The sequence below is a fragment of the Bos indicus genome, chromosome 18 (assembly GCF_029378745.1).
Source record: "Bos indicus isolate NIAB-ARS_2022 breed Sahiwal x Tharparkar chromosome 18, NIAB-ARS_B.indTharparkar_mat_pri_1.0, whole genome shotgun sequence".
Lineage (NCBI taxonomy): Eukaryota > Metazoa > Chordata > Mammalia > Artiodactyla > Bovidae > Bos > Bos indicus.
The window spans coordinates 57,521,754-57,588,319 of NC_091777.1; the positions used below are offsets into that span (position 1 = coordinate 57,521,754).

The 66,566-nt window shown below is 51.0% G+C and overlaps 7 protein-coding genes and 1 long non-coding RNA gene across 12 annotated transcripts in view; 1 reads left to right on the plus strand and 7 right to left on the minus strand.

The window, feature by feature from the left end:
* Positions 1 to 4,385: 4,385 nt before the first annotated feature.
* On the minus strand, positions 4,386 to 10,114 carry KLK7 (kallikrein related peptidase 7). 2 transcript variants are annotated; one of them, XM_070772228.1, is made up of 6 exons: positions 10,030 to 10,114; positions 9,140 to 9,261; positions 8,503 to 8,662; positions 7,946 to 8,187; positions 7,595 to 7,731; positions 4,386 to 5,182 (listed from the first exon to the last, which is right to left on the minus strand). In XM_070772228.1, exons 1-6 carry the CDS (start codon positions 10,083 to 10,085, stop codon positions 5,027 to 5,029), a joined length of 873 nt encoding a protein of 290 aa, XP_070628329.1. In that variant the 5' UTR covers positions 10,086 to 10,114; the 3' UTR covers positions 4,386 to 5,026. The 2 variants fall into 2 exon arrangements, with proteins under 2 accessions (XP_070628329.1, XP_019834008.2); XM_019978449.2 differs by lacking the exon at positions 10,030 to 10,114 and adding an exon at positions 9,583 to 9,807.
* Positions 10,115 to 15,950: 5,836 nt separating this feature from the next.
* On the minus strand, positions 15,951 to 21,766 carry KLK8 (kallikrein related peptidase 8). Its single transcript, XM_019978462.2, has 6 exons — positions 21,630 to 21,766; positions 21,135 to 21,212; positions 20,522 to 20,681; positions 20,075 to 20,334; positions 18,066 to 18,199; positions 15,951 to 16,162 (listed from the first exon to the last, which is right to left on the minus strand). Exons 2-6 carry the CDS (start codon positions 21,202 to 21,204, stop codon positions 16,007 to 16,009), a joined length of 780 nt encoding a protein of 259 aa, XP_019834021.2. The 5' UTR covers positions 21,205 to 21,212; positions 21,630 to 21,766; the 3' UTR covers positions 15,951 to 16,006.
* Positions 21,767 to 23,194: 1,428 nt separating this feature from the next.
* Positions 23,195 to 30,628, minus strand: KLK9 (kallikrein related peptidase 9). Its single transcript, XM_019978450.2, has 5 exons — positions 29,930 to 30,628; positions 29,638 to 29,794; positions 26,865 to 27,130; positions 24,670 to 24,806; positions 23,195 to 24,037 (listed from the first exon to the last, which is right to left on the minus strand). Exons 1-5 carry the CDS (start codon positions 29,970 to 29,972, stop codon positions 23,885 to 23,887), a joined length of 756 nt encoding a protein of 251 aa, XP_019834009.1. The 5' UTR covers positions 29,973 to 30,628; the 3' UTR covers positions 23,195 to 23,884.
* A 3,021-nt stretch (positions 30,629 to 33,649) lies between these two features.
* On the minus strand, positions 33,650 to 38,768 carry KLK10 (kallikrein related peptidase 10). Of its 2 annotated transcripts, none has more exons than XM_070772229.1 (6): positions 38,609 to 38,768; positions 38,095 to 38,205; positions 36,694 to 36,877; positions 35,507 to 35,781; positions 35,185 to 35,318; positions 33,650 to 34,303 (listed from the first exon to the last, which is right to left on the minus strand). In XM_070772229.1, the coding sequence occupies exons 2-6, from the start codon at positions 38,189 to 38,191 to the stop codon at positions 34,151 to 34,153; spliced, it is 843 nt and encodes a 280-aa protein (XP_070628330.1). In that variant the 5' UTR covers positions 38,192 to 38,205; positions 38,609 to 38,768; the 3' UTR covers positions 33,650 to 34,150. The 2 variants fall into 2 exon arrangements, with proteins under 2 accessions (XP_070628330.1, XP_019834003.1); XM_019978444.2 differs by having other exon boundaries at positions 38,588 to 38,768.
* LOC139177306 (uncharacterized) lies at positions 36,766 to 37,699 on the plus strand. Its single transcript, XR_011561798.1, has 3 exons — positions 36,766 to 36,894; positions 37,288 to 37,338; positions 37,559 to 37,699. It is a non-coding gene; the product is annotated as an uncharacterized lncRNA (long non-coding RNA).
* A 1,464-nt stretch (positions 38,769 to 40,232) lies between the features above and the next one.
* On the minus strand, positions 40,233 to 45,055 carry KLK11 (kallikrein related peptidase 11). Of its 2 annotated transcripts, XM_070772231.1 has the most exons (6): positions 44,922 to 45,055; positions 43,072 to 43,146; positions 42,552 to 42,708; positions 41,921 to 42,186; positions 41,232 to 41,368; positions 40,233 to 40,702 (listed from the first exon to the last, which is right to left on the minus strand). In XM_070772231.1, the coding sequence occupies exons 2-6, from the start codon at positions 43,109 to 43,111 to the stop codon at positions 40,550 to 40,552; spliced, it is 753 nt and encodes a 250-aa protein (XP_070628332.1). In that variant the 5' UTR covers positions 43,112 to 43,146; positions 44,922 to 45,055; the 3' UTR covers positions 40,233 to 40,549. The 2 variants fall into 2 exon arrangements, with proteins under 2 accessions (XP_070628332.1, XP_070628331.1); XM_070772230.1 differs by lacking the exons at positions 43,072 to 43,146; positions 44,922 to 45,055 and having other exon boundaries at positions 42,552 to 43,055.
* Positions 45,056 to 45,956: 901 nt separating this feature from the next.
* On the minus strand, positions 45,957 to 50,447 carry KLK12 (kallikrein related peptidase 12). Of its 2 annotated transcripts, none has more exons than XM_070772246.1 (6): positions 50,284 to 50,447; positions 50,053 to 50,108; positions 49,311 to 49,470; positions 48,219 to 48,475; positions 47,190 to 47,323; positions 45,957 to 46,296 (listed from the first exon to the last, which is right to left on the minus strand). In XM_070772246.1, the coding sequence occupies exons 2-6, from the start codon at positions 50,087 to 50,089 to the stop codon at positions 46,141 to 46,143; spliced, it is 744 nt and encodes a 247-aa protein (XP_070628347.1). In that variant the 5' UTR covers positions 50,090 to 50,108; positions 50,284 to 50,447; the 3' UTR covers positions 45,957 to 46,140. The 2 variants fall into 2 exon arrangements, with proteins under 2 accessions (XP_070628347.1, XP_070628346.1); XM_070772245.1 differs by having other exon boundaries at positions 48,219 to 48,478.
* A 9,633-nt stretch (positions 50,448 to 60,080) lies between these two features.
* The window catches only part of KLK13 (kallikrein related peptidase 13), a 10,094-nt gene continuing 3,608 nt past the window's right edge, over positions 60,081 to 66,566 (minus strand). The window contains exons 3-6 of the mRNA XM_070772232.1: positions 65,828 to 66,017; positions 65,247 to 65,515; positions 63,474 to 63,610; positions 60,081 to 61,935 (exon numbers count right to left, since the gene is read on the minus strand). Coding sequence (XP_070628333.1) covers positions 61,747 to 61,935; positions 63,474 to 63,610; positions 65,247 to 65,515; positions 65,828 to 66,017 — 785 coding nt within the window. The 3' untranslated portion in view covers positions 60,081 to 61,746. The remainder of the gene's footprint in view (positions 61,936 to 63,473; positions 63,611 to 65,246; positions 65,516 to 65,827; positions 66,018 to 66,566) is intronic.

A 66,566-nucleotide genomic window follows, 5' to 3' on the forward strand; every position in this document is an offset into this window, starting at 1 on the left:
TTGCTTCATCATTACCTCTTTCAGGAAGGCATCCCTGAACACCACCCAACTTCCAGCCCCTTGCAGGTGGGTTAGTCACTCTCATCAAAGTTCCTACAGCAGGTGGCTCTTTCATGTCACCATCTGGGTCCATTTCCCACACTTGGACCATGAGCTCCTTGAGGGCAGACCCTAGGGCTGATTCATCCCTGTGTCCCAAGTAGCAGCACAGGACTTGGCCCAGAGGAAGCCTTAGGAAATGTTGACCAAGTGATTAAATGATTTCATTACACCCACTCCTGTTTTACAGAAAAGAAAACTGAGGCTCAGAGAAGGGAATTTAGTTGCTCAACCTCGAACACCCAGAAAATGATGGAGCCTGAACTGGAACTCAACTTCCAACATGGCGGTGGACATGACCCATCTCTTGGGCGCCACCTCTGGATCCACCTTACTACCTTATGGGATGGGTGGATTTTTGAGGAGCTGCAGAGAGCCCCTTAGGAAAGGAGGGAGGTGGTCGGCAGTGGGGAGTACAAGAAGCTCTAACAGAGAGAGTGAAGTGCCCAGGACACTAGGCATTTGCCAGTGGCCTTCATGGTTTTGCCATCCCCACACGTCATGCATGCTTATCCTCTGCAAAAGTCTTCAATGAAGAAAATGTTTGGGACTTCCCTGGTGGCCCAGCAGTTAAGATGTCACCTTCCAGTGCAGGGGGTTAGGGCTCAGTTCCTGGTCAGGAAGCTGAGATCCCTCATGCCTTGGGGCCAAAAAAACCCAAACATAAAGCAGAAGCAATATTGTGACAAATTCAAGAAAAGACTTTAAAAATAGTCCGCGTTACAAAAAAACTTAAAAAAAAAATGTTTTATTAGAAAACTTTACGAAAGTAGAAGCACGAAGAAGAGCCAGAAGTCACAAACCATAAAAACCAACCCTCACTGCAGGCTTACTCTATGTCAGACACCGTTCATGCACTTTCTGAATATTAAATTTATTCTTTGTAACAGCCATGGGAAACAGATGCTCTTTGCCTCATTTCCGGGGTGAATGGGGGACTTCCTGGTGGTCCAGTGGTTAAGACTTTGCCCCACCAATGCGGGTTCAACTCCTGGTCAGAGAGCTAAGGTCCCACACACTGGAGGGTGTGGCCAAAAATTTAAAGAAAAATTAAAAAAAAAAAAAGGATGAAGGAATTTGAGAAGGAGGGGACATATGTATACTTATGGCTGATTCATGTTTATGCATGGCAGAAACCAACACAATACTGTAAAGCAATCATCATTCAATTAAAAAGTTAATTAAAAAAAAAACACAATACCAGAAAAAAACAAAAACAGAAACAACAACTACTTCTGTAAACCCTCCATGGAAACACCAAATAAATTCTTCTGAACGTCCCTTTACTGAGATACCATGATTCCCATCGTGTGCAGTTTCCTCCGTTCCAACAAGCAATAAACTTGGTTTATTCTACTTCAAAAAAACAAAAAGGACGAAAGAATAAAGGTGGGGAAGTGAAGCACTCAAAGGCAAATAGCTCACAGCTGCCAGAATGGGATTGACATTGAAAAGCCGTTTCTAGAGTCAGTGTCTTTAACGAATACAGTGTACTGTCTGCCCAGAGAAAAAAAAGAAGTTGTTTAAAAAAAAAAAAAAATTCAACAAGAGAGAACTCTCAAATCATTGCAAAAAACCCACCTTCAGATTTGCATAAAGATCTGCCTAGAGGCATAGTCATGGAGAAGGCAATGGCACCCCACTCCAGTACTCTTGCCTGGAAAATCCCATGGATGGAGGAGCCTGGTGGGCTGCTGTCTATGGGGTTGCACAGAGTCGGACATGACTGAAGCGACTTAGCAGAGGCATAGTCAACTATCCCGAGGCTGACCTAGTGAAACTGCGATGTTTTGTTCTTTTAAAAATGATGGATTTAGAGAGAGGGGATGTTGATGGAGCGTCACAAAGGTAGTGGCCAAATACTCTGTTTGATTTTGGCCACATTGTATGGCATAGGAGATCTTAGTTCCCTGATCAGGGATTGAACCTTTGCCTCCTGCAGTCGAAGTGCAGATTCTTAACCACTGGACTGCCAAGGAAAGTCCCCCAAAGCCTTTTGACATTCCTTAAACTTGACAAATACGCCAGTAAATTTGGAATGTGAGCAAATTTGGAAAACTCAGCAGTGGCCACAGGACTGGAAAAGGTCAGTTTTCATTTCAGTCCGAAAGAAAGGCAATGCCAATGAATGCTCAAACTACTGCACAATTGCACTCATCTCACACGCTAGTAAAGTAATGCTCAAAATTGTCCAAGCCAGGCTTCAGCAATACGTGAACTGTGAAATTCCAGATGTTCAAGCTGGTTTTAGAAAAGGCAGAGGAACCAGAGCTCAAATTGCAAACATCTGCTGGATCATCGAAAAAGCAAGAGAGTTCCAGAAGAGCATCTATTTCTGCTTTCTTGACTATGCCAAAGCCTGACTGTGTGGATCACAATAAACTGTGGAAAATTCTGAAAGAGATGGGAATGCCAGACCACCTGACCTGCCTCTTGAGAAATCTGTATGCAGGTCAAGAAGCAACAGTTAGAACTGGACATGGAACAATAGACTGGTTCCAAATAGGAAAAGGAGTACCTCAAGGCTGTATATTGTCACCCTGCTTGTTTAATTTATATGCAGAGTACATCATGAGAAACGCTGGGCTGGATGAAGCATAAGCTGGAATCAAGATTGCCGGAAGAAATATCAATAACCTCAGATAATGCAGATGATACCACCCTTATGGCAGAAATTGAAGAACTAAAGAGCCTCTTGATGAAACAGGAGAGTGAAAAAGTTGGCTTAAAGCTCAACATTCGGAAAACTAAGATCATGGCATCTGGTCTCATCACTTCATGGCAAATAGATGGGAAACAATGGAAACAGCGGCTAACTTTATTTGGGGGGCTCCAAAATCACCACAGATGGTGACTGTAGCCATGAAATTAAAAGATGCTTACTCCTTGGAAGGAAAGCTATGACCAACCTAGACAGAGATATTACATTGCCAGCAAAGGTCTGTCTAGTTAAAGCTATGGCTTTTCCAATAGTCATGTATGGATGTGAGAGTTGGGCCATAAATAAAGCTGAGTGCTGCAGAATTGATGCTTTTGAACTGTGGTTCAACTGTTGAAGAGTCTTGAGAGTCCCTTAGACTACAAGGAGATCCAACCAGTCCATCCTAAAAGAAATCAGTGCTAAATATTCATTGGAAGGACTGATACTGAAGCTGAAGCTCCAATATGTTGGCCACCCGATTTGAAGAGCTGACTCATTTGAAAAGACCCTGATGCTGGGAAATTTGAAGGCAGGAGGAGAAGGAGATGACACAGGATGAGATGGTTGGATGGCATCACCGACTCAATGGACATGAGTTTGAGTAAACTCTGGGAGTTGGTGATGGACAGGGATGCCTGGTGTGCTGTAGTCCACAGGATTGCACAGAGTCGGACATGACTGAGCGACTGAACCAAACTGAACTGAAACCTGACACAGATTCAGAGGCCGGAAGAGATTGGGTGTCTGGACTCTGGTCTGAGGGAGGAGGGGGCTTTGCGCTGGAACGCGAGAGGAAGTTAAGACATTCTGCAGGGACAGTGGAATTCCTGCAATACGCGGAGGGGTGGGAGAGTGGGAGGCGAGGAGAGAAGGAAAGTTGGTGGAGCTGCCACAAGAGGAGAATGTTGACTGGGAGGGAGTTCTGGAGGAGCAACTGGAAAGACCGGCAGGAGAGGATCCCTTTGTCAGCAGCTTCTGATGTGTGACTCCCCGGGGAGCCTCTGATGGCAGCAGCAGGGGTGTGGCCAGGCTGAGTCACTGGGGCTTCTCCCTCCTTCCTTTGTGAGGCCCCTTCTTGAGGATAGGAGCCCACCTACCCGGGTTCCCAGCCCCCCATCTCCCCTGACACCCTGAAGGCTGGGTGTTCACTTTCAGTCACACAGCCCCTTGGGTGACCCAGGGGCCCTGTCTTCCTGCCAACCTTCTGCTTCCACCTCGTTCTCCTAATACATCACCTGTGGAATGCCTAGAAACACTTTCACATCCCTCTACACCCTGATGAAGTGGCATATTCTCTAACACCACCCATTTACTCTCTCTGCCTTATTGTTCTTTCTCTCTTCCATTTTACAGATGAGGAAAACTGAGACCTGGAAAATGGAGAAAAATATGCCACTGGGCAGGGAGGCAGGACAAGGGACCAAACATCAGATACATTTTTCTTTCCCATCTCCCTCTCTTCAGGGTGTCTTCTCCTCCACTTTGGAGCTCCAGAGCTTCTCCACCTTTGTTTTTCAGGCTATTAAAGTGCACACCCATAGAAAAGTAAATGGAAGGAAGCAGGCGCCCCGTGACTACCACCGTGTGCAGGTTGGTACACGTCCTTCAGGTTTAATTTTGTGAATATTTTCATTTTACATAGTGAGAACCACATACACATATATTTCTGTATATTCCTTCCTTCATTTAACATCACATAGCATAAACATCCTCACATGATACTAAGAATTCTGCATAATTATTCTTAACAGCTTCAGAATATCCTTGCCTCAAACCAGCCTACCGTTTTAACAATCCACTGTTTCTAGACACCTGTGTTTCCACTATTTTGTTATGAAAAAATAACATTGTGATAAATTCCAACTTTGCTCCACATTTTGGACTTTTTTTTTTTTAGTAGACAACTAGAATCACTAGGTCAAAGGTGGAGGATAAAACAAATGTCCCCACTCACACTGCCAAATCACCTTCCATAAAAACTGTATGAATTTACAGTTTCAGTGGCAGAGAGGGCTGGTCTCACTACATCCTTACCAACATCAAGGTTTTTGTATTTGTTTGGTTTTTAGGTCCTTACTGATTTGATTGGCTTACACACATATTGTTGAGGTTTTGACATGCCTCCGAGGAAAGATAAAGTCAAGTAAGACTGTAGGTCACTGAGGTCCTTCTTTCTGTAAATTTCCTGCTCCAGGGCGTAGGGATGGAGAGATGGGAGTGGAGAGATTAGCGATATCTTCTCATGGTCTCTTTTATCCAGTTGACATACTTGCAGACTTGGGTATAGACACCTGGGTCGTTGGGTTGGCCGCAAGGGAAACTTCCCCAGGACACCACGCCTTGCAAGGTACCTTTGCACATCAGTGGTCCCCCTGAGTCACCCTGGAAGGGATAAAGCAAATTAGCTTCAGCTTCACAGGGAAGCTCCTGCCTCCGCCTCAGTTGTCAGTCTTTGTCAGGCGGACCCTGGATTTCCACCACGGCCAATGGGGAGAGAGTCATTGTTTCTGGGGACCAATGGAAGAGCAGAAATTAAGGCCATCGCGGAGAAGATAAACCACATTCTCTAAAGACATTGGCTTGAGCCCCAGCCCATGGGACCAATCACAGGGAAGGGGCGGGGCTTCTGGCGGTCAAAGCCTCGTTTCTTCCAGGTCTTTCGGGATTCTGGCACCAAGCCAAGGGAGGGAGGTGTACTGTCTCCAGGGGATGGATAGATGTGCGAAAGGAGGACGGGGTGGCCCTGGAACCCAGGGGCCAAACTGATAACATAATTCAGAAGGCCCAGTGCAAAACGGAAATACAAAGAATTCCCTGGCGGTCCATTGGTTAGGACTTGGCACTTTCACTGCCGTGGCCTGGGTTTGAGCTCTAGTGAGAGAACTAAGATCTCCCAAGTGACTTGGCATTGCCAAAAAAAAAAAAAGAAAGAAAGAAAGAAAGAAAATGTGGGCTCCATAGCTCAAAAAGTATTAAGAATTTCAAAACAGCAACAGGAATGTATTAAACCAAGCGTGGGACTCTCCCGAGTGTGGGACCCTGTGTCACGGTACGACTCGCACATTCAAGAAGCTGGCTGTCACTAGGGGAGGAAGAGGATGCCTTACTCTTTGGGACACACATTCCTGTCCCATGACCCCATCCCTCACACATATGGTCCCCCCATTCCTGACAGCTGAGGGTGCAGATGAGAGGCAAAGGAGTGGGGGTGGGGAGGTATGGGGAGAGACAAGGAAAGGCAAAGAGTCACAGAGAAAAGGAACGGAGGGGACTTCTGTGGTGGTCGAGTGGCTAAGAATCCACCTTCCAATGTAGGGGGACATGGGAGCTCAGAGAACTAAGATCCCACATGCTGTGGGACAATGAAGAGAAAAAAAAGGAAGAGAGGTATAGCAAAGGATGAAGAAGAGGCTGCCAGTGGGGGTGGTGGGAGCAACACAGATGGAAAGAATGAAATGAAATTCAGTGAAAAGAGAGATGTGGAAAGATGGTGTTCAGAGACAGAGTGAAAGTGAAAGTCGCTCAGTAGTGTCTGACTCTTTGCGACCCCATGGATATAGTCCATGGAATTCTCCAAGTCAGAATACTGGAGCGGGAAGCCTTTCCTTCTCCAGGAATCTTCCCAACCCAGGGATCGAACCTAGGTCTCCCGCTCTGCAGGCGGATTCTTTACCAGCTGGGACACCAGGGAAGCCCAAGAACACTGGAGTGGGTAGCCTATAGCTTCTCCAGCGGATCTTCCCAACCCAGGGATCGAACTGGGGTCTCCTGCATTGTAGGTGGATTCTTTACCAATTGAGCTATCACAGAGAGGGGGTTACAAAGGAGAGGGCAGAGAGAATTCTTGGCTTAAGACTGGGTCCCAAGGGAGGGGAGTAAGACCTTAACTTCAAGCACACAATCTCAGTAATGCAATAAATACCATTTAATGCAATACCTTAAAAATTGAATTTAATATGAAAAAGTTCATGATGAACACTGTATCCCAATTTTAGATAAAGGGTCAGGTCAGGTACCAGGCTGTGCTGAGACTCATTGAAGCCTGAAGTAGATGAGAAATTCAGTAAGACTGAGGCCTCTGTATTGAAAATTATGATATTTTGTTCATCGTGGACTTTTGCATGAATTGACAAAAAAATATTACATTAGAATGTGATTTATCTTGATTATTGAGTTTTTTGGGCACCTCTTCCCCTGTAAAGTTTGTGTTTGGGGGCTTCACTGGTGACTCAGTTGGTAAAGAATCCGCATGCAATGCAGGACACCTAGGTTTGATCCCTGGGTCAGGAAGATCCCTATGACAAGAAAATGGCAACCCACTCCAGTGTTCTTGCCTGGAGAATCCCATGGACAGAGGAGCCTGGTGGGTTATAGTCCATTGAGCTGCAAAGAGTCAGACACGACTGAATGACTAAACCACCAGCACTGTGTTCATGGGTTGCAATACTCAACAAAGATGTCAATTAAAAAATAAATACAGTTTGTGTTTGAAGCCAAGCCCACACATGCCTACCCTTTGGCCCCCAGGTTCCCCATCCTCAGACCCTCCTGTTCATTTTTCTGCCTCATCCTCAGGGTCACATCAGCCCGCACTGGGCTCCCACTACTGACGTGAGCAGAGAATGGGGTAGCAAGAGCTAGGAAAGCCGAGCCTGGGGCGGGGGCTGCGGGGGTGATGGGGAAGGCTCCGCACCAAGGTCAGGTGCAGAGATTCTGGGTGAAGGGGGACAACGGGGGCTCTGTGCTCAGATGAAGCAGCCGGGGACCCGGGGCGGGAGAGGAGGGGGGTCTCACGTTGCAGGCGTTGGTTCTGGAGTTGGGGATGCCAGCACAGAGCATGGAGTCTCCCAGCAAGTCCTTGTAAACCTTCCTGCAGTCTTGTGGGGAGATGAGCTTGACGTCTGTGCACATGAGCTGTCCTGGAAAGGTCACTGCGGGATGGGGAGGGGTGTCAGTCAGAGGGCTGGGGTCCGGATGGGGAGAGGATGGGGGTTCAGGATTCTAGACCCTGAAGGACGAGGGGAGGAGGGGTGGGGGGAGGGACTCCACATTCGGATTATGAAAAAGGGGCTGACTCCTGATCTCCTGGGTCTGGGGGAGGAAGGGTCAGGGTCCAGGGCCCCTGGGTCTCCCAGGCAGCCTCACCATCAGGACTGGTGGTGGTGCCCCAGCCGGAAACGGTGCACATGGTCCCGGGGGGATCGCAGTGGGAAGGCAGGTTGACTTTCTTCACATTGGACGACAGCTTGGCCCGGCCATTCAGTTTCACCAGCATGAGGTCATTGGCGTGGGTCTGTGTGGAGTATCCTGGGTGGCGGAAGGACCGCGTGGCCTTGATCTTCTGGCCGCCCACCAGCCGAACACTGCCCATGTGCACGTTGTACTCACTGCAGGAGGCAGCAGTGTTCAGAGAGATGCTATGAGTGAAACGGGGCGGGGGGGCAGGGACCCAGAGAGAGGGGGACAGGGACCAGAGAGAGGGGGACAGGGACCCAGAGAGAGAGGGGGACGGGGACCAGAGAGAGGGGGACAGGGACCCAGAGAGAGAGGGGGATGAGAACCCAGAGAGAGAGGGGGACAGGGACCCAGAGGAAGGGCTGGAAGTGCTTGCACGTACTTCATCTTGCAGTGGGCAGCAGTGAGAACCCAGAGAGAGAGGGGAACAGGGACCCAGAGGAAGGGCTGGAAGTGCTTGCACATACTTCATCTTGCAGTGGGCAGCAGTGAGCACCCACTGCTCGTTGAGCAGCACGCCTCCGCAGTGGAGCTGACTGCCCTTGAGCAGGGCCACCTGCCAGGGCTGGGAGCCTCTGGGACACGGGACTCCATCAATAATCTTCTCCCCACTCTTGTTGCCCTGGTCTGGACAGAGACATGGAGGAACAAGTGGGTAGCAAGCCTCAGAGGAAGACTGAGTCAGCTGCTGAGGGATTTGGAGACATGGAGACAGACAGACAGACAGACAAGGAGACAGGCAGAAAAGGAGAAAAGTGCAGAAAGAGCAGGAGATGGAGACAGAGAGAGACAGAGGCAGCCTGCTCAGAAAGCCAGGAGGAGCATCTTGTCTGGGGGGTCACCGCCAAAGCTGATGGGAGAGACGCTGCGTGCGGAGACAGGGTCTGGGGGGCATAGAGACCCCGGGAGGCAGAAGGAAGCAGGAAGGAAGGAGGCAGAAGGCAGAGGTGTCTTGTCTTCCAAAGGAGGAAGCTGCTGGAGCCAGGGGAGGCCCTGAGCAGGCACACCCCGGAGAGAGGAGCCCCTGAGGAGGGTCAACAGGGCTGAAGATGGGAGGTCGGGGGTGAGGGCAGCCCCCACCCCCACTCCAGGGCTGGTCCCCACCTTCCTGTGCAACAGATCCCAGGGCGAAGGTCAGCAGCAGGATCACCAAGGGTGTCGTCATGGTGACCCCTCTGAGCCTCTCAGGGGCTGCCAGGCAGGGAGGTGTCTCTTTTCTGGTGCGGCTATGAAGGACAGAGTTGGGGAAGCAGGAGTCCTGGCCCCCAGCCCCTCCTCCCTCAGACCCAGGAGTCTGGACCCCCAGCCCCTCCTCCTTCTGCCCCAGACGCCCTTCCTCTGGGGCCCCAGGAATCTGGGCTCCCATCCCTCCCCATCCATCAATCTGTATTCCTAGTTTCTTTTCCCCTGAGACCTCAAATTCTAGACCTCCAGCCCCTCGACCGTCAGAACCAGGCGTCCAGGCTTCCCTCTGCCCCCTCCCCTCAGGAACAGGAGTCAGGGGTCCAGCCAGCCTCATCCGCCCCCTCTCCCCCGTCTCCCCCTACCGTAGATGAAGCCCCTTCTCAGCTTGGGGAGGTCAGGTCCGACCCGGGCGCCAGACTCGCTTGGGAGCCAGGAGTCTCCAGCCCGGCGCACGGCGGCTGTCTTATACCGAGTCCGCCCCCGCCCCCGCCCTCGCCCTCGGCGCCCTGGGGTGCAGGTGGGGCCGGCTCTGGGACGCCCCCTACCGCGTTCGCGGTTATCTCGAACCCCTGTGGCAGCCCAGGCGCTTGCTCTCCGCTCTCTCCACCCTCTCACCCCCGCGCCTTCGGGCCGGCATCCGGGGTGCAGCTGCCAAGGGAGGACCCAGACGCTCCAGCCAAGGGCCGGGGGCGGAGTTCAGGGGGCAGCGGGGCTCAGGAAATGGGCTCTGGCTGGGCCTTCCTCTGGGGCCATTTTCTGGCCCCCATCCCCTCTCAGGGATGCCCTAGACCCTATACCCTAATTCTCACCAGTTTGGGAGAATTCCTTCAGGCTGGAACCCAGTCGTCTTTGAACCTGAACCCATTCCCAACCCTCATATAGTGTTAGTTGCTCAGTCGTGTCTGACTCTTTGCCAGTAGCCACGCCCCCCCCCCCCCCCCCCCCCCCCCCGCCACCCCCGACAGGCTCCTCTGTCCATGGGATTTTCCAGGCAAGGATACTGCGGTGAGTTGCCATTCCTTTCTCCAGGGATCTTCCCGACCCAGGCATCGAACCCAGGTCTCCTGAATTACAGGCAGATTCTTTTTAATTTAACCCTCATATAGGATATGAATTAAAAAGAAGAAGCTCTTTCCTAACTTGATAAATGCTTACTGTTATCAGTATCATCTGTGTTTTCATATTATACCCAGATTTCTATACATACTCTGTATTTATAACAAAAGCATCTGTACTAAACATTATCTACTTAATATCACCTCTTTCTTTATTAATTACCTTGAAGATTTTTTCCTCTTAGTATATTTAGATGGGTTCCCCTACCTTCTTAAGGGTTGCAAAATAATATTCCATGTTATAGTTGTATCATGATTTATGCAATCTGTTTCAAATAAGAGTATGTTTGGATAGTTTTAATTGTAATAATGCTGGGTTGCGCTTCCTTGTACATTCATCTTTGCTAATTATGTTCATTCAAGAAATATTTACTGAGCATCTGTTTTGTGCCAGAAATTATTCTGGCTCCTGGGGACATTGTGGTCAGCATTCTTTCATACAGGCTCTTGTTCTAGTGGGTGGAGACTGGGAATACAAAAATAAGCATATAAAATGCAGGCTTTGTTTGTTAGATGTTGGTTAAGTACTGAAGAGAAAAATAAAAGCAGGGAAGAGGGACAGGGAGATACTGGTTTCCCCCACTCTCAGGGACCCCTGGGGTTGTATAATTAGGAAGATTCCACATGAAGATAACATTTGAATAAAATGTTAAAGGAGTTGTTGGATGGGTCCATGTAGCTCCTTGGAGGGAGTGAGTTCTAGGCGGAGCAAATGGGCTGGTAAGTTAGGCAAGAGGCATGGGTAGACTGTTCTAGCAGGGGAGCCCTTTTGGAAATTTCCATTTATTTCTTTTTGTCTGTGCTGGGTCTCCGTGGCTGTGCAAGGGCCTTCTCTAGCTGCGGTGGATGGGGGCTGCTCTCTGTTGCAGGGCTCCAGCTTCTCATTGCAGTGGGTTCTCTTGCTGCACAGCACAGGCTTTAGGCATGCGGGCTTCACTAGTGGTGGCTCGTGGGCTCTACAGAGCGAGCTCAGAAGTTGTGGGCTCCTAGGCACGTGGAACCTTCCCTGACCAGGGATCGAACCCATGTCCTCTGCATTGACAGGTGGACTCTTATCCACTGCGCCACAAGAGAAGTCCAAGGGAGCCCTTTGACTGGAGCTGAATGAGCAGGAGCACAAGGGCAGGTGACAAGGTGATGAGGTAACAGGACTCGGATGACATAGGATCTTGAAAATCAGTGTAGGACTTTGGCACTTACCTTGAGTAAGATGGGAACCATTATACCTGAAGGCCAGTTCCTAAAAAGTGGAATTGACCCCAGCTTCTAAATCAGACCCCCAAAATGTGATCTGGTCCTCAACCCTGGGCCTAAATCTTACCTCAATTCTGACCCTTAACCAGACTCTAGGTTTGTCCCACAATAGACATTACTGTTGCCGACTTAAGCATTCATTCCTTCTGCCTTTCTATCAGAACTCCAATTTTGTTTGGATAATCTTTTATCCTCATCATGACTATGAAGTTTACTGCACCAAGCAGGAAGACCATATCCTACCTGCCCGGATTGGTTTAGAAATGAACATGTGATGCAGGTCTGGCCAATGAGGAGTGAAGAGGAGACCCCTGGGGCTTTCTTATTTTCAAAAAGAGACACTGGCAGAATTCTCTTTTCTTTTTTCTAGATAGCACCCCCTCTGGATGTAAGTTTTGCAAGCATGGCAGCCTTCCTGGGACTGGGGAGAGAAGTGGCTGGTGGACCAAGCCAAAACACCGCAGATGGTCAACAGAGGGATGGAGTGATGTAACAGGATTTGTACTTTCCAAATCACTCTGGCTGCTATATGGAAGATGGATTTTAAGGGGGTGTGGAGACATGAGAAAACTATCGTTATTGTTCCGATGAGCGATGATGACGACTTGGATATAAGCCATTTGGGAGGTGGGGATGGTAATAAGTGGAGGGATTCAAGGTGCATGTAGAGGAATCAACAGGTCTTGGCAATGGATTAAATGGAAGCTGGGGAGAGGGAGACAGATGTTAAAACTTCAAAGTCTCTCGCTTGATGGATGGAGCTGCCGTTCACCGAGAAGACACGGTTGGATACGATCAGGTGCTCAAGAGAGAGTGGAAAAGACCTCACTCTTTTTCACAGCATGCTGAGGAGGCTGAAGAGAAATCCAGGGACTTCGTGCACAATCCTTACTTTGACCCAATTCTTAACACCAGTCTTTTTTGTTTCTTAATAATCCAATTACTTTATTATAAGCCTGAATCTCACGTAACTCATATTCTAAAATGTTGCATGGGAAACAGAACAAGGAAGCATATTAAAAGATGGTAGTCCACCTTCTCATTCACCTCTAGCACTAATGAAGGATATGGTCAAATTATAGACATTTTAAAAGGCAACACATAGATTTCACTTTGAATTCTGACCAAGCTTGGAGCGTGGTATCTGAGGGTAGAAGATACTGATACTAAAGGTTTGTTGTTGCAGAGCACAGGTTCTAGGCGCCTGGGCTTTAGTAGCTGTGGCTCATAGATGCTAGAGAGTGGGCTCAGAGGTTGTGGAAGCTGCCCACGGCTCGTGGAGACTTCCCGGGCCAGGGACTGACCCCTGAGTTCCTGTGTGCTGCCTTACCCCGTCCTCCCGGGAAAGAAGCAACGTCTATTTCTTGTGTACCTACTGTGTGATGTGTCAGGTGCCTTGGGACCCTCATCTCTGTTCCTCTCCTGGGTCCAAGCGAGGACTGTCTTCCCCACGTTATAGATGAGAAAAGGGAGGTTTAGAAGAAGTTAGAGGGCTTCCCTGGCGGCTCAGTGGTGAAGAATCTGCCTGCCAATGTGGGAGACACGGGTTCAATCCCTAAAGAGCTCACATACCGTGTGGCAACTAAGCCCATGTGCACGACTACCAAGCCTGTCCTCTACAGCCCAAGAGCCACGCCAACTGAAGCCCTCGAGCCTAGAGCCTGTGCTCCCAACAAGAGAAGCCACTGCAGTGAGAGGCCTGCGCACCGCACCTGGAGAGGAGCCCTGCTCGCCGCAACTGGAGAAAAGTCTATGCAGAACGAAGACCCAGCACAGCCAAACAAATAAATAATATATTAAAAAAAAATGAAATTAGGACTGAGGCTTCCCTGGTGGTGCACTGGTTAAGACTCTGCCCTTCCACTGCAGGGGGTGTGGGTTCGATCCCCAGTTGGGGAAGTTCCACATGCCATGAGGTGCTACCAAAGGAAAAAAAAAAAAAAAAGAAAGTTAGAATCCTTGTGGAAAAGCAATAGCTATGGAGTCAGAAGGGTCAGAATTGGAATGCTGAGGATTGATTGCCCAAGGTATCCCAGGTGGCACTAGTGGTAAAGAACCCGCCTGCTGACGCAGGAGACAGAAGAGACAGGCTTGATCCCTGGGTCAGGAAGGTCCTCTGGAGGAGGGCATGGCAACCCACTCCAGTATTCTTGCCTGGAGAATCCCGTGGACAGAGGAGCCTGGCGGGCTACAGTCCAGGGGGTCAAAAAGAGTCGGACACAACTGAGTGACTTAGCATACATGACCCATCACCATCACACAGACCCAGTCTGAGAAGGAAATTTCTCTGGGACACCGTCATCTATGCTCAGAACCTCTCTTGGCTCAAAATGAACTGGGAACCCCGTGGACTTCTTCACGATGCTCGTCCCCACGTTGGCCAGAGCCCCAAATCCCAGCCCTCTTGTGCGTGCCCTTTGTGCTTAATCCTGCTCTTCAGTCCCACCCAGACACCCAGTTCCATACTTCCTTTGCCCTGAGACTCATGTCCTGGTCTTCTGCCTGAAGACTCATCATCCGGCTCACCATCACACGTGAGCACTGGAACCTCGTTGTCCTGAAGCTGTGCCTTGCCCTCAGGCATCCCGGACATCGTCATCCTGGAACTTTCTGATTCAGCTTCTTAGATTCTGAAAGCCCATTGTTTCTGAATTCTGGGATTCCCTTCCCCGCTTTTTTCAACATCAGCCCCCACTTCTTTTGGAAAGCTGCCCCCACATACATATAGTTCTGGTGAAACTGTCAACCATAGTTTTCCAAAACCCTCCCACCCATTGATATAGACACATGGTCCAGTTAAGTCAAGATCATGGTTTCCTCCCTAGAAATAATGATCGATCCATTGGGTAGGCTCAGTTCAAGCTGGACCAGAGTTCTTCCCTGGGATTCATATTAAGAGGTTGGAAGAACAGAGATCTTTGTTTCTGCTGGTTTTGCTGAACTGGGGCTGTCTGAGGCTACTATGTTCCCTGAATGTGAAGACATTTGTCTATAGAGGCTGAAATGAGATCCACAGGAGAAGAAAAGAGATGAGCCGAGATGAGAAACAGTCCACACATATGAGAGAGAGAAACAGAGACAGAGACAGCAGGGAGAGAGACAGAGAAATGACAGAGAGATGATTGACTTAACTCACCAATTCAGGTGGGCTTCCCAGGTGGCACTGGTGGTAAAGAATCCACCTGCCAATGCAGGAGATGCAAAAGACGTGGGTTCAAACCCTAGGTTGGAAAGATATCCTGGAGTAGGAAATGATAGCCCACGACAGATAGTCCATGGACAGAGGAGGCTGGTGGTGTTACAGTCCATGGGGTCACAAAGAGGCAGATGTGACCGAGCACATAGACACACACGTCAACTCAGGTACTTGAGACTCTGATATCCATGTCACATCCTCTAATATTATGAATCATCTCCAAGGCCCTCCTAAGCACCTAAACCAGCCAATCCCCCTTTATGCACACAGCCAGTTTGAACTGTGGCTCAGCCACTTGTATGCAAAAGCTTGACACAAATAGGTCCTTCCAGCTTTTGTGCTGCCTCAGTCTCATGGATGCTCATGGGTGCATTTGTTAGCTATTCATGTATTTCCTGGACCCTACTCTGCATATCTCACAGTTTATAAGGAGAAATCTCCCCATAGTCAGAGCTGTGGTTTTTCCAGTAGTCATGTACAGATGTGAGAGTTGGACCCTAAAGAAGGCTGAGCACCAAAGAATTGATGCTTTCAAGCTGTGGTGTTGGAGAAGATTCTTGACAGTCCCTTGGACTGCAAGGAGATCAAACCAGTCAATCCTAAAGGAAATCAGTCCTGAATATTCATTGGAAGGACTGAAGCTCCAGTACTTTGGCCTCCTGATGGGAAGAGCTGACTCACTGGAAAAGACCCCGATGCTGGGAAAGATTGGGGACAGGAGAAGGGGATGACAGAGGATGAGATGGTTGGATGACATCACCAACTCAGTGGACATGAATTTGAGCAAATTCCAGGAGATAGCAAAGGACAGGGGAACATGGCTTACTGCACTCCACGGGGTCGCAAAGAGTCAGGTAAGACTGAACGACTGAACAACAACAGCATCTCCCCCCAGAGCTTAGTAAGTTTAGCTGCTCAGAAAAACCGAACAGAAACTCTTTTAATGGTCTTTTGCAGGCCAGTCCATTGGACATCTGAAAATCCTCTGAAACTAACCTCCCATTTCTCCAAGTCCTCCCAGAAAAAAAAAAACGCGGGCTGGGGGGAACAATTTTGAACAGTGGTGATGGGCAGAATGACCATGGGGATTCTGATCTCTCCATCTCCGGGGTGCAGACCCTCTGCCCCTCCACCCCTCCCAGGAGGGCCAAAGCACAGACAGGCAGGGAGCCAGGCTGATGCTGTGAGTTTATTGAGGGAGGTTTAGAGCTTGTCTTGGGATCAGCCCCTGCGGCCTATGGTCTTCTTAATCCAGTCCAGGGAGCGGCAGACTTTGCTGTAGACACCAGGTTTCTCAGGCCGCCCACAGGGGTCTGAGCCCCATGATGTGATGCCGTGGAGAACGCCATTGCACACCAGCGGGCCCCCAGAATCTCCCTAGAAGGGGGGGAATAGAAGATTTTCACCTAAGTTGCTCAGCTGTTACCAGCATTTCGTGGGCTTCCCTGGTGACTCAGATGGTAAAGAATCTGCCCACAATGCAGGAGACCTGGGTTCAATTCCTGGGTCTGGAAGATCCCCTGGAGAAGGGGATGGCTACCCACTCCAGCATGCTTGCCTGGTGAATCCCCTGGACAGAAGAGCCTGGCGGACAGCCCATGGGATCACAAAGAGTCGGACTGACTGAGCAACCAACGGAAACACACACGCCAGCATTTGTACCATCTCTGTCACGTGATTGGTTCCCCAGGCATAAGATCATTGTATCCTGGGACCAATGTGAGAGAGAGGGGTGGGGCTTCCATGTGTGGGATTACAGACAGGATGTCTAAGGGCAATGGAGGAAATCCTGATCAACGCGGGAAGAGAATGCTCTCTGGGGGGTCCAATCCAGAGAGCAGAGAGTAGCAATTGCATCGGGGAGACTGAGCTCCTCCATATTTTGGCCACCTGATGCGAAGAGCTGACTCATTGGAAAAGACCCTGATGCTGGGAAAGACTGACGTCAAGAGAAGGGGACGATAGAGGATGAGATGGTTGGATGGCATCACCGACTCAATACACACGAGTTTGAGCAAACTGTGGGAGATAGTGAAGGACAGGGAGCCTGGCATGCTGCAGTCCATGGGGTCGCAAAGAGTGGGACATGGCTGAGCGACTGAACAGTAACAACAACAATTCCCGGCCAATCTGGAAGAGATCATCTGGTTACAAAACACAGGAGAAAGGAGCCAGGTTCTTGTGGATATACACACACCCAAGGGGAAAAGGTGGGGAGTATGTGGGAAGACATTATTGTCTCTAAGGAATCATCCAGAAAAGACTAGCTTCCATAGCAGGATCTACTCATGGAAATGATTCTGTTCTTGGCCAATGAGAAAGGGAATGACTCTATTCCTGGCCAATAGGAAAGGGAGCATGAAGCATTGTCTTCAGGGACCAATCCCTAGCAAAGGGGGTGGGGACAAATCCAAGTGGAGCCCTGAGGACTGAACTTGAAGCCAGTAGGCTAGAGAGTGCTGTATCAATGGCAAAGCCCAAGATGTGTCATCTTGAGGATGGGGAGCCCATTGAGGGAGCCCTGAAATCAACGGTGCCATCCTCTGGCCAGTTGGGAAAACAGCATTGCTCCCCAAGGAACCAGTCATAGGAGAAGGCAGCCATGCTAGGGAACCCAGTCAGGACCCGGAGAAAAGTAGGAAAGTCAGCACAAATTCCAGGTGCTAACAGTAGGAAAGAGGGCAGGGAGCTTATCCCTCAAGGACTTAGCTTCTCACTCCCTTTAATCCCCTGCCCCTCCCTGCACCTTCCCCCGCTGGCAAGCCTTCCCAAAGAAACAGCAAGGACGATTCAATTATTCTGATTCCTGCACTGTGCGGCCTGCAGGGAGAGTGTGCCTCCTCTGAACTCGCTTCCCACTCTGTAGAGACAGGGGTGCTGACTCTTTGGGATCACCCCACTGCCAAGCCTCACATCTCTGCAAGGCGAGCAAGGGAAGAAGGACGTTTCAGGACTTCCCCGGTGCCCCAGTGGATAAGAATCTGCCTGCAAATGCAGGGGACTCGGGTTTGATCCCTGGCCCGGGAAGATCCCACATGCTGCAGAGGAACTAAGCCCGGACACCACACTACTGAGCTCACGCGCCTAGAGCCTGCACTCGGCAACAAGAGAGCAATGAGAGGCTCGCGCACCTCAGTGAAGAGGAACAACCCCCCCCCCCGCCCCCCCCCCCCACACCCCACCCAGTTCGCTGCAACTGGAGAAAGCCCAAGCAAAGCCACGGAGACCCAGCACAGCCAAAAATCAGTAAATAAAAGAGGGAGTTTCCGAAGGCACTCACCTGGCACGTGTCAGCCCCACTGCTGTCGCTGGCACAGACCATGCTGTCCGTGACTTGCCCTGGGTAGGCTTTCTCACACTGATCCTGAGGAATGATTTTTACTTCTGCGCAGTTGAGAGTGTCAGGAAACTTCTCTGAGGGAGCAGAGGTTGTAAGTCATCAGAGATAGCAATCCTTTCCCTCCATCCCTGTCGGGATCTAACCTCCCATCCGTGCACCCACAGCAGCACAGGGCTTTTTGAGACGTCTCACGGGAGGGCGTGTTCTCCTCTCATCGCAGGAAACAAAGCCACGGCCCCTGCTGTTTCTTTTTCTCCACCCAGAAAAGGACCTTTGGACCCTACTGTTTGTTTCTTGCCCTGAGGTCATTTTCAAATGAAGGATCCGGTGACTGGGGGACCTGGAAGCGCCCCTCTGTGACACCTCTGAATCTTTCCAATCTTCCCATTCCCAGACCACCAGGTCCTCCATCTCAGCTCTGTCCTACCTCTTCCAAATATCACCTCTTCCTAGAAGCCTTCCCTGATTATTCTAACTACAACACCACATCTCCATCACTCCCTTTCCTCTCACCGCCCTCCCCCCGCCGTAATATTCCATTATAGCACTTGGCTACACCTAATATTTCATTTTATATGTATTTGTTTATTGTCTATCCCCCCACCTAGCGTGCAGCTCCACAGGCTTTGTATGGTACAACACCTGAGGAATATCGGATGCTCACAAAGTAAGCGCTGAATAGATGATGGGTAGTGGAACTAGTTTTTCTTATTAACTTTTGAGAAACAGACTTCAGAGGTAAAAGTTTACCTGGTACCCCTAGGTACCAGAAGCTATATGCCCAGAATCTCATTTAATCCTCACATGAGCTCTTGGAAGGAGGGAGTCATTCATTCCTTCATCCATGCATTCCTTCAACAAATCCTGGTCACCACCCTGAACACTAGGAACATACAATGCAGAAAACAGATATAATCTGAGCCCTCGTGGAGCTTAGAAACCTACTGGATAATTATCCCCATTTTGTAGCTGAGCAAACTGAGGTCAAGAGATGGGGAGGGACTTGTCCGGAGAAAAGGGGCAGAATCATGGTTTGAACTGACCTGCCTGATTCATGAGCAGGTAGGTTTCCACAGCAGCCCATTGTTTTCTTAGGAGTCACACAGGCAGGGACCTGAATCCTGATTTTTGCTTTCCTAGCAAATCATATCACCTCTGAGCTGAGCCCCAATCTCTTCATTGTGAAGCAGGGCAAAGGGCTCCCTGAACTCTGAAGCCCCAGAGGGAGGACCTCAGTGGAGTCCAGACTTGAGTCAAGAAAGAGGAGGGAGCTGGGGATCTAGACTGAGTGTCCTGGGGGAGAAAAGGCCCGGACTCCTGGGTGTGGCAGGATCTGGGCCCAGAATCTTGGGTTCAAGATGGAGAAGAGGCAGCCTGTTTTCCTGGGCCACTGAGTCCCTGTATCCCAAGTCTGTTGTGAAGGTTACATAAAACTCTAAACAACAAAATAGGGCTTCCCTGGTGGTTCAGACAGTAGAGAATCTCCCTGCCAATGCAGGAGTCCCAGGTTCAATCTCTGGGTCAGAAAGATCCCCTGGAGAAGGGAATGGCTACCCACTCCAGTATTCTTGCCTGGAGAATTCCACGGACACAGGAGCCTGGCGGGCTACAGTCCATGGGGTCACAAAGAGTCAGGCTCGACTATCAACGAACACTTTGACTTTCTGTACAACAGAAAATCTCACAACTCTCCACCTTAAAGGTGGAGGAATGCATTCACTCATCCACTCTTCATTCATCCATCCACATTTCTGAGCCCTATTAAACAATCTGTTTCCTTTTTCCCCATCATGCCTATCAATATTCTGGTCCTGAAGGTTTCTAACGTGGACCGCCCGTGACTGTCAACCTCACAATCACGTTCCCTTCCTTATCTGCTCTAGAGGCAAAGCGTCGCCAATGGCTTGGGGTCCACTGGGCCAACCAGCTCCTCCTCTCCCTCCCACTACCTCGGGGGCTGGTGACAGTGCCCCAGCCTGAGATGGTGCACTTCTGGCCGACTTGAGGGCAGTGATCCGCCAGCTTGATGGGCTTCACTTTGGGCCCCAGGGATACCCGACCGCGTAGTTGAATGAGCATCACGTCGTAGCTGTGGTGGTTCTTGCTGTTGTTGTAGCAGGGGTGCGGGATGGACCGAGCCACGGCCCTCTCTTGTTCTGACTCATCCTTTTTCTTCAGGCTGTGCTCTCCCATGCGGACCACGTATTTCCTGTGACGATGGGGGTGGTTGGGCACCCAGGCAGGGATCCGGGCTCCCGGCCCCCTCCTCTCTGAGACCCAGGTCCCCTCTTCTCTCAGACTTCCATTCTCAGAGACCCGCTCCCCAGCTCACCCCTCCTGAAGCAAAGCCCCAGGCCGCTCTTTCTCCACCCCCTCTGCTGCAGGAATCCACTCACTTTTTTTGACAGTGTGCTGCTGTAAGAACCCAGTTGTCCTCTATGAGAACACCCCCGCAGATGAGCCGGACACCCTGGAACAAGGCAGTCTGCCACGGCTGAGAGTGGGGCTTGCACTCCTTCCCTTCCAGCACCTTGTTCTCTTGTGCCCTCACATGTCCTGGAGGCAGGAGGGAGACGTTTGGGGCAGGAAAACACAGTGGGTTCAAAAGGATACACACGCATACACCCTCCTCCGGCGTCTGCCGCCTGGCTTGCACATGCTGCTGCACAGATGCACACATACACTCATGGAAGGCCATGAGTCACCAAACACGGAGTCGCACACCTGAGCCTGCGTGCACCCGCCCCGCAGACTCGCGTGAATATCTGCGCCCTTCAGCAGGCAGCCCCGCTGGCTTTGGTGTGCTCCTGCAATACCCAACAGAAACTAACACATTCCTACCTGCTGCCACGTGTACCAGGCCTCCACCCTCTGGGAACCCCACAGGAACTCCCACATGTCATCTTGCACTTCCCATCTCCCCACAGGCCGCCACAGGCACCCACGTAGCCACCATCACAGTGTTCCCCCAGGCTCACGTGCTCCACCGATGCCTTCTGGGCCCCTCACCTGCCTGGGATTCCAACAGCAAGAGCAGGAGCATCCAGATCCAAACTGCAGCAGGTGAGGGACGTCCCATGGTGGGACCTGGGAGACGAGAGGACAGGGCTGAGCGGAGGCGGAAGGAGGAGACCAAAACCCTAGTGATCTCGGGATTGGGGTGGGGAGAAGCAAGATCCTGAACCATTCTTCTGGGTCTTGCAGGAAGCAGGAGCTGAGGACCCAGTCTCGGGTCTGAAGGAAAATGAGATGGGGCTCCAGATTGCTGAATCTGAGTTGCTGGGAGCCCAAGGGGTTGGATTCCCACATTCCAAGGAAGGAGGGAGTCAGGGTCTCCGACTCCTGGGTCTGAAGGAAGAGCCAACTGGAAGCTGAGACTCCTAAGTCTTGGAAAGCATGGGACTGGGGTGCTGATTGCTGGATCTGCAAGGAGGAAGGGATCTGAGGTTCTAGGGGAGGGGGCGGGGGTCTGATACCCTGTGCCTGAGAACTTTGGCATCTCACCTTATAGAATTGAGGGGGCGGGGTCACCTACTGATTCGGACCCAGAGGAAGAGCTCCCAGTACTTCAGCTCTGCGTGCCTGGTACAAGATCCTGGAGCCTTTTAACTGGAATGGCCCGCCTCCAGATCCAACTCCTCCCACCCGGGAGCCGGCCGAGCACCGAGGAACTGGAACCCTGGGTATGGCTGAGGAGAGGCTGGGGGGGCTAAATGGGAAATCTTGAGGGAGGAGGGGCTGGAATCTCCAACTCTTGAGGTCTGGGAGGGAAGGAGCTTAGTACTGTGACTCCTGGATCTGAAACAGAAAGGAATGCGTGCCCAGTCTCCTGGAGCTGAGGGAGGAGGGGCTGGGGGCCTGGGCCCCTGGGCTCCTGGGCTCCTGGGTCTGAGGGAGGAGGGGCTGAAGGCTGAATTCTTAAGGTTATTTTTTTGGAAGGAAAAATTCGGAGCCTGGGTTTTTGTGGGAGGAGGGTGCTGCCAATAATCCGAATGGGAGACAAGCCCGTCTTCTGGGTCCCAACTTCTGAGGGCGGGGCGCCCCGCCCGCTGGCTGCCCCCTATGAGGTCCAGATTCCGGGAAGGCAGGTTTGGGAGGCGCTGTGACCTGGTTTCCCCTTCCCCTGGGGGCGTCGGGACCGGCCCAAGCAGAGCCCAGGAACCTTGCTGCAATAGGGCTGATGGAGCCAGACTTAGGCAGGACCTACTCTGGGCAGCCATGAAATTAACAGACGCTTACTCCTTGGAAGGAAAGTTATGACCAACCTAGATAGCATATTAAAAAGCAGAGACATTATTTTGCCAACAAAGGTCCGTCTAGTCAAGGCTATGGTTTTTCCAGTAGTCATGTATGGATGTGAGAGTTAGACTGTGAAGAAAGCTGAGCACCGAAGAATTGATGCTTTTGAACTGTGGTGTTGGAGAAGACTCTTGAGAGTCCCTTGGACTGCAAGGAGATCCAACCAGTCCATCCTAAAGGAGATCAGTCTTGGGTGTTCACTGGAAGGACTGATGTTGAAGCTGAAACTCCAATACTTTGGCCACCTCATGCGAAGAGTTGACTCATTGGAAAAGACCCTGATGCTGGGAAGGATTGGGGGCAGGAGGAGAAGGGGACGACAGAGGATGAGATGGCTGGATGGCGTCACCGACTCAACGGACATGAGTTTGAGTGAACTCCAGGAGTTGATGATGGACAGGGAGGCCTGGCGTGCTGCGATTCATGGGGTCGCAAAGAGTTCGACATGACTGAGCAACTGAACTGAACTGAACTCCGGGCTTATGGGGAACCGCAACGCAGCGGCCGTGTTCCCTCTCTGCCGTCCATCGCCCACGCGATGCCCATATTTTATCCTACAAAACTGGCAGAAGGAAGGCCGGACTCCGCACGTTTAATGCAAAATTGTCCCTTAGATCGGCGGGGACTGAGCGCCTCTCCCAACTTCTCTCCTCTCGGTCAGTCCCCACCAGTATGAACACCCTGGACACGCCCAGGAAGGGGTCAAGGTGCAGGATGGTGGGAGTGGGAAGAGACTAACCCACTGCCTGAGTTCCATGTAGCGGAAGGGACCCTCCAGTAAGGCGGGGTCGCTGACGAAGGAGGTGGGGCTGTAAGGGGAAATCTCATTGGACAAAGCTCTGGAGGGAGACATTATTTATTAATTAACTTATTTATTTGGGGCTGTGCTGGATTCCCCTTGCTGCCTGGGCTTTTCTCCTGTTGTGGAGCCCGGGCTCTCGGTGCCGCAGCTTCTGTAGCTGCGGCGGGCGCAGTGGGCTCAGCAGTTGCCGTCCCTGGACTCCAGAGCGCAGGCGCAGTAGTTGTGGCTCCGGGACTCTGGTTAATCCCGGGCATGTGGGATTCTTCTTCCCAGAGCAGGGATCGAACCTGCGTCTCCTGCATTGGCAGGCAGATTCTCTACCACTGAGCCACTAGGGAAGCACCTGAAGCTATTTAGTAGATGTCTTTCCCAAGGTAGACCGCAGGGGAGCTATTCTATGGGGGCGGTGCCAGTTCCTGGTGACTCAGAGATGCGGCCAAGAAGGGCGGAGGTGTCTCCCCGCTCCTTTCAACTGGGGGGACAGCTATACAGTTCACGCGGAACCCCAGGTCTGAATATCCAGAAACCGGGAACTTGAATATCCAGAAGGCCTCTCCAGGCCAGGAGAGGCCAGGGGCTTAGACCATTGAGACTGGAGTCTTGCAAATCCACCTGCCCTGCCCCACCCTCCAATCCTGGTCGTCCAAGGCGCGAGGGTTCAGTTGTCCTCCATGGTTTCTTGAATCCAGTCCAGGTAGTGGCACACACTTGTATAGACGGCAGGGCGCCGGGGCCTGGAGCAGGGTTCCGAGCCCCCGGACACCACACCGGCCAGGGTCCCATTGCAAACCAGGGGGCCCCCAGAGTCACCCTGCACGCGGAATAAGAGCAGAGAAACTGTTAGGCCGATCCATTCAGGACCTGACACAAGGCATTTGCTCCCTCCGAGGAAGCTTCCAGTTCCCTTCTCCTCCAGTACCCAGGCGTCCCGGTCTCCAGTTCCTCCTCCCTCAGTCGTATCCAACCGCTTTGTGACCCCATGGACTGTAGCCCGCCAGGCTCCTCTGTCCATTGAATTTTCCCAGCAAGAATACTGGAGCGGGTTGCCATTTCCTCCTGCAGGGTATCTTCCCAACTCAGGGATGGAACCCACGTGTCCTGTGTCTCCTGCATTGGCAGGCAGATTCTTTACACTGAACCACCTGGGAAGGCCATAGACGCAGGAGTAAAATCTCATGGCCCCCACCTCCCCCAAGGACCTAGCATCGTGGATCCTAACCCCTCTTCTCCCAGGACATAGAGTCCAACCCCCAGTCCCCTCCTCTTTTAGGTCCAGGAATCCTGGCAGGACTGGTCACCACCCGCCACCCTTCCCAAGACCCAGGTATCCCAGATCCTTCCATGCTCTGTTCTAGGAAGTCTGGGGCTCCAACTGCCTTCTCCCCCAGGACCCCAGAGCTGCTGCAGGATGCCCACCCCCGTCCTTCCCAGAGCACGTCTCACCTGGCAGGAGCCCCGGCCCCCCTCCCACAGGCCTGCACAGAGCATGCTGTCGGAGATGTGGCCTGGATACGCCCGGCGGCAGAGTCTGGGCTCCAGGATGCTGATGTTGGCACACTGCAGCGTCAGTGGGTACTCCACTGTGGGGAAAGAAGGTCCGTGAAAGGTCAGCAGCTGTCTCCATCGCAACTCAGCACCGCCCTCTGCCCCACTTTCCGAAGGCGGACCCACCGAGCCACAGCCCGAGACTCTCCAAGACAGGAACAAGTGAGAAAGCAACAGAATCACAGCGTGGAGGAGAAACAGATGGAGACGAAGGGGAGAGGGCCGAAGAGAGAGAAAGAAAGACTCAGAGAGCCAAGAGATGAGAAGAGATATGTATAAAACTCACACAGAGAAAAAGAGGGACCTTGATGGGAAGATAGAGACCACTGTAGGGGAAAGAGAATTCTCAGAGGAGGCAATGAAGAAATACGGAGAAACAGACTTAGAGATGGAATCCCCTGGTGGTCCAGTTGGCTAAGACTTCACATTCCCAATGCAGGGGGCCCAGGTTCGATCCCTGCAAGGAACTAGATCCCGCATGCTGCAACTACTGAAGGGCACATGCTCTAGAGCCTGTGCTTCGCCTGGATCAGCCACCACAATTAGAAGCCTGAACACCACAGCTGCAGGGGAACTAACTCCCCACTCTCTGAAACCAGAGAACGCCCACATGCAGTGACAGAAACAAATATGACAACAACAAAAAATGTTTTTTAATAAAGAAAGAGACCAAGAGACATCCAGGGAGAAAGCAGTGAGATCAAGGGGAGGAGACATTTGCAGTGAGATGGCCCTCGATGGAGCCTGAGACAAAGACGTGGAGAGACTAGAGATGGGGAAGTGGGGGAGGGGTTGTCTAGGGAAACAGTGGTCCTTGGGGGAGAAACGCAGTGAACCAAAGAACCCACATGTTGTCTGAAGGGCACAGCCTCCACTGAATTCTGCCGAATTCTGCCTAACAGTGGTCGTTATTTTAGAAATACGGACCCAGCATTGTCAGTTTTGAATTTTTCAAGCAAATCAAGAAACTTGGCTTTTATATCACATCGCTCAGGTTTTAACTGTTGGCAGCCACAAACTGACGTTTTTGTTTTTGTTTATTTTCATGGCCTTTTGAAAGCCACTACTGCTGTGGCAAGCCAAATTTGACTAATGGATGTGCTGATTTCTGACTCTGAGTGAGATAGACCTTATTTCAGTTCTGAGATGCACGTATTTTCACATGTAAACATCTCTGAAGTCAAGATGTGCCTTCCAGGAAATGATGTCATATAGGGATGGATGGGGACTTCCCTGGTGGTCCAGTGGTTATGAATCCATCTGCCAGAGCAGGGAACGTGGGTTTGATCCCTGCTCTGGGAAGATTCCACTTGTTGAGGGGCAACTAAGCCCATGCACTACAACTTCTGAGCTGGCTCTCTAGAGCCTTCGAGCTGCAGTCACTGAACCCATGTACCCCAGAGCCTGCGCTCTTTGCAACAAGAGAAGCCTGCACAGCACAACTAGAGAGGAGCCCCTACTGCTGCTGCTGCTGCTGCTGAGTCACTTCAGTCGTATCCGACTCTGTGCGACCCCATAGACAGCAGCCCACCAGGCTCCTCTGTCCCTGGGATTCTCCAGGCAAGAATACTGGAGTGGGTTGCCATTTCCTTCTCCAATGCATGAAAGTGAAGTCGCTCAGTCGTGTCCGACTCCTAGCGAACCCATGGACTGCAGCCTACCAGGCTCTTCCGTCCATGGGATTTTCCAGGCAAGAGTACTGGAGTGGATTGCCAGAGACGAGCCCCAGCTTGCCACAACTAGAGAAAGCCCTAGCACAGCAACAAAAACCAAAAATAAATAAGAAGGAATAAAATTTTTTAAAAAAGAAGATAAGTGAGAAACATTGCAAACATGTCCTTTCAGCTATCGGTACTTCCGTGTATTTTGTAAGAAAAGGATGGCTGAAACCTGTTTTTCTTTTTCTCATTCTTAGTGGGTTGTAAGATAATGGTGCATCTTATCATTCATAGCATTTAGATCTGATGAAATATATGGATGCATAGACAGATGATAGACAGAACATACAGATGGAAAAGCAGAGACAGAGGCAGAGAGGGGCTTCAGCCCCCTGGCATGAGACATCAGGGTGTCTTCAGTGGGCAAGGCTGTACCCTTAGGACTAGACACGGCCCCCCAGCCTGAGATGAGGCACTGGGTGCCTGGGGAGACGCAGGTCTGGCTGAGGTTGAGGGGTTGTACAGCAGGGCCTAGATGTGCCTTCCGGGGCAGACGAACCAACATGATGTCATTGTTGTGGTCCTGGGCAGTGAGGTCCTGATTGAACCCAGGGTGAGGGAAGAAGTCTGTGGCCCGGAACAGCTGCTCCGGACCTTCCCATTTCCAGAGGTGGTGCTCCCCAAGGCGGACCCACAGATACCTGTTGGACAGGTGTCAGAGGTCAAGGTGGGAGAAGGCGAGGTGTCTTCTCGGGCCTGATCCTCTTTATTCTGACCACTGGGATGCTGTGTGACTCGCAAGCCACACACCCTCTCTGGTCATCTGTCTGTGACCCACAGGGCTGCGTGACTTTAAGCAAGGCACACACCCTCTCTGGGCCCTGCTTCCCACTCCGTCCCTTTGCCTCGACCTTTGTAGCTCTCCGCCAAAGCTCACACCTCTTCCTCACCCCATGTCAAGTAAACCACCTTCCTCTCTGCCCCACCTGGAGCCGCAGTGGTGACCTGGGTCCCCTGGAACCATGGAGGCAGGCGAGGCCTCCGCCCACCACCCAACAACAGCCGCACAACCTGCACGCACAGGTCTGGTGGCTTCTGTGGGGAGTGGCGCTCTGTGTTTTCGTGTGTGTGTATGTGGAAAGGGTGGGATATGGAAAATCCCCAAGCTAGGCTCATTTGTGGCCTCAGACTTTTCCTGTCTGCTACATCCCTCATCTCTCAATGCACTTCTTCCTGAAATCTGGTCTCAAACCCTCTCCCTGCAGTGGCAGAACCCACTTGCTCTGCTCTGGGTTCATGCCCTGGACAGCCAGGGACCCTCAGGGTGTCTACATGTCCATCCCCCAACCCCTGACCTCTGACATTAGGGACCAGGCTAATGACTGAGAACTCAGGGTTTGAGGAACATAAGGTGTTAGTTCTGTCTTTTCCCTCTCTGTCACACTGTTGCCTTGGTTTCTGTGTCTGGGAAGTCAGTCCCAACCCCACCCCGCAGCCCCGACTTGTCCCTGCTCCTGAATCTCCTGCACCTCCACGTTTCTGCTTCTCCCCTCTGTCTTTGGTACTGAAATGTGGCCCTTGTTCTCCTAGCCTGATGTACAGGCCTGAGCTAAAGAGGCTCCAGCATGGAGTGGTGTATGATGGGAAATTCTCACAGAGCAGCCTGGGTAGCCCCTATGCTTCCTTTCTAGAGGGAAAATATCCAACAGGAGTCATGGCCCCTTTCCCCAGATAATATAAAAAGGATTTCTGCATCAGGTAGATTCCAGAATTCTATTAGAATGCCCAGAATCTAAGATTCTAAAATTCTAAGGTTCTAATACCTTGGAAACCCACAATTTTAGTATTCTATGAGGCTCAAGCTCTAGTATCTTAAGAATTTGAGATTCTAATGTTTTTGATTTCCCTGAATCAAAAAGTCCAAGATTTTTAAATTATCTGAATTAAATCTAGGTCATAAAAACCTAGGGTTCTGATATTCTGGGATAGTAAAACTAGAATTTCATTATTATAGAAATCTAGAAATCTGTGATTTTTAGAAGTGTAAGAATTTAGGTTTCAAATAATTTGAAACTCTAGAATTCTCTTGGTTAACACTTTGGGGATTTTAGAAATCTTGAATGATAGCATGCAGGAATAGTAAATCCACCAGATTCTAGACATGTATAAACATAAGTTTCTAGAATTCTCTTGGTTCAAGATTCTAGAATTCTACAAGCCACAGTATTCTAGGACACTGTAATTCAGACTATAAGCTTCCCTACTCAATGAACCTAGCTAGAATACTTTGAATCTTTGAATCTAAGATCGTAGGGTTGTGCTATCTGACACAGTGATTGAGCGCTTAAATGCAACTAGTCCAAATGGAGATGCAACGTACTTGTAAAATGCAAGCCTGGTTTCAAAGGCTTAGTATTAAAAAAAAAAAAGACTAAACTATGTCATTCATAAGAATTTAAAATTGATTACATGTTGAAATAACATTTTGAGTATGGCAAGTTAAATCTATTATTAAAATTAATTTTACTCTTTTTTTTTTTTTCTTTTTGCCTTTTTGGTGTGTCTGCTAGAAAACTTAAACTTTCCTACATGGTTAGGGTTCTATTTCCATTGGATAGTGCTGCTCTAGACTACTCAGATTTCTACCTGTCTCTGAATCTACGTTTCTCCAATTCGGCAACATCACTAATGTAATTACTTACTTACATTAGTGTAAAATCTCCTGGATGCAAGATTTTAAGAATGTACAGCTCTGGATTTTTCCAGGTCAGAGTCTAGGCATCTAGGAGTCTGAGTGAGTGAAGATGATCAGTAATCTGCCACTCTGCAACCTCATGAACTATAGACCACCAGGTCCTCTGTCTATGGAATTCTCCAGGCAAGAATACTGGAGTGGGTTGCTTTCCCTTCTCCAGGGGATCTTCCCGACCCAGGGATCGAACCAGGTCTCCTGCTTTGCAGGCAGATTCTTTACCGTGTGAGCCACCAGGGAAGCTCATCTAAGATTCAAAGTTTCAAAATCTACACCCTGAGGACCAGGTTCTTTAGCATGCTAGAATTTAGAGAGTCAGCTCTCTGTCATTCTAGGAGTTGAACTTTGGGGAAGAGAAGTGGAGGCTTGGCCCTTCCTGCCCATGGCTCCCTCCCTCCTCTACAGAGGTCCGCAGCCCTCTCTCTCCTGACCTCCAGCCCCGTCCGGGTCACTCACCGTTTGCGGCAGTGGGCAGCTGTGAGCAGCCAGCGGTCACTGATAAGGGTCGCCCCGCAGAAGAGGTGGGTGAAGTAGAACAGCCCAGCCTGCCAGGGCTGTGAGTTGGGGCGACATTCCTTGGCCCCGATGGCTCGGGTGTCTGCCCAGCCCTGCCCTGGGGTGGGGATGGGAGGCAGAAGGGTTATCGGAGAGCCAGGTGGGAGGGCTCGGGGACAGACTCTGGACAAAGGGCCTGATGGAAGGGTCCCGGGGGGGGCCATGGAGGGGAGCATGATGGCGGGAACCTCACCTTCCAGGAGCGAAAGCAGAGCACAGAGGAATCCCAGCCTCATGGCCTCTGGAGTGCCTGGATCTTCAAGCCTGTGCTCAGTGGCCCTGCTTCTTTATGGTAAGCCATGCTGTCTTCCTCCCTGGGGCCGCCCCATGATTAATCTGGGTTGGGACATGTCCCAGGGAGGAGGGGGAAGCCCAGGGGCCCTCACTGGGGGCCGTGAGGAGGCAGACTGCACCGGTAGACCCTTCGTCAGGATGAGCCAGGGGCCGGCAGCATCAGGGGTCTGGCGCAATGGGGGAGGAGCCCTGGGTGAGGCTGTCCTTCTCAGGTGGGCTTTCCAGAAAGGGCAGCCCTGATTCACCCTGACTTCGGGGTGGCAGCATCCGGTTACAGGATATTCTGTGGCCTGGAGGAGGAAGAGAGAAAGGAGGAAGGTCCCTAAGGCAGAGTCCTAGCATGGAAGCAAGTTCATTTTGAATGAAGTTGCAGTGGGCTAGGACCAACACACTGGGCAGGCTGGAGCGTTACCTAGCATGACCTCCCGGGAATCAGACTAGGAGTGGGAGAAAGAATCAGGACTCAGAGGGAAGAAGGCAAACCAGCCAGCAGGATGGGGGTGAGGTAGGGGAAGAGGGAGAAAGAAGAAAAAACAAAACAGGGAGACAAAGACACTGAAGGATGCAGGTGAGAAAAAGAAAAAGAGACAGAAATGCTGTCTGGCGTGGCAGAGACTACAAAGGGAGCTGCACACCCACAGAACCCTCCCTGCCATGGGGACTTGGACCCCTTCCCACGAGGATAAAGGCCTCTCCCAGGAGGTTGAGAAATATGATCCCATCTGGGTTAACCTACTCTTGTCATAACCTACTTCCGTTTTCACATCTCTACCACCCCAAGGATCCAGGTGCCCAGCCTAGCTGGTACAGCACTTTTCCCATTAATATCACCAGATCTTGGCTAAGTCCTGAGAACATGGTTTTGTTTCTTTTCCACCCATCTCCATCTTTCCAGTGTCCTTCGTATCACCCCATCTTCCCTGCCTCTCTCCCCATCCCTCCTTCTCACCAGATGAGCTGTCCCTTGAGGGCCAAGCCCAGATCTGACTCATCTCTGTGTTCCTCGCATCACCCTGTTCAGGGGTGGACTCATGGAGGCCTCAGGAGATGTTAATTGAGTGAGTGAATGTCTTTCTCCATATCCTTGTTAGTAGTGAACTTCTACTCATCCTTCACAACCCAACCTAAATGCCCCCTCCTCCAGGAAGTCTTCTCTGATTCCTCTAGGCAGAGTACATCTTTTCCACACTGGGCACTTCCACCCTGGCCCTTTTACTTTCTGTTGCTGTAAGACTGATTATCAAGCTTGGTCTGGGCTCCCTTGAATGTGTATACTTCACCATGATGTAGTGGTTTGGAGCATGGACTCTGGAACTGGACCATTTGGGTCCAAACCTCAGTGCTGGTCATTATTAAGTGTGTGATCTTGGGCAAGTCACTGAACCTCTCTCAGTTGCCCCATCTACTAAGCAGCAATAATAACTGGGGCTGTGGGAGGATTAACACGTATGGAGCACAGCAGTGGTAGGGATTCAATAAACATGCCTGTCTCCCTTCTACAGAGCCCTGCACTTCCATCATAATACAGATCATCCATGACTGCAGTTGCCTTATATCCTCTGCAGGCTGGGACGTCCTTGAGACCAGAGACTGAATACCTACTATGTGCTAAGTGCCATAGTAATTGCTTTATAGAATATTTTGATAGCTAGCTTTTTTTGGACAATTTCTCTTTGCTGGCAGTTGGGTCAACATTTCACGTATGTTTTCTCACTACATTCTCAAAAGAGTCTAACCAATCTCTCTTTCACAGTGGAAATAGCTGAGCTAGAGATAGCACTCAAGAATTTTGCTCAAGTCACACAGTGAGTTACAGAAATATATTTCCTTCTCTACCTGGTGAACTCCTACTTATCCTTTAAAACCCCATGCATATGTCCCCTTATCTGAGAAGCCTTCCCTGATTCCTTCAGAAGGAGTCTTCAGGCCCTCTTGGGAAACCCTGGGCCTTCTTCTGTTACAGCATTGATCATTTTGTGTTATTTGTTAATTTGGCAATGCGTTGAATGCCTTCTGTGTGTCAGGCATCAGACTAGGTGCTTAGAAAACCACAGTGAATAAATCAGAGTCCCTGCCCGAATTGACTGGGTGAGGGGAAGGAGACAGACCATTATGGAGTAAACAGATACTGAGATCATTTTTGCTGTAACAAGTATGCAAAAGAAATAAACAGAGCAATGGATTAGTGACCAGTGCGGAGGAGTACAGTGGGGAGAAGCTTTCAGCCAGGGAGATCCTGGAAGGCTTCCTTGAGGAAGTGACTTTGAATAGGGACCTGAATGACAAGAATGTAAGGCTTGCCTGTCTCCTGGACCAGACTAGCAGCTCCTTGAGGGTAGAGCCTAGTCTGATTCATCTCCAGGACCTGGCATGGCACACAGCTCAATAAACACTTATGATGTGACTAAAGGAATGGGTGAATTGCCTTTAAAAATGAATCGAGTTTTTGAGTTCCCACCTACTTCGCTCTGATTCTTGCATAATAAGCTCAGCTGATATGCTTCATTGGCGTTTCCTGGGTGTGCTAATAGGGGTGAGGAAACAGTGGAAGAGAGCTGTGTAGACTCTGCTCAAACGCTGTGCCCCAGTCTTCCATGGGCTCTGTTGGGGGACAGGGACCTTTCGGTCACCACCGTGTTCCCAGCACGCAGTAGTGAGCCTGCCATACAACTGGTGCTCAATAAATTGATGTTGGAAAGAGAAAACAAAGAAACCTGTGCAGGTTAGAAAATTTCTATTGTGCATGTGTTCCACTTGTGTTACCACTCTAAAGTCCAGGCTCAGTGGAGGAGACACCCAGACTTCTGTTAGCTTTGCTTGGATTCCGTGTATAACAGCCTCTGTTCTGTGTGCTCAGTTATGTCCGACTCTCTGTGGCCCCATGGACTGTAGTGCACCAGGCTCCTCTGTCTGTGGGATTTCCCAGGCAAAAATATTGGAGAGGGTTGCCATCTTCTCCTCCAGGGGATCTTCCTGCTTTGGCAGGTTGATCCTTTACCACTAGCGCCACCTGGGAAGTCCCATTTAGCCCCTAGCATGGGAATATTTACACCAGAACAGTTTCAGGGAGAGGACAAGAACCCCTTCGTCCCAAATTTTCAGGGCAAAAGGCTCAAAGCCAATTTAGGTGAGGGGAGAGGATGGAGTTGGAGTGTCTGGTTGTCAGATCGGCCAATGAGAATGGAGATGTGGTAGAGATGGAATTGGATGGGGATGGATCTAACCAAGAAACTGAAACATTTCCCTTAAATTTCAGAGAGTTTCTTGGCGTAAACTTAGCAACTGAGGTAGGGAGAGGTCCTCTCGTCTTAGAGGCTAAGATGCCTGTAAGGTGAGGTCCCTTGAGTTTCGGTGGCCCTAGCAAGGTATGGAAGGTACCAGATGACTCAGACAGCCCAGTTCCTGGGACAGGAGGAACAGGTGTTGGGTGGACCCCAACATGGGAAACAGTGGGAGGGAAGAAGGAAGTGGTTAAGAGGTGCTCTATAGAACTTGACAGGAAGAAAGAAATGCGATTCTCCCGTCAGTCCTGATGGATGGGGCTGGGAATGCAAAGGGTGGTTAGGATTAGAGGCTTCCCCTGCGCTTTTCTCCCCAGGTCACAAAAATCACACACATGCCCACCAGGACCTGGTGCCATTTAGTCAGAGTTCACCACCCATCATGTTAATACTTGACGTGGCAATTTCCATGACAATCTACATGCACATGTTATAGTCTCCTCATGACATGCTTTATGAGGTAAGCACTTCATTGTTCCGGCTTTCCAAGTCAGGCTAAACTGAGGCTCAGAAAAGGTACTTGGCTTGTCCAAGGTCACACAGCAGGCAGCGGTGAAGAAGGCCAGGTCGAGTGATGTATAACTTCTCTCAGAGACTAGTGACTACCAGCTTCATTTCTCATGAACAAAACTTGGCCACTGCTTTCTGCATTTCAGCTTCAGCATGGGCAAAGAGCAGCAGTGGGCAAGGGGTGTGAGGAAAGAGGAGAGATGTTAGCAGGTGTGCATGGGCGGCAGAAATTTGAGTGGGGCAGGGGGAGAGCCCAGCCCAGCTGGAGGAAGGAGGGGAAGTCAGAGGAAGAGGGCAGGTGGAGAAGGAGTCGCAGGGCATCTCCTGCGTCAGTTGGAGCGGATGGTCTTCTCTATCCAAGAGCGGTACTTGCAGATCTGAGTGTAGACGGCTGGATGCTGGGCGGAGCCGCAGGGGTAAACGCCCCACGAAAGGATGCCCTGCAGGGTCTCATCACAGACCAGAGGGCCACCAGAGTCACTCTGGGAGTGGGAGGAAGGAGAGATCAAATAAATACACCAACGGAAAGGCTGCCACTTGGGGGTTTCGGGTACTAATGAGGAAGGGAGGGGTCGGGTAGGCCTGGAGCTGGATTGGGATAAAGCTGAGGTTGGGGTTGGGTTGAGGTGGGATGGGGTGGGGATGAAGTTGGAGATAGGATGGCGCTGAGACTGTCATTCACGGTAGGTGAGGGATGGAGCAGGCTCTAGAGATAAGGATGCGGTCGGGCTTTAGGAGGGCTTCCCAGGTGGCACTAGTGGTAAAGAATCCCCCTGCCAATGCAGGAGATGTAAGAGATGTGGGTTCGATCCTTGGGTTGGGAAGATCCCCTGGAGGAGGGCATGGCAACCCACTCTGGTATGAGAATCCCATGGACAGAGGAGCCAGGCGGGCTACAGTCCATAGGGTTGCAAAGAGACGGACATGACTGAAGCAACTTGGCACGCGGGCGTTTAGGAATGGCTTGAGGATGGGGATGTGGTTTAGGATGGGGTAGGAAGGGGTTGGGAGAAGAAAATGGCAACTGGCTCCAATATTCTTGCCTGGGAAATTGCATGGACTGAGGAGCCTGGAGGGCTACAGCCCATGGGGTCGCACAGAGTCAGACACGACTGAGCAACACATACAGGATGGGGAGACGGGCTTGGAAGTGGAGGTGGAGACAGGGTTGGGCGTGAGAAGGTGGACACAAGGAAGTAGAGTTTAACATGGAGTTGATGTTGGGGGTAGTGCTGGGATAGCAGTGCTGGGGATAGTGCTGGACGTGGGGAGGAAATTGGGCTGGGAGTAGGAGGTGTCTGTTTTCCCATAGCCTCCCTGTCCTGCTCTCACCAGTCAGAGACCCTCCCTGGCCAGTCTGTACCTGGCAGGGGTCCTGGCCCTGATCCAGTCCTGCACACATCATGTTGCTGGTGATCACGCCGGGATAGAAGACTTCACACTCCTTAGGGCTCAGGATAGTGACCCTGGAGCAACTCAGGCCCTTGTTGTACTTCACTGGTAGGAGAAAGCATCGGGTAACCCTGGGCCCCAGCCCCTCAACCCCCCAGGCCCCAGGAGTCCCGATACCCAGACCGTGCCCCTCCCAGGCCCCAGGCTCCCAACCTCTCCTCCATCCAGGAGTCCCAGCCCCTCATACTCCTTCCCCGAGATCCAGGCCCCACCCTGGGACCCCAGGCTCTTGCCTCTCCGGGAGGATGTGGTGGCCCAGCCGGCGATCTGGCACTGGTCTCCGGGCTGCGTGCAGCGGAAGGGCAGGCGCAGGGGCCGCACTCGAGGTCCCGGCACCACGGGCCTGCCGAGCTTCAGCAGCATGAGGTCATGCTCGTCCGTGCGCCTCGGCAGGATGGGGCCCGAGCCCTGCTGGTACTTGGGGTGGACGATAGGACGAGACGTCCGGCGCAGCTGTTCGCCCTGCAGCAGCAGCAGGTGGTCATCCCCGACTCGAGCCCACAGGGGCCTGGGGAGGGAAGAGCCATAGAGGAGGCAAAACCTTCATCGGGACTGGGACTGAACCCCGAGTCCCTGGGAAGGAGGGTACAGGCACTGGGGTCGGGGTGGACTCGGGTCCTGGCAGGGGAGGGGGCTGGCAGACTCCAAGGTCTGAGGGAGAAGGGGCTTTGAGGCCTAGATTCTTGGGTCTGATGGTGGAGGGGGCTAGGACTCCTAGGTCTGAGGAAGCAGTGTGTAGGGAGAAGGGAGCTGGAGACCTGAGGTGGGGGGGGATGGGGAGGTATGAGCACAGGTTTGGGTCCCTAAGTTCTGCAGGATTTGAGCACAGAGGGCCTCCAGGGGTAAACCTCCTCTTTTCTTCCTCCTTCAGTGAGGACTCACAAGGTGAATAACTTCTTTTAGTTTTGAAGTCCTAATCACACTAGACCCCAACTTCTGCCTGCTGCACACAACAGTCTACACCTAAATGGAAAACCCTGATGTTGGGAAAGATTGAGGACAGGAGGAGAAAGGGACAACAGAGGATGAGATGGTTGGATGGCACCATCAACTCAATGGACATGAGTTTGAGCAAACTCCAGGAGATAGTGAAGAACAGGGAAGCCTGGTGTGCTGCAGTCCATGGGGTCACAAAGAGTCTGACATGACTTAGCGATTGAACAACAAAAACAAGACAAATGGAACCCTAAGAGATTTGGCTAGGCAGTGACTCTGGATGGGCCTAGAAACGCTGAGAAAGACCACACTGCCCCCTCGTGGCCACAGCACAACCCCACCTCTCCTCGTACAGGAAGCCCTCGAGGACTGCCCCCAGGTGGAGCTGGCAGGTCCATACCCTCACGTGCTCCCGTCCTCCTGCCCGGTCCCCGAGGCCCGTCTCCCCAGGCCCCCCGTAGCGCCCCAGAGGAGCTCCCCCTACTTATTGTTCCCGCAGTGTGCAGCGGTGAGCACCCAACTCCTGTCCACCAGGACGCCGGCGCAGTGGAACGAAAGGCCATTGAAGAGGGACACCTGCCAGGGCTGCGAGCCGTGAGCACACGGGGCGCCGGAGGCCACGAAGTTGGAGCTTGTGTCGTTTGCGGGGAGCAGCAGAGCCTCCGAGACTGGAGAAAGAAAGCAGGTGGGGGTCAGAGCAAGCAGGACAGTATGGCAAGCACTGGGTTTGGGATCCGAGTGAGGCCATAGGACGGGGATTTTTGGTGGGTGGTGGGCACAGCCTGAACCCGACGGTGTATGTGGGAATTGGGGGTCCCGAAGCAACCGAATGGAAGTGGGCGGAGAACGGCTTGAGAGGGGAAAGGAGACCTAAGGGGCTTCCCCTGGTGGCTCAGACAGAAAAGAATCTGCCTGCAAGGCAGGAGACTCGCGTTCGATCTCTGGGTCGGGAAAATACCCTGGAGGAAGCAATGGCAACCCAGTCCAGGATTCATGCCTGAGAAATCCCGTGGACAGAGGAGCCTGGCAGGCTATAGTGCATGACTGAGCGACTGACACTTTCACTTTCACTTGCAAGGAGACCTGAGGCTGATCCTGGAGGAGTGAGGACTGAACCGAGTACTGGAAGGTCAGGAATACGGGGGAGGAGGCGGGGGTGTGGGGGCGTGGCTAATAGGGGCGTGGCAAGGGGCGGGGATAGAACGCTGCGCAGGGTGGGTGAAAGTTAGGGTTGGGAGTAACGCTACCCGCTAGCAGAAGGGGTGAGGGCAAAATACTTCAAGGCAAGACCTGGGATAGGGACCGCCCCCTGTTGGTCTGGTGGCTGAGACTCCACACTCCCAATGCAGAGGGCGTAGGAGTTCAGTCTCTGGAGGGAACTAGATTCCACAGGCTTCAACTAAGAGTTCGCCGGCAGCGACTAAAGATCCCGCGCGTCGAAACTAAAAAGATACCCCAACTGAAAGTTGCAGCTGTGTGCTGCAACTAAGACCCGGCGCAGCCAAATAAATAAATACATATTTAAAACAAAGAAAAGACTTGGGGTTAAAATAGGGCGGAGTAAGAAGGGGCGGGGAAGGGAAAGGCGAGGACAAAGTGTGTGTGTGGCGGGGGGTGGGGTGAGAGTGGGGTGGGGTGGGGGGTGGTACTGATCCTAGCGGAGTGAAGAGGGTTGGGATAGCTAGGGCGGAGTTAGAAGAGAGGCGGGCCTGACTTGGGGCCGGGCCTTTCCGAACCGGTGGGTGAGTGCTAGGGGTCCCAAGGGGAGGAGAAGTGCGCGGCAGGCTTGGTGGTAACAGCCCACTCTCCCATTGCCACCCCTTCCCCCGCCCGCCGCCCGCCCCATTCCCCGGCGGCCCCCTCCAAGCCCCGTTCCCCGCCTCACCCCAGAATTGCGCCACTAGTAACGGCAGCAGCAGCAGCTTCCCCAGGCCGCCCTGAGCGCCGGAGGCGGCGGAGAGGTGGAGATGTCGGGGTGTCATGGCAAGGACCTATGCTGGGGAGAAGCAGCGACGGGGGCAGTTCAAAACACTTGCCGGGTCCGAGACCCCCACCTTGCCTGCCCGTCCGCGCATCCTGGGCCACCCCAACCGCTGGGGACCCGTTTAACCTGAGGCCGGCCAGCACAGGGGTGGGTAGCCTGGCGATTCTGGCCTGAACCGCCAGTGATGGGCGCAATTACTCTAATGACGCCCCTCTGGCATCCTCCCGCACTCCCCTTCCCACGCCTGAGGGCAGCGCCCTCCCGGCCCGGGCTGGCCCGGGTGCCAGCCTCTCGGCGCTTCGGGTTCCTGCCCTCCTTCATATAAATGGGCTGGAGCTTCGAGGCTCAGAGGATAAAGAGGATAAAGAAGATGAGTCTCCAACAAGTCTCCTACCCGCCATCCGAAGGTGCCCACCTGGGCTCTGGCGACCCACCCCCACCAAGGTGAGGAGCGTGCCGCTCACCTGGGAGCCGTCGAGGGGAGAGGGGAAGACGTGCCTCAGCCCTGCCGTGTGGGCCGCTGGACTTCTCTGCCAAGGGACCCCTGGGCAGGCCTCCCCTTTTAACCCCGAAGAGCCTGTTTCCCCACCCTCCCCCCAGGGAGGTACCCACTCCCTTTCCCTCTCTCTAATTATGCCGTGGGTGAGGCTGGGCCCCAGATTCCTGCTCTGGGAGGGGCCCGGGAATACAGGCTTCTCCCAGTGCCTGAAACACCCTTTCTAAACTTGGATTTCATGGGGTTTCCCCAGGTCTGGTGTTCCCAGAAGCCTTCTTAGGTGAGGAGAGACGGGGGCCACATCCCCAGGAGTTTCCCCGGGGTCACCGGCATAGTGTTGGAGACAGATGACTGTAAGCAGAGAGAGGGGGAAATAAATAAACAGGGAAATGCATACTTATAGTGACGTAATGGGAAAAGCCAGACCGCTGACCTGGAAAGAGAGATAAGACAGATTGAAGGAAAAAGAGTGGGAGCAAGAGACACACACACAAGGAAAAGAAAACACAGAGAGGCAGGTGCAGACACAGAGGGATGCTCTGTGCTTGGGTGTGCATCCGTCCACAGCCAGAGCAGTGTCCTCGTGTGTCCCAGCCCCTGTGTGTAGGGGGAGGTTCTGCATCCTGTGCGGTCACTTCCTGTCCTTCCTGCCACCTGTGTCTCCAGGCGACACACCGGCCAGTGAGTCACAGGAGGCCGAAAGCTGCAAGGGGCATCTCACGGCACTTCAGCCAACTCCCTCATTTTGGGTGAGGAATGGGAGGCTCAGAGAGGGCAGTGACTCACAGGAGGTCACACAGCAAGGTCTAGGTTGCTGCACGCAGAGGCCCCAGTTCCAGCTCTGGGCTCTTACTCCTCCTGCCAGCTACCTCCCCTGCCAGCTGAGCAGAATGTGAGGAGAGATCTAGTTCTGCACTATTTGTGATGCATCTTCTCCAGCAAGAAGTGGGTTAATTCCAGAGGTTTTGTCCAGCTCTTGTGCCATCCAATTGAACTTTTGGCCGTGATGGAGAAGCTCCGTATTTGCTATCCAAGGTGGTAGCCACCAGCCACATGTGGCTACAGAGGTTTTGACATGCGACGAGTATGACTCAAGGATTACATTTCTGATTTTAGGCCATTTAAATTTAATTTTAAATAGCCATATGTGGCTAGTGGCTATTGTATTCACTTGCACAGGTCTTGATGAACTACCTATTATGAAGGTTAGAAAGAAAACAATGATCCCTTCCTTTTATTGGGTCTCAGCTGTATGTAGGCTGACAGATGTAGTGTGCATACTTCTGCACGCACGATTTTACAGATAAGGAAAGGAGTCTTAATCAAGGCAGTATTGTTAAGAAATGATCCCTTGCTCCTCTTCCTTGCTGGCTGTGTGACCGTGAATAGGCAACTTCCTACCTCTGTGCCTTAGTTTTCCTCATCTGCAAAATGGGTGTAATTGTAACAGCACCAACCTCGTATGGTTTTGTGAAGATTATGTCGGTCAACATATTTAAAAGCCCTGAGACCAGGGTCACACAGTGAGCATTCAAAAGATTCATTCATTTAGTAAATATTTATTGAAACCTTAGTGTGTGCCAGGAATTGGGTTTGCAGCTGGAGGTACAATAGTGAACCAGACAGCTAGCTATTTTCACTCCCAGAGTCACAAGTTAGAATGAAGCAGAACCCAGGTCTCCTAATCCAAACCTCACATTGATTACTAAGTTAACAGCATCTTTTGTGGTCAAGAAGGCCCCCCCCCCCACCAAAGTACATGAAGGGGGTCTGGCTCAGGCTTCCTTATTAACAGAATGAACAGGAAACCACAGCCCCAAGTAGGGATTAGGGGATTGGGCTGTGATCAGCAGGTCCTGGCTAATTGTTCTCCATGGTCTTCTGGATCCAGTCCACATATTTGCAGACCTTTGTGTAAACACCAGGCTTTTTGGAGACAGCACATGGATCCTGGCCCCAGGAGATGATGCCTTGAAGAGACCCGTTACAGACCAGAGGGCCCCCAGAGTCACCCTGGAGATGGAGAAAAGAGAAACAGTTAGAGAGGAGGCGAGAGGGGAAAAGGTTCATGGTCTTCGAGAGGAGGTGGGGATGGTGTTGGAAGAGAGGTGGAGATTGCAGATGAGATTGGCTGTGGGATTGAGGATGAGGTTAGAGTTATGGGTGAGAACAAAGATAGGATAGAAAACTGACTGGAGTGGGGGGGCTTCCCTGGTGGTCCAGTGGATAAGAATCGGCCTTCCAGTGTAGGGGACGTGGGTTCAATCTCTGGTCAGGAAACTAAAATCCCACACGCAATTAAGCCTGCAGTCCACAACTAGAGAAAGAATGATCTGTGGATGGTTGGGGTTGGAAATAGGGGTGGGGATGGGAGTAGAGCTGGAGATTGTGTTTAGGTGAGAAATGGGAACCAGGAGTGGAGCGGGATTGGGGGGTTGCCGGGGAAAGTTGGGGAATGAGGTTCTGGTTGCTGATGAAGATGCAACTGAGGTGGGAGTTGGAAATGGAAATGTGGTCAGAGACCCAGGCCCTGCCCTCTGACCTGGCAGGAGTCCTTGCCCTCTTTGCGGACACTGGCACACACCATGGTGTCCGTGATGTTGCCAGGGTAGGCGTCCTCACACTCCCTGTGCTTGATGATGGTGACGTTGGCGCATCGCAAGGTATGGGGCAGGTGCACTGTAGAGACGACATGAAGGGGCAGAGAGAATGAGAACCCCTGGTCCCCTTCTCCTCTCTGCAGGGCTGCCTCTAACCCCAGGAGAGAACCAAGGCCCTTTCTCTGCACCCAGCTCCCATCCTTCTTGCTTGCAGCCAACTCACCTCTCTGCTTGTAGCGACAGTAACAGTAATGCCATTAAGTAAAATTCTTTATGCCAGTTGCTCTATAAACATTATCTCTTATCTAGACCTAGAAGGTGGGTGTGATTATTCTCATCTTATAGAGAAGCCACTTGCCTAAGGACCTACAGCTCTGCAGGTCATAAATCTGAAACTGTACATCCGATCTGCTGAATCCAGGCCCCAAACATTTGTCTCTGCCCTCCCCAGCCCTACTTTTCCACTCTTCCTTTCGGCTTATACCACTATTGACACCCCCAGGTCACTGCCTCCTGTATTACTGCAAGTTCTCGCCTTTGAAGGTTCCTCTGGCTCCCACTGTCCTTCCGCAATCGTAACCACCGTGCCCCCCCCCCCACTCCCCATCACATTCCCCTCTGGAGCCCCTACACTGGGGGCTGGACATGGTGCCCCAGCCGGAAATGAGGCAGTTGGCACCAGCAGGCACACAGCGCGGTGACACGGTGAGGGGTCGCACAGCCCAGGTGAGGTGGGCCGGGGTCACCATCTTCACCAGCATGATGTCGTTGCGGTGGTCTTTGTTGGGGAGGCTGTTGTTGAAGTCTGGGTGGGGGAAGGACTTGGTGGCAGTTCGCGTCTGCTCACAGCCATCCTGCCGCCCGAGGCTGTGCGCTCCCAGGTGAACCACATATCGGCTGAAGTGGGAGACACGCCTCGGTCAGAGATGGAAGGGGAGGGAGACACAGGAGATGGAGAGAGGCGTGGTGGGGAGGGGGAGAGACGAAAAGAATGAGGAAGCGCGGCTCCATCTCCAACCTCGTCCCCATCGCCCACCACGACCTTATCCTCAACACAACATCCGGCCCCGAGCCCAGCGCCATCCCGGCTTCCGAAGTCCTTCATCCTCCTACCTTCAGTCTCAGCCCATCCCACCGTCGATCCCTAAACGCACCGTCCCCACCGATCCCTAAATGCACCGTCCCCACCCGAGGCCCTCTCCACCCGTCTCTCCATCTCCAGCCGTCTCCCCTCCCGGCCCCGCCCCGGCCCCCGCACCCACGGCTTGCGGCAGTGGGCTGCTGTCAGAAGCCATCTGGGGGCGATGAGCGTGGCCCCGCAGAGCAGCCTCGTCTTCTGGAACAGAGCCGCCTGCCAGGGCTGAGAATGAGGGGGGCACTCGTAGCCTTTGATGATTCTGGTCTCTCCCCCAACGTGCCCTAGAAGAGGGTGGAGAAGCCAAAGAGGGGGCCCAGGCGTGAGAGGACTCCCAGAAATGGGGGGAAGAGGATCATAATCCTGGAGGACGCACTGTATGGACAGGCTGGGTATTAGATGGAATCCTTCCATACCAGTAACCCCTCCTCTGGGACGCTCTTTGCCCTCTCCTTATTCTAGCTCTAAAGGGAATACACCTTTAGGTGGCAGGGGGCATCCAGGACTTGTTATGGCTCATCTACTCTTTCAGATGCCCTGTTATTCTGTATTTTTAATATCAGCTCCGTCAGTGTCTACACACAGAGGGCTGGGAATCCTAGAGACTTGGGAGGCCCCTGCCCGTCCCCACCCCCCCCCCACCATACCTGTCACCAGAGCAAACATGATTAATTGCAGAGTCATCATGGCCTGGAGCGGGGAGGGGCAGGCCCCAGGTTCTTCTGGGGATTAGAGGGACAAGGAGTCAAATCACTTCCTGGGGAGATGGAGGGCTGGTCCGCGACCCTCTCACCCCCTCGCCTGCTCCCCCAGCGAGAAACAGCCAGGTTTGCGGAATTCCCTGGTTCTCACAGCACCCCAACCTCCACATTTTTAAAATAAATCTCTACTGTGGAGGGTGGCTTTGCAGGGGCCCAATCCCAGTTGGGGGCTTCCCCAGTGGCTCAGCAGTAAAGAATCTGCCTGCCAATGCAGGAGACCGGGTTCCATCCCTGGGTGGGGAAGATCCCCTAGAGAAGAAAATGGCAACGCACTCTAGTATTCTTGCCTGAAAAATCCCATGGACAGAGGAGCCTGACGGGCTACAGTCCATGGGGTCGCAAAGAGTCAGACACGACTGGAGAGACTGAGGACATATGCATGCAATTCCAGTTGGAACCTCCAGAAGCTAGGGGAGGGCTTTGCCCAGGGCAAGGGATGGGCTGACCCTGTGTAGTCAGCCATGGGACCTCAGAGGCCCTTCTTGCCCACCTGAGACTTAGGGCCCAGCCAGCTGGATATGGGGGCATAAAGGGAACCAGGCTCCATTCAGAACCCACCCCAGAGCTATCTGGGGTGTAAGAGGGAGCGCAGCCTGGGACAGCATTCTGACCCCCACCCCTGCTGAACCCCTGCCCCTTGGGAGAACAGCTAGACAGGGCAGAGTCGGGCTGGTCAACTGGCCAGTGGGGGTGGGGGTGGAGGCTCGGACTAGGTGATGGAAGCTGGGGTCAGAGGACACTGAGATTGGGGTTGGGGCAGCCTACTGGAGACACAGATCAAGGCAGACAGACACAATCCCTCCACCCTGAGAAGGACGGAGCAGGAGGAATGATGCCAGGCAGAGGCCTGGCACCCTCAGCAGGGCGCCTTCCCTCCGCCCTCCCACCCCACCGCCAGACTCACGGGCGCTGGGGCTGGGGCTCAGGGGGCAGCAGTGTGGCTGATGCAGCAGGTCTTGGAGCGGGAGGCACCAGGAAGGTGAGCAGGCAGGGGGTGGCCCAGGGCGGGCCCAGGATGACTGGCCTCCCAGCCCTGCCTTAGCACCCGGCGGGCAGGGTGCGGGGGGCACTCCCCAGCCTGGCCCGGGCCCTTGGATGTGTTGCCCACCTGCCACCATCGCGTCCCCAGGTCTGTCTGCTCTGTGCATCTGTGTCCCCTCACACGCATGCGCCCATCTGTCTATCTGCTTCCTTTCCAGTCACTGTGAATCTGCCTTCATCTCTCCCACTTTTCTATAATTCTCTGTGTGTATGTGTGTGTGCCATTTTTCTTTCTGATCCTTTCTCTCTCTTTATCCAACGCTGTTTTTCCCTCCCAGTCTCTGCACGTCTCCTGTAATTCTTTCCATCTTTCTTTGTGCCTCTGTCTCGTCTCTGCCTCCCTCCATCCCTGTCCTTCCGTCTCTCCCCACATCCATGTCTAAATCCCTCTCAGTCCTCCTCCTCTCCCAGTCTGTCTGTCTCCTGTCCTTGCTCCTCCCCCCCGGCCCCTTCCTTCACTGTTCCAAGGAGTGGAATGGGGGGACTCAGGCATCACACAGGTGGGGCTGCTGCCAGGTGGAGGGGCAGGCAGGAGGGTGGGGGAGGCAGGTTGGGGCCTGTGGGATTCCAGGCCCAGGAGAGGGAAGTCCGCCCTGGGCCGGCACCCCCGCCACTCCGAGGGCTCCTCCGGGGCTTCACTTCCCTGCCCACCCTTCTCCCAGGGTCCTCGGGAGCCAGCTGTGGCCCTTACTCACTCTGTGACCTAGGTCCGATGACTTCCGGAATCTGAGCCAGCTCAGCTTCCTCCTCTGCAAAACTCAAGTGCCGATCCCTACTTCTGCAGGCTTGTTTATTATCACTTAGATCTCTCTCTGTCTTGCCCTCCTCTCTCCCCTAATGAGATGTGAAGCAAGACTAGGGGATAGGCTTGGTTCTGACAGCAGCCAGCCTTGGCCCCAAATCTGGGCACTGCCCCTTCCTACCACAGTGACGTGGGATGAAGGACTCCACCCGGCTGAGGCTCAGTTTCTTCATCTGTGAGATGGGGGTGACAGCTCTGCCTCAGGGGGTTGGGATGAAGACTCAAGGAGAGCCGGGTACAGCAGGCATCCAGCAAAATGTTGCCATGGCTGTCCTGATCGCCCCTCTCCCTCTCCCATTTCAAGTGTCCCCTCCATTCATTGGGGAGAAGAAATTCTCTTTCTAACTTCTGGAGAGGTTATGAAGACTGACCCTAAGAGGTGGGCAGAACTATTTTAAGACCAAGGCTGGGTCCTCTTGCTTTCTAGGGCTAAACCCCCTGTCTATCATCATAGACATCAAAATAGACCTGCACCCCACATTAAATATAACACATGCTCAACTCCGGCTGAGCCAAGTTGCAGTTGGCTTGTGGGAAGAATGTTATGTTTTATAGACATTTAATTAAATGCTAGTGAATTTTGATCTTGCAGCTTTCATTTGGTATTTTGGAGCTGACAACCTTGTCCCCTCACCGCCCCACCAACACACACACACACAAACACACCGCCCCATGTCAGGTCCTTGATGGCCCTTTGAAAAGTTTATAAGCTCTAAACTTATAAGTTCCTGTTGTGGCAGATTGAGAAAAATGGCCTTAATTTCTAATGTAATTTTCTCTAGTGCATTCACCTGAGGCTCCTGAGGGAAAACCCTTAACCTCTCTCATCTTTATTTCAGCACCTATGGGGAGGGTAACTGATGAGCCCTCCCTCTAATCTCAACCAGCAGAGGGATTCAAATAGACACAGCCCCTCCTCCAGGTTTATTTATTCCAGACAGTCACACACTTCCTTCCACTTCAACCGTGGGTCTTAGGAGGGCTGGCTGGAGTTGGGAATTCTGCCAAGAAGATCCCCTGCTCAAGAAGAGTGGGAGCTAGAGGTGACGATGGAGATGGTGTTGGCGCTCAGAGTGGCCCCCAAGCTGAGGTATGACGATGCAGACAGCAGGTCAGTTGCTCCTCATGACCGTCTGGATCCAGTCCACGTATTTGCAAACATTGGTGTAGACCCCTGGGATGCCTTCTTGTCCGCAAGGCCCCACGGATCCCCAGGACACCAGACCCTGAAGGACCCCGCCACACACCAGGGGACCCCCGGAATCACCCTGGAAGACAAGAGGTGTAGGAGCATGGTATGAACATGGGGAAACCCTGTTCCAGTTTGCCTCCTGCCCCCTCACCCATGTCTTGGGCCTTGAGAACGGTGGCTCCATGCCTTGTCATCAGAGAAAACAAGCACAGCCACGTTTCCAGAGGACAACAGTGACTAGTGAAGAACACGTTGTCCCTAGGAGCCAATCCCAGGGAAGGAGGGCAGGCCTCTATGCCAGGGTAGAGGGTTCTCTCAAAGACAATGGCTGAGCCCTGACCAATGAGGGAAGAGAGTGCAGGCACCAATGACCAATCCCAGTGGAGGAGGGCGGGACTCCATGCCGGCTCAAGGAACATGGCTAGGGCCCTGACCAATGAGGGAAGAGGACAGCGGTACCAGTGACCAATGGTAGAGAAAGAAGACTGGACATCTCAAGAGTCCTCTCCAGGACTCTGGCTGAGGCCCTGGCCAATAGGGAGGGGCAGTCTTCTAGCTGGAGGACCAACAAGACAAGCTAGCCGGATTGAGATGAGAGAGCCCTCCGGCCCCTCTCTCCTGCTCCATCCAGGAATGGTTCTCACCTGGGCCAGCACCAACAGGAGGATGGATGGTATGGGGAAGACTCAGGACTGGAGAGACACGCGGTCACCTGCCTGAGCTCTGAATGTCCGCTACCTTTTGCTCTCCCTCCCTTTGTGCCCCACCCCAAATCTCTCCTGCTCTGTACCTGCGCTCCCTCTCTGCCCTCCACTCCCTGGGCTCTCTCCCTGGCGCCTTCTGTGCCTCTCCTTCTTTCTGACCTCATCTGTCTCCCCGGCTCCCCTGACTTGCCCTCTCCCCCACCCCACCCCACCCCGTTCTCCCTCCCCTCCCTCCTGTCCTGGGTGTTGCCTGCAAGTCACTCACCTGGCAGGCATCCTCTCCAGCTTTGCCGCCCGCACACACCATGTTGTCAGTGATTCTCCCTGGGAACACTGCCCGGCAGGTGGCATTGGAGACGATGGAGAGGCTGAGGCACTGGAGTCGGTCTGGGAATGGGCCTGGAGATGGAAGATGGATGCTGGAGGATCCCCCAGTGCTTCCCTCATCCCGCCACCCCCCCACCCCCAAAGAGGCCTCATGGAAGCCCGATACAAGTTTATCCTCCACCCCCTCCCTGTGACCTCCAAGACAATCCTTGGGCCTTTAAATTTCAGATGATTTGATTACATAGTGGCTCTTGTTTTCAATTCATTGGCCCAGTCCCCCCGACCTTTAGCCTGTGACTCAGATACAGTGACTCTGGACCTGACCTTCTTCAATCCCAGCTACTGTGACTTTTGACCTTCAATCTTTTAAAATAACCCTTTGAGCCCACCTTGGCCTCACGTCTTCTCTCTGTCTCTGTCTTCCTTGTCTTCACCTTAACCTCTGACCTCAGCTCTGCATCCTCTAAACCACTGGTTCCTACTCCAAAGTGGCCTCTGATCCTAGTTTACTTGACCCCAGACTCCATGACCTCTAACCTTTGGCTCCACAGACCAAACCCTATGGCTTCCAGTCCCAGACCGGTGACGCTTGATGGAACCCCAGTTTCCATCCTCAGATTGCGGTCGATATCTGGGTCCTATGACCTCAACTCCACAGTGACCAACACCGGAGTCCATGACCCATGACCTCAAGATTCTATTATCTATGCCTTTTTCTCTAGTCTGATGACCCTTGACATCTCTCTGCCTCTAACCTCATCCCTGACCCATGACTTCCGACTCCATATTCAACCACTGAAGCACTTTGACTCCCAAGGCCCTTGATGTACCATATTCTCAGATCCCAGGGCATGATCCTGATGGGGGACCATTTACCCATCCTTCCTCTGAGAAGGCAAGACCCTTGACCTCTCACCCTATACCCCCAGCTCTGTCCCTCTGACCCCTGACCCCGGGACCCCCTTACTCCATGGGTGGTTGGTGGTGCCCCAGCCTGAGATGTGGCATTCGGTGCCAGCTGTTGCACAAGTCGTGGGCAGGGGCAGGGGCTGGACGCTGGTGGTCAGCCGGACAGGGGTGCCCAGTCGAAGAAGCCGGAGGTCATTGTCATGGTTCCCCAGGTTGCCTCGGTAGCTGGGGTGGGTCACCGAGAGGCCACTGCGTCGGATCTGTTCCGTCCAGTCCAGTTTGCTCAGGCTGTGTTCTCCCAGGCGCACCCAGTACCTGCTAGGGGGGCATGGCGGGTGGTGGGTGGGCTATCCCGGGGCTCCCAGACCCCCTGCTCCTCTCTACTACTCGGCACCTTGATGGCTTTCTCTTGCTCCTTCATTCCCTTGCTCTCACTCTCTCTGTCTCTTCCCATCTCTTGGTCTCTATTTCCATTGCCATCTCTCCTTTTCTAGCGTTCGTCCTATTTGTCCTCTCCAAGCCACTGTGTCACTTTCTGATTCTGATTCTCTTAGCTGGTGATGCCCACGGAGGCAGGGACATCCGTTAGTCCTGTTCACTGCCCCATTCCTACCACCCAGCAGAAAGCCTGGGTCATCACTATTGTCAACTAAATGAAGGGGGAAATGATGAATAGATTCTGTTTGTCTTGCTGGTGTCCCTCCCTGTCCCCACATCTCTCTGCCTCTCCATCCATATCTTAGAGCATCAGACTTATGAAGCCCAATGCCCTCATTTTACAGATGGGACCACTGAGGCCCAGAGAGGTACCAGATATAGCCTTTGACAGTGCACAGAGAGTTTGGGTCAGACATGGGCCCACGGCTCAGACTGGGCCAGGGGATGCTGGACTGGTGACACACACCATGTGGGAAGGAAATGAGCCATGAGAGAACGTAGGGCCTGGGTGGGCAGGTTGCAAGGCCCCTGCCCTCCACCCCACAGCTCCCCACCCAGGTCCACCCCAGGCCCATTGTGAGGAAGTCCTACTTCCAGTCTAACCTCAGGCTCTCTTGTTGCAGGACCATCTCCTTACTCCTGTGAGCCCCACCCCTCCCCATCATGCTCCCTTGACCACCCTGAGTAGGGAGGCTCCCAGGTGGGGGCTTACCTGCCGCTGCAGTGAGCAGCCGTGAGAACCCACCTGCGGTCAATGAGGACCCCCCCACAGCGCAGACGGGTGCCCTCAAACAGCCCCACCTGCCAAGGCTGAGAGTGAGGGATGCACTCTGTGCCATTAGTGATCTTCTCTTTGGCCTCGTGGCTGAACCCTGAGGCAGGGACACAGGGCAGAGAGACGGGAGTCAGAGGCTTAGAGACTGTGGATCAGATAGAAAGAGGGGCACGCAGCTCTGGTGCACACAAGCAACAACTAGGAAGTCTGCGCGCCTCAATGAATGATCCCGGAAGATCCCACGTGCTGCAACCAAGATCTGATGTGGCCAAATAAATACATAAATTTGAAAAAAAAAAGAGGGATACAGAATGGGCAAGAGAAAGGCAAGAGAAAGAAACAAGAAACAGAGATGGCGGGGGCTGGGGGGTAGGTCAAAGACAGGGAGACACAGACCCATGATACACCGAGAGAGACACACTGAAACACTCAGAGACACAGAGAGGAAGAGAGAGGAGAGAGATGCTTCAAGACAGAAATAGAGATTCAGAGAGAGAAAGGACAGAGACGTGGTGACAGGGAGAGACAGAGGGGAGATGGGCTGGTGGATGCAGGAAGAGAGGCACATGACCCCGGGAGATGGAAATGAATGGAGGCGTCGATCTGCCAGCCGCCCTCCCCTCCTCAGCGCTCGGCATTCGCATGAGGGAGGCACCCACCTTCCCTCTGGGTAACTCACCAACGAAACACAGGAGCAAAAAGATGCTGGCCCTCATGGTGGACCACTTCCAGGTTCTGGGGGGGACAAGAGGCAGCATCTCAGAGATGGCAAGTGGACCCTCCAGTTCCCATCCCTTTCACCAGCAACTCCACGAGGAGGGGACAGTCCACACACCCATCCTTCTCTGTGCCCATCCCCCCAAGGGTCACCCCCGCCTCCAGCACCGGTGTCTGCCTGCCTCCTCCTCACCCGGTCTCTCTGCTTGCCGATTCCTCCAGGTGTCTGTCGCAATCAGCCTGTCGGTCTCTCTTTCTCTGCTATCTCTGCCCACCCACCAGCTTGTCCTTTCATCTGCCAGCTACCCTGCCAGTCCACGCTCCCGCGGTCCACCTGTCATGCTGTCCACCTGTCCCCCTCCTTCTGTCTGTCTGTCCCAGACCAGCAGCTGACACAGCTTTTAACTCTCTTTGTCCCAGCCCATGCTGTTTTTCCGGGTTGAGGGAAGGGGACAAGGAAGTCATGGGGTGGGGTGCCCTCTAATCCCGGGGAAACTCTTCTAGGCTAATGACACTTGACTGAGATTTACAGTTAAATGGAGGGGGGAGGGGGCCCGGATGACTCTGGAGGGAAGACCCAGCCCCTCTCCTTCTCCCCTCCTCTCCAGACCGGTCAGCAGCCAGTGACTCACGGCCATCTGGGAGCCGAGTTCTAATCCTGACTCCAATGACAAGCCTCAGGGAGGGCTGGGGCGGTGGATCCCTGGGACTCTTCCTCTGAGAGGTGCAGGGAAGGGTGGAAATTAGAGTCAGGGAAACCGAAGGCAGAGAGAGCCCGAGAAAGAAGAGGTGGAAAGGGAAGAGGTTTCAAAATAGGTGAGACAGAGGAATTTCCAAACCAGGATCCAAGGAAGCCTGGTTCTAATGGAAGTCTTAAAATGCGCAAACAATTCTTTTCCTGCCTTTCAGAGCACAGGTCTTATGATATCAGGTCAATTTATCTAATTCCATGAAAATTGTTTTGCATGGGGACTTCCACTGAGAAAGAAATGGAATAGGAAACAGGGAGGGTGAAAGAGATTTAGGGCAGAGTCCTTCTCTCTCATTCTCTTTCTGCCATCATCTTTTTTTTTTTATTAAAATTCACACGACATAAAATCTAGCTTTTGGGGACTTCTCTGGTGGTCCAGTCCCCAATGCAGGAGACATGGGTTCGATCCCTGGTCAGAGAACTAAGATTCCACAATCTTCAGAGAAACTAAGCCCACTATGAAAGATCCTGTGTGCTGGAACTAAGACCCAACATAGCCAAATAAATAAATATTTTAAAAAAATCCAGCCTTTGAACCAGTTTAAAGTCTACCATGCAGTGAATTTTCCTGTACTCAGAATGTTTTGCAACCATCACCACCATCTAATTCCAGAATGTTTTCATCACCCTCACAGAACACCCTCTACCTGTTAAGCTGATGCCTATCCACTGATGAATGGACAAATAAAATGTCTGTCCCTACTATGGGGTTCATGGGTGTTAAGTCACTTCAATTATGTCTGACTCTTAGCGACCCCATGGACTGTAGCCCACCAGGCTCCTCTGTCCACGGAATTCTCTAGGCAAGAATACTGGAAGCAATCCCACTGCTGGGCATACACACTGAGGAAACCAGAATTGAAAGAGACATGTGTACCCCAATGTTCATCGCAGCACTGTTTATAATAGCCAGGACATGGAAGCAACCTAGATGTCCATCAACAGATGAATGGATAAGAAAGCTGTGGTACATATACACAATGGAGTATTACTCAGCCATTAAAAAGAATACATTTGAATCAGTTCTAATGAGGTGGATGAAACTGGAGCCTATTATACAGAGTGAAGTAAGCCAGAAAGAAAAACACCAATACAGTATACTAACGCATATATATGGAATTTAGAAAGATGGTAACAATAACCCTGTATACGAGACAGCAAAAGAGACACTGATGTATAGAATAGTCTTTTGGACTCTGTGGGAGAGGGAGAGGGTGGGATGATTTGGGATAATGGCATTGAAATACGTATAATATCATATATGGAACGAGTCGCCAGTCCAGTTCGATGCATGATACTGGATGCTTGGGGCTGGTGCACTGGGACGACCCAGAGGGATGGTATGGGGAGGGAGGAGGGAGGAGAGTTCAGGATGGGGAACACATGTATACCTGTGGCGGATTCATTTCGATATTTGGCAAAACCAATACAATATTGTAAGGTTTAAAAAAAAAAAAAAAAAAAAGAATACTGGAGTGGGTTTCCCTGTCTCCCTCCAGGGGATCTTCCCCACCAAGGGATCGAACCTGTGTCTCTTACGTCTCCTGCATTGGCAAGCTGGTTAGCACCACTTGGGAAGCCCACTATATATTCAACTATTAATATGAAAGGAACAAGTACCGATGTGTGCCATACATGGAGAAGGGCTTCCGTGGTGGCTCAGTTGGTAAAGAATCCGCCTGCAATGCAGGAGACCCAGGTTAGATCCCTCAGTGGGGAAGATACCCTGGAGAAGGAAATGGCAACCCACTCCAGTATTCTTGCCTGGAAAATCCCATGGACAGAGGAGGCTGGCAGGGTACAGTCCATGGGGTTGCAAAGAGTCAGACACAACATAGCGACTAAACCAGCATTATACGTAGGCGAACCTTGATAACACTGTGGAGAGTGAAAGAAGTCGGTCACAAAGGACCACAAACCATACGATCTCGTTTATATGAAATGCCCAGAAAAGGCAAACTGATGGAGACGGAAAGTGGTTCAGTGGTCGCCTGGGGCTGCGGGGAGTGGGGATGGGGAGTGCTTTGTGGTGGTTCTCTTTGACACACAGACTTGCAGCTTGTGGCTTCCACATAAAGCCAGTTCCTTTCTGTAGCTGGAGGCTCAAAGAGGACAGACCTCCTGCTTTCAAGAAAAGTGCCGAGAGCCTTTGTCCCCTATCCCAGGGAGCCCCCCAGAGCTCTCAAGTCCCCGTGCCTCACACTTTCCTCTTGGGCATCATCATAAGCTCACTATGAAGCCCATTTTTAGGGAGAACTCAGGGGTGACGTCCCCGAGCACGGAGACCACCATAGGTGAGGAACTGGGAGACGACTGAATGAAGCCGCTTGCTCACAGTCACGCAGCTGAGAAGAGGCAAAGCTGGAGTCAGAGCCCAGGCAGACTGGCTCCAGAACTTGTATTGTTAATCATTCCCAAGTATGCGAATGAACGAAAGAATGACTAACTGAAGGAATATACGTGTGGATGTTGCTGTGGGTTTCAAAGAAAGAGGGTGAGCTTTTGGAAATGTACAGACTGGGTTGAAACCTCAGCTCCTCTCGTGACTCACTGGGGACCATGGGACACTCTTGTCTTGTCTTCTATTTGTCCATCAGAAAAATGGGTCTGGGAGGAAGCTAAATGTTTACCCACCACTTCCCCTTGGGGTCATCAAACAAGGCAACAAAAGATGAATGGGAGGGGAGAAAATAAATTAGGAGTTTGGGATTAACATAAACACACCACTATATATAAAATAGGAAAAAAAAAACCCAAACAAGGACTACTATATAGCACAGGGAACTATATTCAATATCTTGTAATAACCTACAATGGATAAGAATCTGAAAAAGTATATATGAATATATATATACACACATATACATATATGAATCACTTTGCTGTATACTTCAAACTAACATAACAGTGTAAACTACACTTTGCCGGGAGCCACCATGGGAGATCCCACCCATGACAAAGGTCATGCGGAGAGAACCTGACAGGCAAAGGCGGATCAGGCCTCAAGGGACCCCCTGGATCTGCTCGAGCATCCACCCCAAAACCAGAATCTGTCTTACTATTTTGTGCCTTTCACCAACTCTTCTGACATTAACAGGGGGCTATCCCTGACCACCTTTCTCTGGAAAAAGTCAACTTAGGGCTTTAGTTAATAAGTCTCCTGGGCATGAAAGGAATATTTCTATTTTAACCCCTCTGTTGGCATTCTAGCTTGCCTGACAGGTTTATCCATACTCTTGCAATTAACACACATGATTGTTCACAACTCCCCAACCTTGAAAGGCATGGGAAGCCAAAACATTCCAAAAGTCCTAATGAGCATAGAGTCCTTTAAGGGATGAAAAATTATTAGAATAGATAGTACTGGTAAAGGGCTTCATTGCTGTGCCAATGCTTGCTGCCAAGTGCCCATATCCCGTATCCATTGTGCACCTGGGAGTGCAGTAGTTGACAGTTGGAATGTTTAAAAAAAACAAGTAGCAGCCTTGGAATTAACCACATCAGACCTTTGAGCTAATTGGTTCTTTCTTTGCTGTGACCCACTGCACCTTTGCTCTGTGAGAATGTAACTCTGTTTAGTACTTTCTGAGGCTGGGAGAAATAAAGAAGAAACACTTTAAGGGAAAACAAGTTTTCTGGCTGATCAGGCTTTATCAAAAAAGGGTCATAAAATGTCCACAGGCCTCCAAGGCCAGAAGATATTGTACACAATATTGTTTATGGGAAAGGTATGCAGAAAAAGTCCTGGTTTCGATAAAGACAAAACAGATGTAATGTTTGGGCTGACGCTGTATGATTTTGCATCTTTCATTTCCCTCTATGTACAAGTCAAGGTATAAAAGTCCCTTTTGAAAATAAAGTTATGGGCCTCGCTCACTGAAGCTTGGTCTCCCCGTGTCATTCTTTTTTTCTTTTCTCTCCTTTTCTCTCTCTGTTCTTCTTTCAGGATGATTCCTTGGAACACAGGAGCTTTATTGGCTTTCTGTGTAAACCAAGGAAGATCAAGCCTCTTTCTCTTCCCTTTTTACTTTCCTTATCGCCTATGCCGTCATCCTGAGGGTATCCCGGATCCTGCTGGGGCTGGATCCTGGCAACACTTCAAGAAAAAAATGTAAACAAACATAAAAGATGTTTGGGGGCACTTTCCTAGTGGTCCAGTAGTTAAGAATCTGTCTGCCAATCCAGGGGACATGGGTTCAATCCCTTGCCCGGGAAGATTCCACATATCTCGGGGCAACTAAGTCCGTGTGCCTGACTACTGAAGCCTGCGAGCCCAATAGCCCAAGCTCTGCAGCAGCAAGAGAAGCCTCCGCAATGAGAAGCCTGAGCTCTGCAACTAGAGAGTATAACCCGGCTCCCTGCAACTAGAGAAAGCCCACACACAGTAACAACAAAGACCGAGCACAGCCAAAAATCAAGAAAAAAATTTTCAGTAATGATGGATGGGATATCATGTATGCTAAATGCAGACACAAGTAAGATTGCTCCTATCCATTTATTTCTTTTTATAAAGAAGGGACTTTCAAAGCTGACAGATGACAGAATCTTTCTGCAGTCTTCAGTTTATCCTTACACCTCTCTCTCATTCTATTTCTGTCTCATTGGTTCACTCAACAGACATTCTGCGGTTGCCCTGTGTACCTACCTGATCCTCTGCTGGGTGATGCTGGGGTCACAGAGTTTAATCAGAACCCATAGCGCCACACCCCCTCCCAGGTATTGCCCTATTTTTCTACCATCCTTCCCTGCAAAACTTTTCCATGGAGATCTACGCACTGTTTGCACCCCACAGCCACAGTCTTTCTTGGGTCTCCAGAGATTTCCATGTTGAGCAATCCAACGGTCACCTGTCTGTCCCCGTCTTACTCAAGCTTCGGGCAGGATTCAAAACACGGCCAGCGCCTCCTCTCCCGGCTTCCTTCCGGGACACCATGCATTTCTGGTTTCCCTCCTACTCCTGACTCTCCTTCCCAGCCTCCCTCATGAATAGGACCTTTTTCCTCCATCAGTGTCGGTACAAACAAGGGTGTTCCCAGGGCTCTGTCCTAAGCCGTGCCCTCTGCACCTGAGTGTGTACAGCTGACAGTTTCACCCATCACCTGGGGCAGTTGGTTCTCAGGTCTCTCCCCAGCTTTATTCCTGAGCATCCGACAGCCCACTGGACAAGCTAAACCTACCTCGCCATCTCTCCTCACCGACCTGTTCTCAGACCCTACACTTTCCATCTTTGTGGGTGGCTCCACCACCCACCCAGTCCCCTGCCCAGATTCTTCTCTCTGGAACCCAGCTTCTTTTCTCTCACTCTCTTCGCAGACCAGCCCTTGTAGTTTTTCTGTTTTTGCATTACAGAAAACAATGCACAGAAGACAGTGGGCTACAGGACTGTCAGACCCAGTCACCACCTGATTACTGGGCTGCCTGATGCCAGCCCACGACTGTTTTTGAAACAAGGCAAGAGAAAGAAGACAAGATCTTTCCACCTTTGTTCCCCATCACTACCCCTGACTGCGAACCCTCCTCTTACAGAATCCCCCAGATTCCTCATGGAAGGTGGGGGTGGGAGGGCACAGTTTTTGAGGCACAAGCCTACTTGTTCTCCCATCCAACAGCTGAGGATTAAAGCCACATTTCTATTCCCTCCCAACTCTGTCCGTGTTTTTCTTTTCTGTCTTTTCGGCAGGGAGAGAAAGGGAAGATTGTGGCGCCATCATCCTCCCCAAAGATGGCTTCAAACACTTCCTTCTCTGCGTCTTTGAAACCTGGCTCCCGAGCTCCGGCCCTCTGCAGCCGTCGCCCTCGGGCATGCCCACAGCCCATCTCCCTCTGTGTCCCTCGAGAGCTCTGCGTCTTACCCCTGGGTTATCTCAAGGAGGCCCTGCCACCTACCGATTAACTAGGCTGAATCCAGACACTGTCCTCCTTCTTACCCCTCCTCACACTGTTCCTCTTGTCTCCGATTCTCTCAAGCCCTAACTTGGCCCCAACTGGCCTTGTTCCCTCCTCCTAGACCCTCACCCAAGTCATTTACCTGGATTCTCAGCCTCTGACTGCCCCTCCCCACCTAGTCCACCACTCAGAAAGCCCTGGAGGGATCCTTCTACATCTAGAGCCTTCTCTGGTCCAGCTCACACCCCTCCTGTGGGTCCCTGGTCTGCATTTGATTTTCCTCCTGGATTCTGGTCATGGAGGTTTTAAATTTTTTTGGAATTTTCCAAGGGTAGGGGAAGGAGGCTGAGCGGTGAAGAATTGATGCTTTTGAACTGTGGTACTGGAGAAGACTCTTGAGAGTCCCTTGGACAGCAAGGCGATCAAACCAGTCAATCCGAAAGGAAATCAACCCTGAATAATCATTGCAAAGACTGATGCTGAAGCTCCAATACTTTGGCCATCTGATGCGAAGAACTGACTCATTAGAAAAGACCCTGATGCTGGGAAAGATTGAGGGCAGGAGGAGAAGGGGACGACAAAGGATGAGATGGTTGGATGGCATCACTGACTCTATACACATGAGTATGAGCAAACTCCAGAGGACAGTGAAGGGAGAAGCCTGTGGTGCTGCAGTCTATGGGGTTACAAAGAGTCGGACACAGCTTAGCGACTAAACAGCAACACTCATAGAAAAGCACGAAATTCACTAACTGGAGCTGTTTGTTTTTCTTTATTTAACAGTAATTTCTTGATGCTCCAACTACCTGGTTTTTGTTGCAAAAACTGCTGTGTATCCTGGCTCCTCCCTTATCTCTTGGAAAGTCCCCTGGAGCTCTCTGAGAGGCTGTCTTCCGGGGTTAAGTCCTCAGTATGTTTGTAAAATAAAACATATTTCTCAGCTTTGAGGTTGTGCGTTTTTTTTCAGTTGACAAGGTGGTGGCCCTAGCTAGGTTCCCACTCACAGTGCCAACTGTGGTTACCCCTCAGAGGTGGAAATGACCCTTTGGTGCACGTGCGGCATCATGAGTCATGACATCTGAACCAACCCTTGGATGAGGAAGTCCATCCTACTTCTGTGGGAGCGACTACATTATTCTTCATTATCCCTTCCTCCTGGGCTTCCCAGGTGGGGCTAGTGGTAAAGAACCCCGCCTACCAATACAGGTGATATAAGAGACTCAGGTTCAATTCCTGGGTCAGGAAGATCCCCTGGAGTAGGGAATGGCAACCCACTCCAGTATTCTTGCCTGGAGAATCCTCAGGGACAGAGGAGCCTGGTGGGCTACGGTCCACAGGGTCGCAACGAGTCGGACACAACTGAAGTGACTTGGCACGCATGCGTGCCTCCCTTCCTCCAAAAAGCCTGACTTGAGTGTCCAACCTCCTCAACCCGCTCACAACCCATCTGCTTCTTTCATCTTAACACTGAATTTGTTAGGATGAAATTGTGGGCTCATATGCCCATTGCTCCCATTCACCTGGTGAGTCCAGCCTAGTCCCTTAAACAAGGCCTCACAAAGACTTCCCCGGTGGTCCAGTGGTTAAGAATCCGCCTGCCAATGCAGGGCACAGGAGTTCGATCCCTGGTCTGGGAAGATCCCACATGCGGCAGGGCAACTAAGTCCGAGCACATGCCTACTGAAGCCTGCACATCCTTGCGTCCGTGGCCCCCAACAAGAGAAGCCACTGCAGAGAGAAGCCAGTTCACCACAGCCAGAGAGTAGCCCCCTCCACTCAGCACAGCTAGAGACAAGCCTGTGCAGCAACGAAGACCAAGTACAGCCAAACAATTAATTAATTTAGCAAAAAGTGAAACCAAACAGGGCCTCACAAGTGGGGCAGTGGCTCAGGACCTGCATCCTTCTGGACTTGCAGGGTGGGGGTGGGGCACAGAGGGGGGTGGTGGATGGGAAGGAATGTCCCTGGGGATGTTCTCAGAGGAGAAATACAGGAAGGTGTCTCCATCAGTCTAGAGGAATTCGACTCACTGCTGGATTGTCTTTAGGTTCACACGGCTGTAAAATGGGGGAGCTGATATTTCCCCAACTGGGGCCTGGAGAGAAAGATCTGAGAGGGCGTTATCTGCTGGACTGATGACAGGAAGTGTTCTTTTTTTGCTTTGGTCTCCCCCTTCCCCACCACCCATCTTTTCCCCTCCTCTCTTCCTCCACAGGGCTCCAAATTCCTTCTTACACAGGATCTCATTGTTATTAAAAATCCCCCTGGGGCAAAACAGGAAGGAGTGGGCAAGTGGTTACAAAGTCCCAGGAGATGCAAGGGAGGCAGGCGGTCTGAACAGCCTGCCACCTGGCTGGCCTTCTTGAATTAAAGTCCTGCTGGCAATCAGAGCCTCCTGCTCAAGTACGTCATTATTTTCTGTTCTGCTGGAAGGATTGGACCTCCGCCTCCGGTTCTCAGATCTTCAACTGCCACCCAAGGCGACCTGCTTGGGGCTGGAGCCTTGGAGACAGGGTACCATAACAATGACATCAATAATAAGAACAATAATGCTCGTGACAGCTGCCACTTAGGGAGCATTCACTCAGTACCAGGTGTTCTGAGTGCTTTCACGTATGAAATCAGTCCTCTTAAGAGTCCTCTGAAGTAGGTAATGTTCTCTTTAACTTTATTAATACACTGAGATGGTTCTTCATCCTCAGATGGGGAGAAGTGAATTCGTTGGTGGCACATTATTGTTAATGATCTGTACAAGCCTCCACTTTTGTTTTCCTTCTTTATTTCCTTTTGCCCTCATTTCCTTCGGCTGTTACCTTTATTATTGTATATCTTTTGCTAGTATTTCTGTCACTCCGTATCCTTTGTGATCGCTTTTTATTACTGTATATCCTTTGCTAGTGCGGGCTGCCCCCCACCCCCACCCGGCTATGGTTCAGTGGTAAAGAATCTGCCTGCCAATGTGAGGATGCAGGAGCCATGGGTCCCATCCCTGGGTCAGAATATGTCCTGCAAAAGGAAATGGCAACCCACTCCAGTATTCTTGCCTGGGAAATTCCAGGGACAGAGGAGCCTCTGGCTACAGTCCACAGGGTCGCAAAGAGTCGGACAGGACTGAGCAACTGAATTACAACAACAATCACGATTTGCAGTTATTTACTTTGTGTTGTTTATTTCCTGTGAAACCGCTGAGGGCAGAGTTTATGGCTGCTTAGTTATCTGATACACAGTTTGAACCCCAAACTCCTGGCCTTTCCCTGCAAAAATGTTGCTTCAGCTTCCTCCTATTTTAGTAAATGGCAGCTCCATCCTGACTCCTCGATCCTCTTTTTTTTTTTTTAATGTTGAACATTAAAGAAAATTTATTTTATTTTATTTTATATTGGAGTATAGTTGATTTACAATGTTGAGATAGTTTCTGGTGTACAGCAAAGTGATTCAGTTAAACATATACATATAGCCATTCTTTTTCAGATTCTTTTCCCATATAGGTTATTACAGAGTACTGAGTAGACTTCCCTGTGCTATACAGTAGGTCCTTGTTGATTATCTACTTTATATATAGTAGTGTGTTTACATCAATCCCAAGCTCCTAATTTATCCCTCCTGCCCCCTCGATCCTCCTCTTTTTCTCACATTCTCTGGCTGAAATCAACAGATGCTGTGTAACAATCCCCTCAAACAGATCTAAAATCTGATCCCTGAACTCCTCCAAGGATGGCACCCTGATCCAAGCACCATCAGCTGTCACCTGGGCCATTGCAGTCGTTCCACACCAACCTCTGCATCTTCTTCTCTAATCTAATACATCAGGCGGGCTCCTGCCTCATGGTCTTTGCCTTTGTTATACTTTCCACTTGGGCATCTAACCACTGCACTTGAGGGTCATAGACAAAGATGTAACATCACGGGGTACTGAACAAGGATTGTGGGTAAAAGAACAGAAGATTTGGTGGACAATAGCTGCCAGGAGACCAAACCAGTTGATCCTCAAGGAAATCAACCCTGAATATCCACTGGAAGGACTGATGCTGAAGCTGAAGTTCCAGTACTCTGGCCACCTGATGTGAAGAGCCCGACTCATTGGAAAAGATCCTGATGTTGGGAAAGATTGAAGGCAAGAGGAGAAGGGGGCAGGCAGGGGATGAGATGGTTGGATGGTATCACTGACTCAACGGACATGAATCTGAGAAAATTCAGGAAGATAGTAAAGGACAGAGGAGTCTAGTGTGCTGCGGTCCATGGGGTCACAAAGAGTCGGACAGACTTAGCAACTGAACAACAGCAGCAGCAAAGGAGCACGGAGGCCTCTTGGAGCAGTCGACCCCAGCACCCTAGAGTTTAGAGCACTGTTGATATTGAATGCGCACGGGGGTTCAGAGACAGGGAATACTGGCAGAACATGGAATGTAGGTAGGAATGGGACAACTGGGGAGACCCAGAAATGTCTCCAGGAATTTCCCGAGGCTCGTTTGAATGAACGAACTGTCATGCGGCTCCAACGTTAGCTGTGACGAATCAGAGGTGCACATAATGTTGTCAGGGCAGAATATACTGCAGACAATATTTTCAGGAAGAAATGTCTTGGTAGTCTAGAACTCTCTTGAGTACAAAACATAGACGGATCTAGAATATTGGCAGTGAATAAATACTTGAAGGGGTATAGGATGTTGTCAAGGAAGTTCCATTCACAGAACATAGAATATCATTGAGACGGGCAGACGGAGGCATTCAAGTGTTCCACAGATTGCACATTCAGATGGTGATCTAGGTTTATGTTGAAACAGTTGGGACATCCGGAGTATTGTCTTCTTTGGGACGTTCAGGGGACTGGGATGTTTCAGTGATGCAACGTCTGGGAGAGCATGATGCTGAAAATGACTGAATGCTTTTGAAACGTGCAGTGTCAGCTGGCATTGGAAGTTTGGAGAACATGGGTTGCTGGTGCAAGTGGAACGCTTTGGGAGGAACAGGGAAGGGCTGGGCAAACCGAGTAAGAGAGCAGGAACGCCAACCCGACTTTTATTGTGGGCCCTTCGTCCATTCCTGTTTACAAGTTTTCCGCTTTTGGATTGTTTCTTGGATCCATGGAACATACTGAGAAACTCGGGTGTAGACACCAGGCCGGTTGGGCTGCCCACATGGGAAGTCTCCCCAGGAGATGATGCCATGAAGTGTTCCGTTACAGACCAGGGGACCCCCGGAGTCACCCTAAGTGGGAGAAAGAGAGAGGCGGGGTGTCCTAAACAGAGGCAGAGACACACATAGAGGCAGAGATAGAGACAGGAATACAGAGAGGGTGAGAGAGAGAAACAGAGATAAACTGACAAACACAGAGAGAGAGAAACTCTGAGACAGAGAAACAGACAGACATTTCTGTGTCTCTCCCTGTTTTTCTGTTCTTCAGTCCCATTAAAATGGTGGTGGCTTACCTCACACCACTGTTCTTGGTTCTCTGGCCCCAGATCTCACCTGCTACCCCTCCCCACCTCTCAACCCTGCTTCGACTTTACGGCTCCTTGGTATCGTCTTACTATTGAGTTAATCCAGCCATGTTCCTGGTAGGGTATGCAATACACCTGAAGGGCCACTTCTCCCTCTGGGCCCAGGGCAGACATTACTAACTGATAAGGCTCATATTACTACTTTATTATCATACCGTTTCCCACGAAACCAAAACTCAATCTTAAGAAGCTCCCCTCTCTTGGGCATAGGTTTTTTTTTTTTTTTTTAATATATTTTGTTTGCCTGGATAGTACCCCTTTCCCCTTATTTTGATGACAGCCTCCTGATTTTTTCATTTGGAGACTGCCCTCTCTCCCACTTTCAATCCATACAACTTGTCCATGCCTCTGTCTGCCCCCACAGCTAGTCACACGACTCAGACTTGGTCCATCAGAGAACCCCACAGCTCTGGCTAGAGTGGTGGCTCAGGACACAATACAGCTGACCCTTGAATGGCACAAGGGTTAAGGGCATGGACTCTGTGCACAATAAAACTCCCCCTATAACTTGTAATTAGCCCTCTATATATATGCTGTTCCTCAGTGTCTGAGGTTCTGCATCTGCAGATTCAATCAGCCTTGAATCGTGTATTTACTGTAGTACTTACTATTGAAATAAACTTCATGTATAAGTGAACCCATGCAGTCCTAACCAGTGATGTTCAAGGGTCAGATATCCTAAGTCAGCCTAGTAAGAGAATCATGCTCAGAGATTATGTACACAGTTGGAAAGGAGATCCTCTCTCTTTCAAAGATGGTTCCTTAGAGGGTAAGATTTAAGACCAAAGCTGCTGGGGCCAACATGCTATATGGCATGGGGAAAGTTTAACTGAGAATGAAACCAAAACAGAAGAGCTGAGAGTTAAAGAGAGATTCTTACACATTATGTGTAAGATAATGGATCCACCCATTCCTGAAACAAGACATCCTGGACTTTTCAGTCACAAAAGCCAAGGTTTTGCTTAAGCTAGTTTGTGTTGGGTTTCTGTCACTCAAACCAAAGGAGATCCAACATTTATATATCTCAACACAAGGATCTGGGTAGCCACTGCCAGTCAAAGCCCAGGCTTAAGATAAATTCTGTTTGCCAGCTGTGGGCACCCTCTTTTTATCCTGACCCTCTATGCTAAGAGACATCTCACATTGCAAAGACTGGTTTGCCCAAGGCTGGAAGCAAATCCTTCCCCCCCAAGCATCAGTCCCCACCTCCTGGCTTGTGGCAACACACCACCCCCTTGGCCTCACCTCACAGGAGTCCTTGCCACCCTCTTTTGTGCCGGCACAGAGCATGTTGGGTGTGATCTTCCCCGGGTAGACTTGACGACACTCTTCGTCTGAGCGAAGCTCGATGTTGGCACATTGGAGGGTTTGGGGGAAAGTCACTGAGGAGGAGAGAGAGAGGAAGGTCTAAGGATGTCTATTCTGGACAGGTTAATGGGGTGGAAGTTGGATGGGCAGCAAGTCTGTAGAAAATAACGATGGGAAGACAAAAATGGGAGAAGAGATGGGATATATATTTGGGTAAAGTGATGGAAGACAGAAATGTGGAGAGAAGGTGGGGGAGAGCTCGAAGAAAGGATGAGAAGTAGAGAGAAAGATGGAGAGGAATGGTAAGGGGTAAATAAATACATCTCAGCAAGAGATATAAGTGGGGAGGTAGGTGAGGACAGAGGTGGAGAAAGTGATGCAGAAAGATGGAGAGAAGGTGGTGGGAAGAGACAGGAAGGCAGCGGTGATGAGAGAGAACCGGAGATGGGGAAAACACAGGGAAGAGGAGAGACGGAAGGAGATGCAAGAGAGCAGGAAAGAGTGGTGGGAAGAAGGGTGGGGCACGCTGGGAAGAGAGATGTGGAGATGAGACGAGGGGAGAGCGAGGGACGGCTAAGGAGGTGCAAAAGGCTCTTGCTGCTATAGAGCTCAACTTACAGTCATATATATATCATATTTATATCCAAAAGATGTATTTATTTATATTTTATTATACTTAATAACCAATATATTAAATTTAGTTTCTAAATTATAAATGATACATATATATTTAAATACATACTTATGTATAATATGTTATTTGAATACAATGTATTTAAATAAATATATCATTTATAGCTTAGGAAATAAATCTAATTTCTATAATTTACATATTTATATACAGATATTTTACTATGTCAATCCATATAAATATGATCCAAATAAATATGTACATATACTATATATTATATATTTTTACATATAAGTTTATATATATTTATATAAAGGAAACATAATTTTATATATGGTATATAACATATGTAATTATAGCTCTGTATTGGTAAATTTATGCATGTTTATATAAAGGAAATATAACTAATCATTTACATGATATGACATATTATATATAGCTATATATATTTATACATTTAGATTTGCATATTCTTTATAAATATGGACTATAAATATAACTATATATACTTATACATTTATATTTATACATTCTTTATAAATAAAACTTTACATACATTTAAGTATTCTTTACATAGAATATAAATATAACCTTATATATACAATTATATTTATATATTCTTTATAAATATAGAATATAAATATAACTTGATATATATTCACACATTTGCATATTCTTTATAAATATACATTTATGTTTATATATTTATATATGCTACATTTATATATTCTATAAAGGATATACAAAACTATACATTATATGTAACATTATATAACTTCATATTTATATTTTTACGTATTTACACTTCTATATTTACATGAAGGATATATATACCTTTATATATCACTATGCGATTCATGACTTAACCCATGTCTAATAAATCTAGTTTTATCTACACTTCTATATTTACATGAAGGATATATATACCTTTATATATCACTATGCGATTCATGACTTAACCCATGTCTAATAAATCTAGTTTTATCTATAAAGACTCCTGCTCCGACCTGCCCTCCCGTCTCTGCCCCAGTCTCCCCGGCCGCTCTGTGCGGCCACCGGCCACCCGTGCGGGTGCGTACCCTGGGGGCTGGTGGTGGTGCCCCAGCCAGACACCCGGCAGCAGGTGCCGGGGGGCAGGCAGTGATGGTGGGAGAGGGGCAGGGTCTGGATGTGCCTGGTGAGCTGCACAGAGGACTTCAGTTCCAGAAGCATGATGTCGTGGTCATGGTTCAGGTGGGTGGGGCTGCTCTGGTACCGAGGGTGGGGGATAGCTCGAGCCACCTCCCTCACCTGCTCCCCAGCCTCCACACGCGCCAGGACGTGCTTGCCCAGGTACACTCTGTACCCTCTGCGGGTGCAAGAAGCCGGTGGTCAGAGGGGTCCAGGAGCTCGTCTCCGTTCCCATCCCCAGTCTCACCCTTCCCCACCCCCTTCCTTATTTCCAAAGGTGTCTGCTTCCACATCCTTGACTCCAGTTTCCTCCAAGTCCTCTGCTGGGACTCCCTGTCCATACCCATACCCCCACGTCTCCACCAAACCTCATGCTCACCCCATGCCCATCACAACCCAAGTCCAACCTCATCCTCAAATTCTGCTCCGCCCACGCACCACGCCAGTTACAGTCTCATCCCCACCCCTCACTCCCCGAGGCCCCACATACTCCTTTAGACAGTGCGCCGCGGTGAGGACCCATTTGGGGTGCACCAGGACTCCCCCGCAGAGCAGCCGCCCTTGCACTTTTAGGGCTGCCTGCCAGGGCTGAGAGTGGGGGATACAGGTGTAGCCACCAGGGAGGAACCCGTTGGTCCCATTGGTGCCATTGAGAATCTTGGGGTACTCCCGAGAGATGCCTGGTGGAGGAGAGAACGTGTTAGAGAATTGGGGTTCACAGGGAAAGGAGGCTGGGCGTTACGGTTCTTGGGCTTGGGGACTGAGTCAAAATTTTGCTCTGGGTGGCCAGGAACTGATGATTCATTTATTGGTCTCTTGGCATTGCCATTTTCTACGTAGTGGAGATGAGCTGGGGCGAAGAGATTGATGTCCCTTCTTTCTAGAAGCGCCAAACCCTCCACTGGAGATTAAAAGAAGGGTTTGGGGAATGAGGAAGCTTCTGATACGTAAGCAGAAGCCTGATTTCTTCCCACCTGAATTTTCTGTCTTGGTCCACCATAGGGATTGATTTCCAGGAGTAGAGGTGGGCCTACCCTACCTACCTAGGCAGTATCCATCCATCCATTCCTCCATCCTTTCTAAACGCATTTGCTGAGTGCCTTCATGACCTTAAATACCATTCATAACCTCTGTGAAGGGAACTTTCCTGGTGGCTCAGATGGTAAAGAATCTGCCTGCAATACAGGAGACCCAGGTTGGAGGCACAGCAGTCCACACAGAGACAAAGA

What these genes read in the sequence shown, in the direction of transcription:
- KLK7 (XM_070772228.1), bottom strand. Translation starts at nt 10,085, where the DNA reads ATGGGTTCAGGTTCAAAGACGACTGGGTTCCAGCCTGAAGGAATTCTC. An exon ending in GAAGGAATTCTCCCAAACTG is followed by an intron (nt 9,262 to 10,029) that starts GTGAGAATTAGG and finishes TGTCCTTCATAG; the next exon opens with CCGCACCAGAAAAGAGACAC. An exon ending in CCAGAACCAACGCCTGCAAC is followed by an intron (nt 5,183 to 7,594) that starts GTGAGACCCCCC and finishes TATCCCTTCCAG; the next exon opens with GGTGACTCAGGGGGACCACT.
- KLK8 (XM_019978462.2), bottom strand. Translation starts at nt 21,204, where the DNA reads ATGGGACGTCCCTCACCTGCTGCAGTTTGGATCTGGATGCTCCTGCTC. An exon ending in CACTGTCACCAGCCCCCGAG is followed by an intron (nt 18,200 to 20,074) that starts GTAGTGGGAGGG and finishes CTGCTCCCTCAG; the next exon opens with AGAAGTTTCCTGACACTCTC. An exon ending in GTGGGGCTGACACGTGCCAG is followed by an intron (nt 16,163 to 18,065) that starts GTGAGTGCCTTC and finishes CCCCCCTTCTAG; the next exon opens with GGAGATTCTGGGGGCCCGCT.
- KLK9 (XM_019978450.2), bottom strand. Translation starts at nt 29,972, where the DNA reads ATGAGGCTGGGATTCCTCTGTGCTCTGCTTTCGCTCCTGGAAG. An exon ending in TCTGCTTTCGCTCCTGGAAG is followed by an intron (nt 29,795 to 29,929) that starts GTGAGGTTCCCG and finishes TCCCCACCCCAG; the next exon opens with GGCAGGGCTGGGCAGACACC. An exon ending in GGCCGTGTCTAGTCCTAAGG is followed by an intron (nt 24,807 to 26,864) that starts GTACAGCCTTGC and finishes CTTTCCCCACAG; the next exon opens with TGGAGTACCCACTGACGCTG.
- KLK10 (XM_070772229.1), bottom strand. Translation starts at nt 38,191, where the DNA reads ATGACACCCCGACATCTCCACCTCTCCGCCGCCTCCGGCGCTCAGGGC. An exon ending in ACTAGTGGCGCAATTCTGGG is followed by an intron (nt 36,878 to 38,094) that starts GTGAGGCGGGGA and finishes TTCTTTCTCCAG; the next exon opens with TCTCGGAGGCTCTGCTGCTC. An exon ending in AGGGCCAGGACCCCTGCCAG is followed by an intron (nt 34,304 to 35,184) that starts GTACAGACTGGC and finishes TCCCACTCCCAG; the next exon opens with AGTGACTCTGGTGGCCCTCT.
- KLK11 (XM_070772230.1), bottom strand. Translation starts at nt 42,838, where the DNA reads ATGGAAGGATTCCATCTAATACCCAGCCTGTCCATACAGTGCGTCCTC. An exon ending in GCAGCCCACTGCCGCAAGCC is followed by an intron (nt 42,187 to 42,551) that starts GTGGGTGCGGGG and finishes CTCCCACTTCAG; the next exon opens with CCGATATGTGGTTCACCTGG. An exon ending in CACCATGTCCAGCCCCCAGT is followed by an intron (nt 41,369 to 41,920) that starts GTAGGGGCTCCA and finishes TCGTCTCTACAG; the next exon opens with TGCACCTGCCCCATACCTTG.
- KLK12 (XM_070772245.1), bottom strand. Translation starts at nt 50,089, where the DNA reads ATGAGGGCCAGCATCTTTTTGCTCCTGTGTTTCGTTG. An exon ending in TTTGCTCCTGTGTTTCGTTG is followed by an intron (nt 49,471 to 50,052) that starts GTGAGTTACCCA and finishes TCCCTGCCTCAG; the next exon opens with GGTTCAGCCACGAGGCCAAA. An exon ending in GCTGCTCACTGCAGCGGCAG is followed by an intron (nt 48,479 to 49,310) that starts GTAAGCCCCCAC and finishes ATGCCCCCCTAG; the next exon opens with CAGGTACTGGGTGCGCCTGG.